General features: G+C 38.1%; 6 protein-coding genes and 3 pseudogenes across 6 annotated transcripts; 5 read left to right on the plus strand and 4 right to left on the minus strand.

Annotated features, from left to right (window-relative positions):
• Positions 1-1,884: 1,884 nt before the first annotated feature.
• KAPP (kinase associated protein phosphatase) lies at positions 1,885-6,766 on the plus strand. Its single transcript, XM_089617549.1, has 13 exons — positions 1,885-2,254; positions 2,887-3,073; positions 3,173-3,340; positions 3,466-3,641; positions 3,750-3,908; positions 4,348-4,488; positions 4,573-4,634; positions 5,001-5,136; positions 5,600-5,694; positions 5,987-6,102; positions 6,187-6,316; positions 6,434-6,488; positions 6,571-6,766. Exons 1-13 carry the CDS (start codon positions 2,120-2,122, stop codon positions 6,733-6,735), a joined length of 1,725 nt encoding a protein of 574 aa, XP_089473675.1. The 5' UTR covers positions 1,885-2,119; the 3' UTR covers positions 6,736-6,766.
• Positions 6,767-22,559: 15,793 nt separating this feature from the next.
• Positions 22,560-25,881, plus strand: LOC149393018 (methyltransferase C9orf114 protein). Its single transcript, XM_089618456.1, has 11 exons — positions 22,560-22,846; positions 22,944-22,991; positions 23,151-23,327; positions 23,458-23,524; positions 23,662-23,726; positions 24,231-24,309; positions 24,514-24,632; positions 24,726-24,805; positions 24,998-25,067; positions 25,210-25,287; positions 25,386-25,881. The coding sequence occupies exons 1-11, from the start codon at positions 22,625-22,627 to the stop codon at positions 25,449-25,451; spliced, it is 1,071 nt and encodes a 356-aa protein (XP_089474582.1). The 5' UTR covers positions 22,560-22,624; the 3' UTR covers positions 25,452-25,881.
• Positions 25,882-26,772: 891 nt separating this feature from the next.
• CHR23 (homeotic protein regulator) lies at positions 26,773-32,884 on the plus strand. Its single transcript, XM_089617069.1, has 12 exons — positions 26,773-27,241; positions 27,772-27,925; positions 28,029-28,093; positions 28,282-28,470; positions 28,558-28,707; positions 28,782-29,132; positions 29,232-29,491; positions 29,581-29,796; positions 30,146-30,353; positions 30,441-30,594; positions 30,836-31,441; positions 31,995-32,884. Exons 1-12 carry the CDS (start codon positions 27,014-27,016, stop codon positions 32,666-32,668), a joined length of 3,255 nt encoding a protein of 1,084 aa, XP_089473195.1. The 5' UTR covers positions 26,773-27,013; the 3' UTR covers positions 32,669-32,884.
• Positions 32,885-33,234: 350 nt separating this feature from the next.
• RANGAP2 (RAN GTPase activating protein 2) lies at positions 33,235-36,051 on the minus strand. Its single transcript, XM_089617155.1, has 2 exons — positions 35,730-36,051; positions 33,235-35,218 (listed from the first exon to the last, which is right to left on the minus strand). The coding sequence occupies exon 2, from the start codon at positions 35,201-35,203 to the stop codon at positions 33,602-33,604; it is 1,602 nt and encodes a 533-aa protein (XP_089473281.1). The 5' UTR covers positions 35,204-35,218; positions 35,730-36,051; the 3' UTR covers positions 33,235-33,601.
• A 3,025-nt stretch (positions 36,052-39,076) lies between these two features.
• On the plus strand, positions 39,077-39,547 carry LOC149393021 (adenylate isopentenyltransferase 5, chloroplastic pseudogene; annotated as a pseudogene).
• A 2,206-nt stretch (positions 39,548-41,753) lies between these two features.
• Positions 41,754-42,622, plus strand: LOC149393022 (adenylate isopentenyltransferase 5, chloroplastic-like; annotated as a pseudogene).
• A 628-nt stretch (positions 42,623-43,250) lies between these two features.
• LOC149393023 (adenylate isopentenyltransferase 5, chloroplastic pseudogene) lies at positions 43,251-44,232 on the minus strand (annotated as a pseudogene).
• A 17,199-nt stretch (positions 44,233-61,431) lies between these two features.
• Positions 61,432-62,218, minus strand: LOC149393024 (small ribosomal subunit protein uS9z). Its single transcript, XM_089617296.1, has one exon. The coding sequence runs from the start codon at positions 62,153-62,155 to the stop codon at positions 61,712-61,714; it is 444 nt and encodes a 147-aa protein (XP_089473422.1). The 5' UTR covers positions 62,156-62,218; the 3' UTR covers positions 61,432-61,711.
• Positions 62,219-64,676: 2,458 nt separating this feature from the next.
• Positions 64,677-70,381, minus strand: ARIA (ARM repeat protein interacting with ABF2). Its single transcript, XM_089616901.1, has 19 exons — positions 70,069-70,381; positions 69,762-69,922; positions 69,221-69,393; positions 69,017-69,137; positions 68,859-68,933; positions 68,681-68,775; positions 68,509-68,584; positions 68,069-68,176; positions 67,449-67,577; positions 67,262-67,330; positions 67,058-67,117; positions 66,849-66,972; positions 66,275-66,414; positions 66,086-66,149; positions 65,919-65,998; positions 65,769-65,833; positions 65,523-65,640; positions 65,293-65,417; positions 64,677-65,134 (listed from the first exon to the last, which is right to left on the minus strand). Exons 1-19 carry the CDS (start codon positions 70,286-70,288, stop codon positions 65,044-65,046), a joined length of 2,094 nt encoding a protein of 697 aa, XP_089473027.1. The 5' UTR covers positions 70,289-70,381; the 3' UTR covers positions 64,677-65,043.
• Positions 70,382-70,676: the final 295 nt, after the last annotated feature.

The following is a 70,676-nucleotide window of genomic DNA, read 5'->3' on the forward strand; positions in this document are numbered from 1 at the left end:
TATCTCAAATTTTAAACATTCCAAATATATATCTTTTTTTTTTTTAATTTCCATACGTTTTTTTTCCCTTATGTAATAAGAAAGCATAAACAACAAACTAAAATGTCAAATGAAACTGTAAAAATTAATCCTATAAAATATATTTACGGAACAAAGAAAAGTATGTATTTGAGATATTTAGTTTAAAAAAGGTATAGAAGGTCCTTTAAACAAAATTTAACATATCGGTTCTTAATAGGTTATATATATCTATATCTATATATATAGTTTAATATATATTACTCAAAATGACCAACACCGTCAAGGTTAGAGTAGGCAACTCGATGGGCCAAGCCCATAAGTTATATGTGAGCAACGCTTGCCCGACAAAAACCTAAAAAACTATCGAAGAAGCTTTACCGGAAATCAAAACCAGTGAATTATTCAAAGTAATGTGGCCATAGAATAAACAAAAAACCATCCAGGGTCATGTTCATAATCCACAACAAAATTATGATTCAAATTTTTTGATGCAAAATTAAATTAATCAGATCAATTTCCTAGATGTCAATAAATATTCAAAGAAGCTAAGAATTTTTTTTGAAGATCACTAGATTATACAAAATTAATTAATCAGATCAATTTCATAATCCACAACAAAATTATGATTCAAATTTTTTGATGCAAAATTAAATTAATCAGATCAATTTCCAAGATGTCAATAAATATTCAAAGAAACTCATAATTTTTTTTGAAGATTTATTGACATGTTTGTCAATAAATTTTAAAATATCAATAAATTCATGCATGTCAATAGATCTTCAAAGAATCAAGTAATTGCTTATGGTAGTCGTTTTTTTTATCGCAAGAATCATATACTTAAGATTTGTACTGCAAAAATAATGTTTTATATGTTGTAAACAATCATATTTTTCTTGATGCTTAAGCAATTTGTTTCAAATTTGTTTATTTTGGTCTCTATTTAAATTTATTTATTATTTATAATTTTATTTATAAAACAAAATAATTTTTTACCGTTTAAAAAAACACTATTTTTGAACAAATTTAAAATAAATGCTATTTTGGAAATATTGCACCTAAACTGCTTGTTTTTTTATATATTTTTTTTAATATCCCATTTTCCACTCCACTCGTCTCTTACCATGAGAGCCCAGGCAGATCAAAACCCAAGCAAATCCATCAACCATATTTTTAGAGTGGTATTTGCATCTTATGTCACAAATTGGCAATCCAATTGTAAATAAATCACATGCAAAAATTTTAGAAAGTTTTAGAGGAAGATGAAGTGATTTTTAATGAGGTATTGTAAAAATTCAGAAGACATTGAGTAACTAATAAAAAGATTAAATGATGAGAGGGAGTAATTTGAAATTTGCACATATGACGCGAATGTAAATACGTGACACAAATGCAATTTTGACAATTTTGTGACACAAATGCAAAAACCCGACGAATTTGTGACATTGACGCAAATTTCCCATTTTTAGATTAAGGTCAAAATGATTGAAATGGGCCAAAGCTATATAAGGCCCATTGACCATTTTGGAACTCTGAGATATCCAGTCCATTAATGACTGCACGTTTTCACTAGTCCAAATTCTCTCCCTCTCTCTCATATTCTTTATCCAATATAAAATTAGGAGCGAGAAATTAGAGCCAGACAATCCGGGATTAGCACATAGGTTTGTAAAGATACAAATATTATTATATATTTTTTATTTCTAGAAGAAGAGAAAAAAAAACAATAGAGTATTTGTTACACTTACATGTAAAACGCATAACTATTCGAATTGTGATATCTTAACCACAATAATAATTTTATCTACGAAAAATAACTGGATTATTACAAAAAAAAAAATTACTAAAAAAAAAATAAAAATTAGACACATATATGGGCAAGGATATAAGCTGTTAGTTGTAAACTTGGAAGTTGTAACTGAGAACACAACAAGAAAATCTATAAATTTTGGGTTTTTTGGATTTCGTTATTGAGTTTCCTTTTTATTAATTTTTTTTTTAAGTGCGACCATTTCAAAGCGAGGTTGTCGCAAACCCCAAGCCAATCTCTCTCTGGAGAGAAGTGTTAGAGAGAGAGAGAGAGAGAGAGAGAGAGAGAGAGATGACTATGGCGTTGATGTTTGATAGCATTGTTGGTCTGGTTATAATCCTTATGCTTCTTCTGGTTGTCCTCGTCGTTTTCTTCTATTGCAAACCATGGCGATTCATTTTCCCTCTTCGTTCTCGCACAATCAAGGTGATTCAATACCTCGTTTTTCTTTTCTTGCAACGTTTTTCGTCTTTGATCTCCTATTTCTCCTCAAGGAATCGTTAGGTTTGATTCGCTGGTTGTTGATTGCAATGCGAATCGACTGTTTGGTTCCTGAGGAAAACTCGAAGAAATTTGGGACCGAATCGTTTTGTTGCTGCTATTGATCGGTTTCGTTGTACGCCAATTTGAGTGTTGGCTTTGTTTGTGGACGAGTAGTGTTTTGGTTGTTTGTTCTTAAATGTGAAACGTAATGAGAGTGATTGTGATGATTCATAGCTGGTTTGGTTGAATGGCTATAGCTATGTGTGTGTTGACCATATTTCTACAGCGATTCTCTTAATGTCCATGATAAAAGTTGGAAACCGTATAGCTTAACCTGATGGAAATGTCTGATTAGGTTTCCGTAAATGCTAAATTTAGGACTGGATTTGATATCAGAAAGGAGATTGGTATGTGAAGCTGATATGTATATAGGATTGTTTAGTTTAATGTGAACCAGATCATGCCATTGTGCTTTCGATTAATTTTTTTTTTTTTTCTTTCATTATGTTCGCTGAGCTAAGGTGGGGATTGTATCGATGTTGCGATCATATTAGAACTATTTTATTTTTCTCTAGGTTGGTGAGCTAGAGAGACCTTTAGTCTCTGATAATTTGGACGCGATACCGAATCAAAGTAATGAGTTGGCGAGAGATTTCGATCTAGAGGGAGCGTGTCAGCAGAATGATGCCCATTTTCGCTCTCCTCGATTGCACGGATTTATCAATTCTCGGGTAGCTCAAATAGCTCCCATCTCGGTCCAAGGTATTTAATCTGTATTGTGGTTATTTCTTTGAGTTCTCTTGATGATTTGTTCTTGTTAAGAAAATTTGAAACTATTATATATTTTTTTTTTTGCCTTAGGTGATAGCGTTGCCCTCGATGTGAATTCTGATATTTCAGAAGAGCTTTTAGTGGGCCAAACACTTAAGCGTCCTTTGTTCCCCCATTTGTTACCCGAAGAGAAGAAGCGTATTAGAGAAAGTTTAGAGAATGACAAAACTCAAGCTTATGTCTCCAAGGAGGCCTCTGGTGAGAGTAATTTTCACGCATTCCATTTTACTGAAAACTTAATATTCAAATAGTTGCATGAAATGTGTCTTATATTATTTTGTCTGCTTCCTGAAGTGTCTTATATTATTTTATCTGCTTCTCAGGAAGCTGCCTCACTTTGGAGGTTATTTCTGGGCCTTCTCAAGGAGAGCGATATTTTATAGAGTCGTCGAATTCTAGAAAGCTTCCTTTAACACTTGGAAGGGTTCCTCCGAGTGATTTGTTGATGAAGGATTCAGAGGTTTCGGGGAAGCATGCGATGATAAACTGGAACTCAACAGTAAAGATCTTAATGACTATATATATATGTGTTTATTTCTTTGCCTATGCACAAACTAGAATTAGTACTGTGGTGAAGTGATTACTTTGTGCTCAAACATTAATTCAGAATTTGAGATGGGAATTGAGGGACATGGGCAGCCTCAATGGGACGCTTTTGAATGCCCAACAAGTTAACCGCTCTGACTCTGGAGGCAGAGTTTGGGGTGAGCCATTTCAGCTTGCCAATGGAGACGTGATAAGTCTTGGGACAACTTCAAAAGTCCATGTGAGTCTATTTGCGTCTTTCTTTGAGATTAATAAAAAAAAATGTTCTGTTATCTAGAGTTTGCTTAGCTTTTCTTGTATTTCATTGTGTGTATGGAAGTTCATAATCAACTAAAGAATGTAACTTAGTGGAGGGAGTCTTATTTTAATCAGTACCCGTTACCTACCTATTTAATAACCAAGAGTGCCAATTTCCCCAAATATTGTAAAGCCAGTTTTTCTATTTATTTTTTATTTTTATTTTTTTATATATGTATAAATACTAAAAATAACAGATGAAATAGGATAACTACTATCAGCTGATAACTAGTAGTCTAATTGGAAAAATAAATATGCATTTTTCCACAGTTTACGTTCACTTCTGAAAGTACCTAATATAAATGGGTTTGAGTAAGTCATATCCCGTATTTTTACGAGCTTGTTGACAATCCCCTTCTTAGGTCCATATAAAACTAGGAGGCTTTCAGTTGCCCATTGGAGTTGGGGTGGCATCGGATCCCATGGCCATGCGTCGCGGAGGAAAGAAATTTCCAATGGAAGATGTATGCTGTTATCAATGGCCTCTTTCTGGAGTTGATCAGGTTCTCAAATTTAGTCAAATTTTCTCTAGTTAAACGCAATTTGTCTCCTTCAAACATGCTGATATTAATTTAGTCACTTTGTAGTTCGGATTATTTTGTATTTGCGATGGACATGGGGGAGCAGAAGCTGCTAAATCTGCCAGCAGGTTAGTATTTCAAATATATATATATATATATATATATATATATATATATATATATATATCTGTTGCTGTTTTCCAAATTTTAATCAAATAACCTAATAAATAGAAAAAATAATTCTCTGAAGGAGGTACGGTAAATTTAAATAGTTAGACATTGTATGAGTCAATGATAAGCTCATTGTAGAGGCTCTTTTTCCACCTTTAATTTTTGTAGCATTTCACCATAAGATTCTTGATATTGTGAGCTTAAAGCTAACTACCCAAAAAGTAATAGTCGTTCATGAACTATGTAATTACTGCTTGATCATTCATGTTCATGACCCAAATGGATGTGAGATACTCTTTAAGTAATGTGATAATTATGTGCAGATTTCTTTCCAAAATTACTGCCACAATATTATCAGACTCCCAAAGAAGGGAAAGGGTTTTGTCGACGTGTGATTCTTCAGATGTTCTAAGGGATGCATTCTCTCAGACTGAAGCATCCCTGAGCCACCAGTATGAGGTTTTTCTCTTATTCTTTTCTGTTACTTTTCTCAAATTCTCGCCCTGCTTATCTTTTCCACCTCTTCTGTTCTTTTCTTCTTCTTCCTTAATTTGTGTTTTACTCTTGTATAAATGATTTTTTTTAGCTCAGTCCTTCCTCAAGATGGTTAATCTGACTTCATTGTGTGCTAATGCAAGCGGGACTTTATTATTGATATATGGTTACATGCTTAGAGATGTTAATACACGGATCTTATACACGTCCATGGCTTAACGCTTTTCATCGATTCTTAAATATCTAACCCTGCATGTCTATTATATGGAATCATCTTCTAGTGGTGTTTGCTAGTCATTTGGATCCATAATTTGTTGTTAAGAACATACGACTTGTAAATGCGCGCGTACATGTGTGCATATTACGAATTCTGTGTTAGATAGACCAAACTTTCTTTTTCTTGGATTATAAGGTTTGTTTTTTGCAGGGTTGTACCGCAACATTACTTCTGGTATGGGTTAATGATGATGATACGCTCTTTGCACAATGTGCAAATGTCGGGGACTCAGCTTGTGTTATTAAGTACGTGTCACATTTCCCTCCTTGAGATAATTTCATAGAAAACGGCTGTAAAATTCATAGCGTTTGAGTTTATGCTGAAACTGACGTATGTAAAGTTTTTGGTAATAGAACATCAGAATCATTCAATGAAATCCATGTTTAGTTCAATCTCCACATCGTCTTGGTCTGATCATGCATTATATAATAAAAAAAAAGTTGCCTTCTTATTTTTACCTCGTGAATTAATTTTTTTTTTTTTTAAATCGTGACACATCTCGTCTAAACGGTACTGAATTTGGATTCATTGTAACAGTGTTGGTGGGAGTCAGAATAAGATGACGGAAGACCATAGAGTAACTAGTTCTACCGAAAGACGTCGAATCGAAGAATTAGGAGAACCACTGAGAGACGGCGAAACACGTTTATGTGGTAATTGCAAACTTCGTTTTATAATTGACTGATAAATTGTCTTTTCATCGCGTCGATTCGTCTAAGAGGTAGAAGCTTTTTCAGGTTTGAATCTTGCTCGAATGCTTGGAGACAAGTTTCTTAAGGAGCAAGACGCCAGGTTCAGCTCAGAGCCGTATATAAGCAAACCGGTTCAGATTGCTCGGGCAAGTAGAGGTTTTGCTGTAATGGCAAGGTAATCAATTCACATAAAATAAATAATTTCGTGTAGTATGGTCACACTCCCATCTATTCGTTTTTATTTAAATGAATTATAATATTTCAAATTTAACATTTGATTTTGGAATCTCAGCGATGGCTTGTGGGATGTCATGAGCCTCAAGAAGGCTGTTCAACTAGTCCTCCAGGTATTATTCCGGTGGATGATTTATTGATATTTAAAAATCATTTTTTTTTCTTCTTCTCACGAAATGTAATTGTGTTTCACAGGTTAGAGACAAGTACAATAAGGATGAGGAGGAAAATTCTGCCGCAAAGGTTGCTAATTATTTGTTGAATGAAGCAAGAACGTTGCGAACAAAGGATAACACTTCTGTAATATTCATAGACTTCGACACTCTCTCGGGCAGAACTGCTTGTAAAGCCGAATCTTAAAAATATATCAATAAAAGCCTTGTTATAGTTATTGTAGTTTCTGTGTTCCTCTACTGGGCTATACGTACAGCAAATTAAGTTAGGCAGATAATTTTCATAAATAAGTTTTAGGTGTCAGAAAAATTGGCTCTTATAGGTTTTGTCAAAAGCGGATATATACAAGTGTTGCTCATTGTTTTCGGGCCTTGATACTTTTGTTCTGTGCAAAACTTATTTTAGATGATTGAATTAGACTCTAGACTTTTCCATCAATAAAAAAAATGAAAACTTAAGACTGCTATTTTATTACCCCTGATGGCTTAGCATGAGTGGTAAAACTACTTACTTAGAAGGTGATCTTCGTTGAGAAGTCCTGAGTTCAAATTCCCATCACGCATAAGAAGTCTTTCGTGCTGAAGTTGAACGGTTATTTCTTGTAATTTGTGCTTAAATGTCCACTATAATTCTCACAGTTCAACGAAAGAATCCATTCTTATCGGTTCAACCCAGTTGCTGCTCGATGTGCTTCGGCAACGCAGAGAGTCCGGATCACCTTTTTTGGGAAGCTCAACAGCCAAAAACACTTGGAAATGGATTTTTGACAAGCTTGAAGTGGATAAAGCAACAGACTCCTCACTCGATGAGTTATTCACTATCTATCGGCATTGTAGACACAGCTCGAAATGGTTCGATTTTTAAGGATGGGGAGTCAAATGGATTCTTGAGCACTTGAGCATGAATACCAATGGCTGTATTGATCTTTAAGTTAAATTTTAAGATTTTTTAGTTTATCGGAGCCATCTAGGCATATGTCAGATGGTTGGTTAATTTTTGGTGTTCTCTTCTTCGCTTCTTGGTTTGGGTCGGCGTGTTGGTGTAGCGCTTGGTCCGTTTCCAACATTCAAAAATGAATCACCTCTATTGTAAATTATCAATTCATCTAATACAATATACTTAAAAAACTATATTTTGATGTAAGAATGAGTTATTAGAAAAACTGATAATTGATTATATTGAAATGTATATCATTTTTCCTCGACTAACGACTATAAGCCCTACCATTATGTTATTTGTTTTGAACGTAATTGGTATCGTTGACAACAGTTTTGTGTAAAAAGATGTTACATTCATTGACTTAGATCAAATCTATTGCATAAAAGAAAAATAAAAGTCTGCGCAAGGATCTTTAATTCATGTTTTTGGATTGAAATTTAAATAGACATAATTAAAAAATATATAAGAAATATAAAAAGAGAAAGAAGATAGAACGAGTTTGAAAGTGAGGACAGTCGCCACGGAAAAACTGTTCGTACTCCGGTCATCGTCAACTGTCCTCTTCTCTCATCCCAGTCTGTGCGACTCTTTTTTGCTCTGAAAATCATTGTCTAAGTCTTTTACGTTGAAGTCCTGAAATCCCATTTTAATTGGAATTCGGATGAGGTTTCATTAAGTCATACATGACTTTTAATGGACGTGTACCACGGTACATAATTAATTTGGATTGTATTACAAAGTTTAATATTGACTCAAAACACAAATGTGAAATTTGTGTTGAAACAAAATGAACGAGAACATCCTTTCATAGTGTTGAAAGAAGTAATGAATCTCTTGACTTAATTCATACTGATTTATGTGATTTAAAGTTCATGCCAACAAGATGTAATAATAAATATTTTGTGACTTCCATTGATGATTGTACAAAATATTGTTATGTACAAATGCTCAAGAACAAAGATGAGGTAATTGAGAAATTTGCCATGTATAAATTGGAAGTTGATAATCAACTTAATAAGAAGATTAAAATGGTTCGTAGTGACCAAGGGGTTGTATATGTTGAACCATTTGGTGCATTTTGTGTACAACATGTAATTATTCACGAAGTCATTCCACCATATTCTCCTCAATCGAACGGTGTTGCCGAACGAAAGAATCGCACTCTAAACAAAATGATGAATGCAATGTTGTTTAGTTCTGGGTTACCTCAAGACATGTGGGGGGAAGCAATCTTGTCTGCAAATTAACTTTTGAACAAAATTACTCATAATAAGGAAGATAAGTCCCCTTCTGAGTTATTTGAAGGAAGGAAGCCTTCCTATAATTATTTGCGAATGTGAGAGTGTTTAGCTAAGGTAATGACACCTACTTCTAAGAAAATGAAGATAGGACCAAAGACAATTGATTGTATCTTCATTGGATACGCATATCATAGTAATGCGTATTGCTTTCTTGTGTATGACTCAAAAAACTCTGATATTCACAAAGATTCAATTATGGAATCTAATTATGCTGCGTTCTTCGAACATGTATCTCCTTACAAGTGTAAAGAAGATTGTTAGAATATACGGTTAATTTATTTTTCTCCTTAGAATATTGTGTTAAATCTAATTCTAGAATATAAGGAATTAATTAGGTTTATTGATCTTTTTTTTTATTCTGATCGAATCTCATCCTAATCAGATCATATCTCCTTTATTTTCTCTAGAAATTATTCTTTTTAGGCCGTATAAATACACCATTCTGAAGTAATAAAAAAAATTCAATTTGTTTCCGCAAACATCATTTTATGGTATCAGAGCCTACTCTGAATACCTTCATTTCCATTTTTCCCAAACATGTCCTAATTCCATTCCCCTTCCTCATCAAATACGATGACAAAAACGAGTGAAATATCATTTTATGGTATCAGAGCCTACTCTGAATACCTTCATTTCCGTTTTTCCCAAACATGTCCTAATTCCATTCCCCTTCCTCATCAAATACGATGACAAACACGAGTGAAATCTCCAGTTTAGCGACGAGCTCTAACTCTGTTCCATCACACCAGATCGAAACCATCCCGTCCATCCTCATCACAATTCACAAATTGAATGGCCTAAATTTCCTTCAATGGTTTCAATCTGTGAAATTTTCTATTCAATGGAAAGGTAAATACGGGTATATTACTTGCATCATCACACAACCAGCAAAGATAGATCCTTCTTATCGACTATTGGAGACATAAAACTCTATGATCATGTCCTGGTTATACCTCTTCCTGCCGATGGCCAAATCTGTGTGGAATTTAGTTGCAGAGACATATTATGACTTAAGGAAGGTCTCGTAACTCTTCAAGCTGAAGAACAGCATCCGCGACACCAAACAGGCCACATCTAGCGTCACATAATACTTCAACACGTTCACAAGTTTGTGGCATGAATACGATTTATTTAACTCGTTTTCTTAGAAGTACACGAGGACCAGCAGATGATACAAAAGATGTTGGACAAGAAGAGAGTATTTGACTTTCTCGCAGGGCTGAATATCAAGATTGATGGTGTACGGAGCCAAGTCTTGAGTCGAGTCCCGTTTCCCAACATCCGAGAAGTGTTTTCCGAAGTCAGATGAAAAGAAGTCCGGCGCCATGACATGATGAATGATCAATCCCCGGCTCCCTCCACTCTTGAGTCCTCGACACTCAACATCAATGCCTACGATTCATCATCAAGCCAATCTAAAAAGAGGAACAACCTGTGACCATTGTCAATGACATAGACACACCCGCGAGAAGTGTTGAAAGATTCATGGCAAGCCTCTTGATTGGAAATCCTCAAAAGCTTCTCGAGATGGAAAAGCTCTCAACACCAGTGTGACAGATGTTGGAATCGATCTAGGGTTTAAGAAAAAGTTTAACGCTTCGTTAAGCGGCGGAATTTTAAAAAATTTCTTTTTAAGTAAAACTAGTTTTTACTAACCTAGACAAGAGCATGTGCATGTAAATAAAAACTAATATGAGCTATTAAAGTTACTAACCTTTCTTGAAGCTTGAACCTTGTAGAAGCTTTTGGAAAGTTGCAACGCTCGTCTCCCCTCGCAGCACGTCTCTCTTTCTTTCCTCGGCAACTCGAGCAACCACGAAAGTTTCTATCACTAAATCACTCGAAAAGAAGGAATTAGTGAGTGGGCACTTTTAAACACTACGACTTGAGAACGAGTCTCGAAGTCGCAGAGCTAAAGACTAGGTCGAGTGAGGACCTAGGTGCCAAGACAAGAGAAAACCGAAAATAAACTAGAGAGAGAGAGAAGAGGACTTCGGCCAAGTTCTAGAGAGAGAGTCTCTCAAATCTCTTAAACTTGGATGAATGAATTGTGAGGAAATGGGGCTCCTATTTATAGGAGAGGTCTCACCTTCAATAAGGTAGTTTCCTCTTCTATAGAATATCACATATTCATGAGCAAAAATCCTTCATTTCCCATTCCATGTTGGGCGCCCAAGGCTGCCTCCTAGAGGCTAGGATTTGTTTCCTTTTTTGTTCCTTGGCTTTCCCTTTTCTCACTTGGCCGAATTTCCTACAAGCATGTGTGGGAAATTTGTTTCCTCTTTTTCTTTTGGCAAGTATCTAAATACATTTATGCACAAAATAAACTCTCTTTCCTTGGGTATTATGGGCGCCCATTTCACTTCTAGAAGGAGCTTCTAGAAGCTTCTTCATTTATTCATGAGAATATGAAAAAGGCCCATTAAGAGTTTTCAATAAAATTCTTATGAAATGAAATTAATTCACAAGGCCCAATGATCAAGTCATGGCCGAGTGAAACATGTCATAAAATGACCTTGTCAAAAAATTTATTGACATTCATTTCATCCTTTGTCTCAAAAGACAAAAATACCCTTTTAACTATTTTCGTTCTTGTTTTGGCTTAGCTTCCAGTTTAACTATTCCTATCGATGTGATTCGTGACAGTGACCTCATGGACCCAAATGAACAAAGCTTTAGCTAAACACTTGGACTCAAAAGTTCACAAACCTTTTCCAAGTTTAGCTTAATGCCAACTGACTCCACTAAAGAGCTGACACTGAAAATCTCTCGGTTCAAATGAATTTATTTTCTACTCAAGAATTCGACCTAATTATGATGAGCGGATCCACTGAATATTATCTATGTTTACCCTTCATGAATGTCATCAGCTAGTCGGGATTTACTAAATTACCATTTTACCCTTCTAGCTGTTATTTCCTCAACTCCTTTGTCGCTTGTGAATAAGTTAGAAACAATGTATTGACGAGGAGCTAACAAGTCACATTGTTTCATCCAAAAAAGTCAGGACTCAATTTGGACACTGGCCAGTTCATTTATCCACACTCCAAGGAACAAAGCATGAGGTGACATACATTGCATTTCAGCAATCTTGTACATGAATTCCATATCTATGAGAACTTCACAAAGTTACTCATGTCAGACTCACAACTTAGTACTTCACCAATAGGCCTTGTTCGGAATCACATAGTGAGTCCGAACTTTGACTTTCTCAAATGAGAATACTAAGGTGTGAAATGGCATGTCTCATTTCAGGATTAAGGTAAGCATGATGCAATTCATACATAGTGACTTCGAGACATAAGAGGTTAAATGGTTTGTTCTTATCTTGTCTCTAGAAGTGCACTGGTCAATTCAGTACCTTCGGAAGATACCTAGAAGAACTATAGAGTTCCTAACTCTCAATGCCTCATAACCAGACATCATAGATTCTTCTAACAATCATACTGAGGTCAATAGTCCTTTGACCCTAAGATTGCGAATATATCGTTTTAAGCAAACTACGAAGAGTTTGTTCATGCAAATCTACATTTGTCTCTTCGTAAGTTGTTAAGTTTGTTTATGGACTAAAAGACTATGGTTTTATCATAAAGCTTCAGACAAGGAAGATTGAATGAACGTTTCAACTTTATTAATGAATAAGCAATTACAAGCAAGAGTCTTCGTAAGACTATATGACATCAAATGTACATAAATAGACACTACTACTCTTCTTGTGGGCACCATTGACAACAAACTCCCACTTGACTCAAAGAAGATGTGAGTAGTCCTACATGCCTAATCCCTCTCGAAGTTGGTCGAAGACCATGTTCGCTAGGGCCTTGGTGAATGGATCTTCCAGAGATCTACTTCACCTCCACGTCTCCGCGTTGCGCGATCTCTCGAATCAAATGGTATTTCCTCTCAATATGTTTAGAGCGCTTATGGCTTCTAGGTTCCTTTGAGTTAGCGACAGCCCCACTATTATCACAATAAAGGGTCATGGGCTCGTCGACGTTTGGAACAACTTCCAAATACTTAAGGAACTTTCTAAGCCATACAGTCTCTTTGGATGCTTCACAAGCAGCCACATATTCTGCTTCCATTGTGGAGTCAGCAATGCAAGATTGCTTAATACTTCTCCACACAACAGCTCCACCATTAAGGATGAACACAGATCCCGAAGTGGATTTCCTGGAATCCTTATCCGCTTGAAAATCGGAGTCGGTATATCCCGTCATAGTCAGGTCAGTACCTGAGTATGTAAACATCAAGTTCCTAGTTCTTCGAAGATACTTAAGAACATGCTTAACAGCAATCCAGTGCTCGGGTCCAGGGTTGGATTGGAAACGACTAACTACGCCAACGGCGAAACATATATCAGGTCGGGTGCAAAGCATAGCATACATGAGGCTTCCTACGGCAGAGGCGTAAGGAATTTTCCTCATGTCTTCAATCTCTTGTGCAGTCTTGGGAGACTGGTCCTTAGAGAGTGAAACTCCATGCCTAAAGGGTGTTTGACCCCTCTTGCAGTCTTGCATCGAGAAGCGATCCATCACCTTATCAATATAAGATGCTTGAGAGAGCGACAGGGTCCGGTTTTTTCCTATCTCGAAAGATTTGGATTCCCAGAATGTACGCGGCTTCTCCTAGATCCTTCATATCGAATTGCTTTGCTAGCCAGACCTTAACCTCAGATAACTTACCCACGTCATTACCAATGAGTAGTATATCATCGACATATAGTACCAGAAACACAACTTTGCCTTCGTGTATTAACTTGTAAACACAAGGCTCATCTATTGACTGTTCAAAGCCGAAGCTCTTTACAGTTTCATCGAATCTAATATTCCATGACCTAGATGCTTGCTTTAGTCCATAAATGGATTTAAGCAACTCACAAACCTTGGTCTCTTGACCTTTATCCACGAAACCGTCTGGTTGAGCCATGTAAATGCGCTCGTCAAGATTGCCATTCAGAAAGGCTGTCTTGACATCCATTTGCCAGATCTCATAGTCGAGAGCTGCAGCTATGGATAGGAGTATGCGGATGGATTTAAGCATCGCGACTGGCGAGAAGGTTTCTTCATAGTCAATCCCTTCTTGTTGGGTATAACCCTTTGCCACAAGTCGTGCTTTGAACGTCTCAACGTTCCCATCATGACCCCTTTTCTTCTTGTATATCCACTTACACCCTACGGGTTTAATCCCTTCAGGAAGGTCTACAAGTTTCCAGACTTTATTGACATACATCGAGTGCATCTCAACTTTCATGGCGTCAAGCCAAAGGTTTGATTCAGAACAAGCCATTGCTTGGCTATAGGAAACAGGATCATCCGTGTCGGAGACGGCTACAAGAGAGTCTCCATAAGACATGTACCTGTCAGGCTTTTGAGTAGCCCTTCCACTACGTCTAAGTACTACTTGACGAGATTCTGACGAGTTAGGTTGTGTTTCAGTTGGGGTAAGAACAGTTCTTACAGATGAGGTAGAAGCTTCCTCACCCAACTTTTCTTCAAGCACAATTTTGCTTCTAGGTTTCGCATCCTTCATAAAGTCCTCCTCAAGGAAACGAGCATTCGTGCTAACGAAAGTCTTATCGTCCTCGGGACTATAGAAAGTAAAACCTTTGGTTTCCTTCGGATATCCTACAAACAGGCACAATTCTGACCTACTAGCCAACTTGCTAGTCTTTTGCCTCAGCACGTGTGCAGGGCAACCCCAAATTCGGATGCGGCCAAGATTCACTTTACGGCCAGTCCATCGTTCATAAGGAGTACCAGGAACCGTTTTGGACGGAACTTGGTTCAGAATGTAGGCGGCTGTTTTGAGGGCATATCCCCAAAAGGAAAGCGGGAGTGATGAGTAACTCATCATCGATCTAACCATCTCCATAAGAGTTCGGTTTCTTCTCTCTGACACTCCGTTTTGTTGAGGTGTGCCAGGTGCGGTAAGCTGAGAAGCAATACCTTCTTCTTTAAGAAAGTCATCGAACTCTCCAGACATATACTCACCACCTCGATCAGATCGAAGGGTTTTGATCACTTTGCCAGTTTGCTTTTCCACTAAAGCCCTAAAGACCTTAAATACGTTAAAGGTCTCGGATTTGTGTTTGAGCAAATAGACAAACCCATATCGTGAGTAATCATCAGTGAAGGTAACGAAGTATTCGTATCCTCCACGTGCCTGTTGGCTGAGCGGACCACATACATCAGAATGTATTAGTTCCAGCAACTCAGTGGCTCTTCGACCTTTATCAGAGAAAGGTCGCTTAGTCATTTTTCCTTCTATGCAGGATTCACAAGTAGGTAGTGAACCTATTGCAGAGGCTTGGAGTGGACCATCCCTCACAAGTCTCTTAATCCTTTCTAGACTGATATGACCAAGTCTTAAGTGCCATAGGTGTGTTGATTTTGTTAGATCGGAGGATTCAGAAAGTTTGATCCTCTTTGGCTCCCTAATTAGATCATTATCTATTTCGGTGTCTAAAAGAGAAGGTTGAGTGGGATAGATGTAGAAAAGAGCATTCTTCATACATGCGTCAGTGACAAAAGAATTATCAGGAAACGAAATACGAATTCCATTCTTAATGAACTTTAAACAATAATCTTGCTCACGAAGACGAGCAACGGATATTAAGTTCTTCCCAAAGGTAGGAACAAAATAAACATTATTCAAGTTTAAAGTGCGGTCTTCAAAAGACAGCGTCACGGATCCCACAGCCTTTGCAGACACCAGGCTCCCATCACCCCATTTGAAACAGAACTCGCCTTCCTCTAAGCTTTTGGTTTTCTTGAAACCATTCAAGGAACAGCAAATATGGTTAGTAGCAGCGGAGTCAAGAATCCACGTTGATACATTATCAGCTACTAAGCATGCTTCGGTAACTAGTACAATACTATGTTCCTTTGCTTTGAGATAGGCGGGACAGTTCTTTTTATCGGCCTTGTAAGGTCTCTTCAAAGTTTCAGAGGCGGAGGCTTTTTGCTCAGTAGCATGTGCCTCTCCTTGATTCCTCTTTCTCTTAGTGAAACCTACAGCAGTGTGAAGTTCCTCCATAAGTTTGGTAGCAGTGTACTCTAGCTTGTTTATGGAGTAGTTCATCTTGGAGGTATCAAGAGACGCGGGGAGAGTTTCTAAGATCATATCTATGAGATTCTTCCCATCAGTCTCAGATCCTAGGATTTCCATTTTATTTAGAAAACTAATGATCAATATCATAAAGTCTCTAACAGGAGTCCTAGCCTTCATATGACAGTTCATAAACTGTCGGACTGCTTTTAGCCTTGTTTGACGCCTTTGCCCTCCAAACATCTTAAGGAGATTGTAGAGCATGTCAGCGGCAGTCTCGATGTCACGATGTTGCTCTTTCAGCACATTGTTCATAGATGCCAAGATATAGCACCTCACAATCTCATCGGATCGAAGCCAGGCCGCTAAGGCGTCATTGTCCTCTTGAGTTGAATCATCATTCGTCAGAGGAGGACACGGGGTGGTGAGTACCCATTTGTGCTTGTTAACGGTAGGTATTATGTCGAGGTTACGTTTCAAATCTAGGTAGTTTTCGTTTTCGAGTTAGATCGAGGAAAGAAAGATAGAGAGATGGTTGAGAGACATATTGCCTATATAAGTTGAAACAAGTTTATGATTAGTCTTTGGTTTAGGATTTAAGTTTTATTAAGACTTTTATAAAATCCAAAGGTGTTATAAACCAAACGATAATTTACTCCCTCAAGAGAAGGCCGCAAAAAATCTCGTTTTATAAGTAAATGACACATCATTAATGCTAAGCCAAGATGTCAGTACATCATTTTGACTAGCCACCTTGTAAATTGGTTTGATCACTCACATCCTTTCGCAGAGCCTTAAGGAAGGATACTAGGGATTGAGCCTAAGTGTGCAACCAACCACTTAGTCCAAAAGATCAACTTTGAAAAACAATCCCCCAAGGGGAGGCCTTGCCATCATTGCATGACTCTCGGACGTAGCTCATTGAGCAATGATCGAAGCAATAACGCCTTGGAGTACTCACATTTAAGTGAGGGTCGCAAGAGCGGCTCTTAGTCCCACGTTATTGCATCTTTCATTAGTGTTGGGGATCGCGGGTTACAAACAACGAATATAACCCTCCCACTTAGTTTTTGGAGTTGGTTCATCGACTCTTTTAAGTTCGGAAACAGATTTCCTAGTTAGAGAGCGACAGAGCGGACAACTAGAAGAGAATCCTAGATCGACATGTTCAGAGTAGTATTAGTGCATAAAGGCACAAGGGACATACTCGATCTTTTCCTATTTTCTATTTCGGGAAAGTGCGTGAGGGAAGTGTGAACTTCAACTCACTCGAACACTTGAAAGTTTGAGATTACACATCCTTTTATTTTTCGGCTTTGTCTACAAAGAGACCTCCCACTCAAAATTTCAAGAGCATATAGATTTTGAACATATGTGATATAGATATAGTTTTGAAAACATTTTGAAAACTTATTTGATTTGGATGACAAAATATTTTCAAGTTTGAAAGTGAAAACGGTTTTTCAAAATTCAAACTAGTTTTGTAAAAATTCAATTTCAATTAAACTTTCAAAAATCAAAACATTTTAATCTTACACATCATGTTTATAATCATATGAAAAAAAAATTTTTGCTCAAGAAAGTTTTCTCATTAGAGTTCTATAACTCATGGTAGTGGGGTTTGAAAATCCGGATTTCTAAAAAAACTGGAGTTTCAGACAGCCGCGCACCTCGGAGTAAAATCGCCATAACTGGCGGCTCCGATGTCCTTTTGAGCCGAAACCGGTGGCATTGGACAGAGGACAGACAGAGCTTTAATTTGATTCAAGAATCATTAAATTTAGATTTCTGAGCAGAGAGTTATGCCGCTTTTAATGCGGGTTTACATTCCAGCTCGAAGAAAAAGAAATAAATTAAAGCTTTGTCCTTTTAGGTGCGAAAAAGAATCGAGTGTAACGGAACGTTTTAAGATGTTGTTTAAAGCTTTTATTTGTGTTTTATTAGCAGGGTAATAACATAGAATAAAAGAAATAACAACATGCATAAAACGATTTCAAGTAAATAAACGAAACTAGCAAGAAAATAAAACTAGTCACAAAATTTACTCGAAAATTCTCAAACCTTTAAAACACGTTTTTCAATATAAAAAATTAAAAACTTTTAGAACTGATTCTAATGTGTTTTAACATCATCCCAAACTCATAGAAAATCAACATGGTTTTTAATTTAAAGGCATGAGCAATAAATTAAAAAAAAATCTAAGATTACAATTCTAACTTGTCACAAAATTAGTAAACTTTCGAAAACGATTTTCAAGCTCATAATTTAAAAACATGCACATGCATTCCTTTGACCATAGCTCTGATACCATTTGTTGGAATCGATCTAGGGTTTAAGAAAAAGTTTAACGCTTCGTTAAGCGGCGGAATTTTAAAAAATTTCTTTTTAAGTAAAACTAGTTTTTACTAACCTAGACAAGAGCATGTGCATGTAAATAAAAACTAATATGAGCTATTAAAGTTACTAACCTTTCTTGAAGCTTGAACCTTGTAGAAGCTTTTGGAAAGTTGCAACGCTCGTCTCCCCTCGCAGCACGTCTCTCTTTCTTTCCTCGGCAACTCGAGCAACCACGAAAGTTTCTATCACTAAATCACTCGAAAAGAAGGAATTAGTGAGTGGGCACTTTTAAACACTACGACTTGAGAACGAGTCTCGAAGTCGCAGAGCTAAAGACTAGGTCGAGTGAGGACCTAGGTGCCAAGACAAGAGAAAACCGAAAATAAACTAGAGAGAGAGAGAAGAGGACTTCGGCCAAGTTCTAGAGAGAGAGTCTCTCAAATCTCTTAAACTTGGATGAATGAATTGTGAGGAAATGGGGCTCCTATTTATAGGAGAGGTCTCACCTTCAATAAGGTAGTTTCCTCTTCTATAGAATATCACATATTCATGAGCAAAAATCCTTCATTTCCCATTCCATGTTGGGCGCCCAAGGCTGCCTCCTAGAGGCTAGGATTTGTTTCCTTTTTTGTTCCTTGGCTTTCCCTTTTCTCACTTGGCCGAATTTCCTACAAGCATGTGTGGGAAATTTGTTTCCTCTTTTTCTTTTGGCAAGTATCTAAATACATTTATGCACAAAATAAACTCTCTTTCCTTGGGTATTATGGGCGCCCATTTCACTTCTAGAAGGAGCTTCTAGAAGCTTCTTCATTTATTCATGAGAATATGAAAAAGGCCCATTAAGAGTTTTCAATAAAATTCTTATGAAATGAAATTAATTCACAAGGCCCAATGATCAAGTCATGGCCGAGTGAAACATGTCATAAAATGGCCTTGTCAAAAAATTTATTGACATTCATTTCATCCTTTGTCTCAAAAGACAAAAATACCCTTTTAACTATTTTCGTTCTTGTTTTGGCTTAGCTTCCAGTTTAACTATTCCTATCGATGTGATTCGTGACAGTGACCTCATGGACCCAAATGAACAAAGCTTTAGCTAAACACTTGGACTCAAAAGTTCACAAACCTTTTCCAAGTTTAGCTTAATGCCAACTGACTCCACTAAAGAGCTGACACTGAAAATCTCTCGGTTCAAATGAATTTATTTTCTACTCAAGAATTCGACCTAATTATGATGAGCGGATCCACTGAATATTATCTATGTTTACCCTTCATGAATGTCATCAGCTAGTCGGGATTTACTAAATTACCATTTTACCCTTCTAGCTGTTATTTCCTCAACTCCTTTGTCGCTTGTGAATAAGTTAGAAACAATGTATTGACGAGGAGCTAACAAGTCACATTGTTTCATCCAAAAAAGTCAGGACTCAATTTGGACACTGGCCAGTTCATTTATCCACACTCCAAGGAACAAAGCATGAGGTGACATACATTGCATTTCAGCAATCTTGTACATGAATTCCATATCTATGAGAACTTCACAAAGTTACTCATGTCAGACTCACAACTTAGTACTTCACCAATAGGCCTTGTTCGGAATCACATAGTGAGTCCGAACTTTGACTTTCTCAAATGAGAATACTAAGGTGTGAAATGGCATGTCTCATTTCAGGATTAAGGTAAGCATGATGCAATTCATACATAGTGACTTCGAGACATAAGAGGTTAAATGGTTTGTTCTTATCTTGTCTCTAGAAGTGCACTGGTCAATTCAGTACCTTCGGAAGATACCTAGAAGAACTATAGAGTTCCTAACTCTCAATGCCTCATAACCAGACATCATAGATTCTTCTAACAATCATACTGAGGTCAATAGTCCTTTGACCCTAAGATTGCGAATATATCGTTTTAAGCAAACTACGAAGAGTTTGTTCATGCAAATCTACATTTGTCTCTTCGTAAGTTGTTAAGTTTGTTTATGGACTAAAAGACTATGGTTTTATCATAAAGCTTCAGACAAGGAAGATTGAATGAACGTTTCAACTTTATTAATGAATAAGCAATTACAAGCAAGAGTCTTCGTAAGACTATATGACATCAAATGTACATAAATAGACACTACTACTCTTCTTGTGGGCACCATTGACAACAACAGACTCATCAAAACCAACCGGGGCTTCATCGGAATCAAAGCTCTTCACCAAAGAACAACTAGATCAACTGATTAGTCTCATCAATTTCTCTCAGCTAAGCCGTACCAACAATATCCCTTCCACTTCATATACCCAAAAAGGTAACATCCCCCAAGCCTTATGTGCCAATAGCTACTCACCTAATCCATGGATCATAGACTCGGGAGTAACCGATCATATAGCCTACAAGTCACTTGTTTACTCCTCATACTCACCAAGCTCGGGCAACAACAAAGTTAAAGTAGCATATGGATCATTATCTTCATTGCTGGGAAAGGATCCATAACTATATCCTCGGAAACCACTCTCAAATCTGTCTTACATGTCCCTAAACTTTCATGCAATTTATTTTCAGTCAGTAAATTCCTATCCAAACATAATTGTGTGATTTACTTTACTCCAGCTCATTGTCTCATACAGGATCAAGTATCGGGAAGACAATTGGCAGTGCTAAGATGGTGGATGGCTTATATATTTTCAACACCAAGGAGTCTCCAACGGCAAACCCGAAACCCCACAATAGCATAAGTGCTTTTCTTTTTTTCAATAATTCTGAGTTGATGTTATGGCATAGAAGATTGGACACTCTAGCTTTATGTACGTCAGCAAGTGTAGGTTCAGGATGAGGGTCTTCCAGTGTAGGATCGGGATTGGGATCTATAGGGTTCAGAAGTTGTGGAGGTGAGGTATGATTCTGAGCTGAATCCCAAAACTAAGCATCATAATTTTGTGTCTCCCCCTGAGGTGAAGTATTAGGGTAAAAATGCTGATTTTCGAAGAAGGCTACATCAACACTGATATGGTATTTTCTAGATGTTGGGTCATAACATTCGTAACCTTTTTTAGTGGATGAGTAGCCTAAGAAGTCAATGTTAATGGCTCGTGGGTCTAGTTTTCCCCGGTTGATGTTATGAGCATGTACAAAGGCCATACACCCGAAGAATTTAGGAGGCAGATTACTAAACTGTTTGTTTTGAGGATATGAAATAAGTGAAAGTGTTGATTGGGGTTTTGAAATCTAAGACTTTAGAGGGCATCCTATTGATGAGATATGATGCAATTAGAATGGCTTCTCCCCATAAACATATTGGTACTTGAGTCTGAAACATAATGACCCTAGATAGTTCGAGAAGATGTCTAGGAAGAACCAAAGAGTGAAGAATTATGAGCCACCTACCATTTTGGCAGTGCCAATCATCACTCTTGATCCGCCTATATCCGAATAAGGTACTATACCCTTATCCATTCCTGAAAAACCGATTATTAATAACAGAAATTAGGAAAATAGCCAACTTAAATGTTTGACATTGTTAAATAGCCAACGTTTGATAAATCTTAGGTAAATAGCCGTAAATAATGAACGCGGCTTAATATATAGAGGTGACTATTTATCTAAGATTTACGTATGTAAATACATGATAATTACTATTTACCTAAGATTTACCAAACGTTTACTATTTAACAATATCAAACGTTTAAGTTTACTATTTTCTTAATGAACCCTATTAATAAAGACAACATCGAAGAACTCCAATAACCCTTAGGTAAGAAACCAGATCATGTACAACCTCTTTGAGCTTGAGGGGTGTGTGTGAGTATATGTATTAGACGGTAACGTTCCTGAGTTATAGCCATCCGATCCAAGTCTGTTCAGATTGGATGGCCTAGATTAGAACATAAGTTATTACTAATAGTCTAAAGTCAAGTCCGTTGAAAGTCAATGAGAATCAGCCAGTCAGTTCAAACTTCATCTTCTTCGTTCTCTCTTCTCTCTCAAGTTAAAATTGCTTCAATATATGATCATTTTGAAATACACTATATTTTTAAATGACTGATAAATCAAAGACATTACAAATAGTTCTTATGTTATAGAGAACCATATTCCAATGTCAAAATTGTTCAAAGTATTCTCTATCATCTAACAAGTTTCACGAACACGTGAACGCCATAAAAGTAGGAAACAATGAGATAAAAGAAATCAACATATTATGGGTCATTTTTCGTTGAGAAAAATGGTGAAAGAAAAGAATCTATGCTAAAGAAAACGACATTCAAGAAAAGAAGAAAAATCAGCGACACGTCAACGCGAGGTCCCAATGCCGAGACCTCAAAACCTCAAAATGAAAACTAATTTCAAATTTTGGGGTAATTATGTAATATGAATGAAAAGAGGTCAATACCAGAAAAAAAGCAAAATTAAATTAAAACTTAAACTTAAACCCCATAGAAGGAGCCAAGCTCTGAAAACCCTCGCTAATGGCGAAGAAGAAGAGAGAAGAGGAGTCTCAGAACTCAGAAATACAAGAACCTAAAAACAAAGCCGAAAAGCAAGTTCAAATCATCAATGAAGATTCTCACAAGAAGAAGAAAAAGAAGAGGAAAGACAGAGACGAAAAGGCCAAGGAAGTACCAACGGTCTCCATAGCTGTGGCTGGCTCTATCATCGACAACGCTCAGTCCTACGAACTCGCTACTCGAGTAATTTTTTTTTCTTCTCATTTTCAAACTAATAAATTTGTTTTCTATTTGGTTACCAAAATACTGTTCGTCAGTTATAAACTATGAGTTTTTGCAGTTGGCTGGCCAGATTGCTCGCGCCGCGACGATTTTCCGAATCGACGAGGTTTTTCTTTGCCTTCTTTTTCCCATCAATCCCATGATTGAGTAGAACAATAATGCATTTTCGATTTCCTTTTAAAAAAAATAATGCATTTTAGACAGAACTTCGAACACGAAATGTTTACCATCCATATGCTTAATTGAAAACGTGAAATGGGTATAGGTGGTTGTGTTTGACAATAAGAGCAACTCAGAAAACGGTTTGACCGGTCAAACTCCCAATAATTTGGAGGAGGAAGAAAGCGGGGCTGCGTTTCTTATCAGGATTTTGCAGTACCTTGAAACGCCGCAGTATCTGAGAAAAGCTTTGTTCACGAGGCACAACAGTTTAAGATTTGTGGTCAGAACAACAAGCTTTGCCATTGACTTTTTAACCGCCCATTTGTCGAACATGTACAATGCTTTAACCTTTTTTTTCCCTGTTTGGTAATTGTTTCTTGCTTGGGATTTTGTTTGTTTGTTCGTTTCAGGGTTTGTTACCACCGCTCGACGCTCCTCATCATCTGCGAAAGCACGAGTGGGGTCCGTACCGGGAAGGTATGTTTATATGAATACGTTTTTCTGCATGAAAGAGTTTCGGTTTATTCGATTTTATTTTAAATATCATTGGGTTAAACTTAGAAACCGTGTTGGTCAACTGAAAAATGACATTTCTGCTGGTGTGACACTCACAGGTATCACGCTCAAAGAAAGAGCTCCAAATTCTTCGGCAACGCTGGTTGATGTTGGCTTGCATAAGGTATTATCGTCTTTTGTGCTTTGTCGAGCTTTCTCTTATGGGTATGAAATAATATGCTTTTGTATTCTTTTTTTTTATTATGTATACATTAAGATTGCGGAACCAAGATTCTTCTTTGACCATTTACAGTCGGGTTTCTTTTGCTGTTGATTGAATTGAACTACTTTGTTTGGATATATAAACAGTCTTACTTATCGCACGTGCACAACGTATGAGAAACTGTACATAATGGACTCTCCAATGGATCTGTGGTTAGGAAAACTAGATATTGGGGGATATAATAATAATAGTAATAACAGATAATTAGGGGGGTTAAATATATAAGGCTTATGAGTTATTTTAGCATATGAATAAGAGGGATGAGCATTGAAACGGTTATGAAAGAATAGATCTCTCGAAAGTCCTATATCGATCTATTGTATTTCATTTCGAGTATAATTTGATTAATACAAAAAGCCATTTCGAATAATCTGTTTTCATGCTTACAATGCTGAAAATATGCAGAATGTCATGATTGATCAAGTTCTTCCTCCCGGAACAAGAGTTACTGTGGCTATGGGAACAGACAGGAATCTGGATTCAGGTATAAATAACCGCTTTCTCTTAAGCCTTGCAGAGTCATGGCGGAGCCGACTTTTAGCATTTATTCATTAATATGTTCCCTTGTGTCATACCATAACGATTTCCTCGCCCTCTTTATCTGCTCGATGCTTATATTTCGTATATTTAGCGACGTTGTTTTGCAAGCTATCAATGAGTTTTGTGTGTGTGTGTTTATTGTTTCTAGATACATTGCACAAGGTCGTTTCATCATCCACGCCCAGAGAAGAATCGGGAAAATATTGGGGGTACAAAGTGAGATACGCTCCCAATTTGAGTTCGGTATTAAGGGAATGCCCGTACAAGGTACCGTGCTTTTTCACTCCCATTTTTGTATTCGAATCAATCACATCACTACTTACATTACATTAATTGGGTTTTTTTCTTAATACATCACAGGGTGGCTATGATTATTCGATAGGAACATCCGAGCATGGCCTAATTGTTAAATCATCAGAGCTTGTTTTACCTGAATTCAAGTACGTTTTGTAAATTGAAATGGTTTGACCTTAAAAATTGTACGCAGTTCAGTCCTGCTTTGTACTTTTCTTCGGCTTAGCCGTGAGATTTTAATAAAAACCCGTTTCTTTTTTTTTTTTTTTTTTTTAATTGTAAGCGATTCGTTTGTATGGACATTTTTAACCTGTGAAATCTCTTGCAAATTTCAATAGACATCTATTGATTTCTTTCGGTGGACTTGCCGGCTTAGAAGAGAGCACGGAAGAGGACCCCAGTTTGAAGGTATGAAAGAATCCTTAATTTTTATTTTTTTATTTTTTTATTATTATTATTATTATTTTTTTTTAATGAGAATTTGGATGGTGAAAAAGAAGAAAGAATGAAACCACTGAATGGGTTTATTTCATTGTGTCCGTGTATGAAGGTTAAAGATGTACGTGAGGCATTTAGTTCGTATTTGAATACGTGTCCTCATCAGGGAAGTCGAACAATTCGGACCGAGGTACTTTTTTTAGTATATCTGTTACAAGTATTTACGTGAACAAAATATCCATAACCGCATTTAGTATAGTGATTATATATTTGTATCTTTATAAACAGGAAGCAGTATTTATCTGTCTCCAATATTTCCAAGAACCAATCAGTCGAGTTTTAGAGAGAAAATGACATTCAAAGAAAAGCCGAAATGAGACGAGAAATTTCACCGCTTTGATCACAGGACTTGAAAGTCGTCCAGATTTTTTCGAGAGTTGGTCGCTATTCTCTGGATTTATGACTCGGCTATTGAGGAAGATCAGGCCTCTGGACCAAACCGTCACCTAAAATATGTAGTGAGAAATGTAAAAAAAAAAAAAAAAAAAATACTGACAATATGTTGGGGATTGAAAGTAGCAATTTTGAGGAGATCGTTGGTTTCAGACAAATGTTGTAAAACTACTTGGTTTTAGAGTTTCTTATTTTGGTTAAGTCAATAGGTGTTAGCTTTGTTTGACTCAACTATGCAAGAAGACTTGTGATAAAATTAGATTATGAAAGCCATTGCTAATCTTCTGTCATAAATCATATATATATGATACCAGGAATGAATGAACTAAAATTCGTCTATTAAATAATTAAATTAGGATACTAGTTGGCGCAACAATAAATGATACTTACACTTAATTTATTGATTGTGTGGAAAATAATGTAAGTAAAGATATATTGTGGTGAAAAAATATATTCATGTTAGACATAAATTTATGTAGGCTTGAATTCTTCTTTGGATGGGTCTTTGATTAGTTGAGTTTGTCTATCACAATTATAGAGTTTTTTTTCCCCTTAAAGAGTCAATCTTGAGTTCGATTATTAGTGTGTTTTGGTGTGATTCCATCAGAAGAATCTGACGTACTTCTGAACATTGAGCGTTTTTATCCGACTTTATCGATGGGAATAATTTGAATTGAGATCAAATCTATCTCTGTATCGAGATTATCAATTCTATTTTTTTTTTGAGCAAATTGTTTTCGCGGCGATTTAAACTATTCTCTTCATTTTAGGGGGGCGGAAATGCTTTTCTGAATTAAGCCTTCTTTTCGTTAACGCCTATATTAATAGCTGTATTACCTTCAGTCTAATCGATTTCTTGGATTTAAAAAAAAAATCGTTATTAATTTTACTGTTAAAAATCGTAAACGACTCATTCAGGAAATACATTTATATCAAGTTTTTTTTTTTTTTTTTATCAGATATCAATTTGACAAACTCAGGGTCATATAACTAAAAAATTGATCAAATTGAGATTTTTGTTATTTTAAGTTACATAAATCGTTTGTCGTTTTTTGCTTTAGTAAAGCAATCGTTTGTCATTGTTGACTGGCGGGTGCTGTATAAAAAAAAAAATCTGAAGGGTAGTATCGTCATTTCCCGTACAGCACCGTGTTGGGTCGAAACTCCTATACACGAGACATAATAAAAGGACCGAACCGTAATTTCTCTCAAACTCGCATCGAAAGCAAAACAAAACCAAAGCGAGATAGACAGAGAGGACTTAGCGAAAAAAAAGCCCCAATTTTTTTTTAGTTAGATAGTGAGTTTTAATTTGCGAGTCCTTTAATTATCGTAAAAAAAAGCACAGCGAGCGAGCAAACGAGAGAGAGATATATCTATATGTATAAAGATTTTTAAATAGCCGTTAATTTTTTAAACTAACCGCTTCTTCTTCTTCTCTGCTCGTCTCTCGCGCCATAGCCATGGTGGTTCTGGCTCAGCTCGAGAGCCATAGCCAGAACCAGGCTCGCCAGGACCGACCGCCTTGTCTCGACCGAGTTCGGGAGGCCAATTCTCTGATCTCCGCTCTCGCTCTCGTCTCCAGAAACCTCCCTCTCTCCGCCGAGCTTCTCGACGGCGTCTCCGATATCTATTACGGCGGCGACGACGAAGACGAGGGTTCCGAGGATTCGTTCCGAGAGAGTGACTTGGTACGAGTGTGTGTTTCTCTCTTACTTGTTTATGGAATTTGATAGTCTGTTTGGTTTTATTGGTTGTGTTGGGGAATTTTGAAGTGGATTTCGGGATTCTAGGGTTCGTTAGGATGTGTGGAAGTTTTATTTTTCTTTCTATTACCTTGATGATTATCCTTCTTGAGAAAAGATTGGATTTTTATGTATTTATTTATGAGTGATAATGAAGTCTGAAGTTCGGATTAATTTTGACTGAATTTCTCATGTTTTTTTTTTTTTTTTTTTTTTTTTTTTTAAGTACTAAGTGTGTGAATTGAAGGTGAAAAGGCTAAAGCCTTGATTTTTATTTAATGAATTGGTTTTTCCATGTGGCGGTACAAAAAAAAAAAATCATTAGATTGGTATTTTTATGTACTATCAATGTATTCAAAGTTTTCACATTTTCATGATAAAGAGGCTTTGTGTTGATTAGTGAACCAGTTATTACCTCGGTTTTGTATTTTCAGATGTGGCATTCTGAATCTTGATTTTAATGTAACGTTTAACAGGCTAATAATGCAAATGAACCCGAAGATTTGTTATCTGACCTCCAAGAGGCGCTTTCGAAGCAACATCCAAATGGCATGGCGAGTCGCGAACTTGCGAGAGCAAAGGAAAACCGCCATGAAAGCCATATTCAGCATCGATTAGCCGAACTGGAAGGTAATAGTCAGTGTAGTGTAAATGTTTTATACATCCATTGAATAGTGGAATAATGTCTTTCACACATGAATTACTTATTCTTGAGTGGTGTATTCAAAATCAGAATTACCTTCGAGTAGGGGAGATGATTTGCAGACCAAGTGCTTGATTGAACTTTATGGACTTAAGGTAAGACTCGATTGACTTATATTAGTGATTTGGATTAGTTTTCTTCTATACCTACATGGCCTTGCTATTTATGTGCTAAAACGGTTTCATTCGATTATACGAAACCGTTCTGTTTCTGTTTTGGAGGGGATAAAAAAGGAGTTTTTTTTTTTTTTTTTTTTTTTTTTTTTTTTTTTTTTTTCTTGCAGTTAGCGGATCTACAAAAGAAGGTTAGGTCGGAAGTGAGCTCAGAGTATTGGCTCCGAGAGAAATGTGCACGGCCTGACAAGCAGCTATTTGATTGGGGCTTTATGCGGTTGCGACACCCACTTTACGGAGTCGGAGATGCTTTTGCAATGGAGGCCGATGATCAGTTCAGAAAGAAGCGAGACGCCGAGGTTAGTCCCTCAAACCCGATTCATTCGAGTCTTGTCCTTCGGGAAATTAAGTAGGTACTTAGAAAAATGTGAAAGTGTTCGATGCAGAGGCTCTCGAGGATCGTAGAGGACGAGAAGAATCAAGTCGACACCAGAAAAAGGAAATTTTTTGCCGAAATCCTTAATTCGGTGCGTGAGCTTCAGTTGCAAATTCAGGCTACGCTGAAACGTCGGAAGCAAAGGAACGACGGAGTCCTGGTACGTTCTTCTCTCTCTGCCCCGAATAATGGATTTATTAGTGGTGAGTGTTGTGTTAATTTTTTCGAAAACAGGCGTGGCACGGAAGGCAAAGGCAGCGAGCCACGCGAGCCGAGAAATTGAGGTTCCAGGCACTGAAGGCCGACGATCAAGAAGCCTATATGAGAATGGTTAAAGAGAGCAAGAACGAAAGGCTTACCACGCTTCTCGAGGAGACGAATAAACTTTTGGCCAATTTGGGAGCCGCCGTTCAACGCCAGAAAGACTTCAAAGTCTCGGACGGCATCGAACCGTTGACGGACTCGGAAGCCGATTCGCCGGATTTGGAAGATCAAGAGGAAATCATTGATTCTGGTCCCGGTAATAATGACTTGCTGGAGGGTCAGCGGCAATATAACTCAGCCATTCACTCCATCCAGGAACAGGTAGTTGTCAATTGTCAAAGTGTTTGAACAATAGTTGTTATACATATTTTTAGCTTAATATTTTGAAAATGATTTTACTTCAATGTTTGATTTTTACAGGTAACGGAGCAACCATCTAGCCTACAAGGTGGAGAGTTAAGATCTTATCAAATAGAAGGTCTTCAATGGATGCTTTCTCTGTTCAACAACAACCTGAATGGCATTCTTGCCGACGAGATGGGTTTGGGAAAAACAATACAAACTATATCCTTGATTGCGTATCTCATTGAGTATAAGGGCGTTACGGGGCCGCACTTGATAGTTGCTCCGAAGGCAGTACTTCCGAACTGGGTTCATGAATTCGCAACATGGGCTCCAAGGTACGTGTGTGTGTATATACATATATATATTTAGCTTGAGAGATTTTTCATCCTTGAGAAAACCTGAGAGATTTATCTACTTGATTCAGTATCACGGCCGTTCTTTATGATGGGCGCCAAGATGAGAGGAAGGCGATGAAGGAAGAATTATCAGGGGAGGGAAAATTTAATGTGTTGATCACGCATTATGACTTGATTATGAGAGATAAAACATTTCTGAAAAAAATTCCTTGGTTCTACCTGATTGTTGACGAAGGCCATAGGCTGAAGAATCACGAATGCGCTCTGGCACAGACACTTGCCGGGTAAGAAGATGCCATGCTCACATTGCAAGATAACTCATCTCGTATCTTCAACGCTTTCGATATGTTGAAACTTAGTTAATGGAACTCCCACCAAATATCTCTTTCCAGCTCTTAATTATTTTCCGTTCATAAAATGTTGATTGCTTTTGCAAAAGGGTTTCTGATAAGACCTTGAATCTCTCATTACTCGCAAAATAGGAAAACAAAAGATATTACAAGCTTTCAAGAGGCTTGTTATTTATACTAAGTAGTTGCGTTAGCTAAGCTAACTATTAATTTCTAATTACGATACTACCCTTAAGGAACTAACAGTTTCCCAACTAAGAACTTTTTTTTTCGTTACGTGCAGTTATGACATAAGACGGAGACTATTATTGACGGGCACCCCAATACAGAACAGTCTTCAGGAGTTATGGTCACTGCTTAACTTTCTTCTCCCACACATTTTTAATTCGGTAACTCACTTCGAGGATTGGTTTAATGCACCGTTCGCCGATCGGGGTGATATCTCTCTGACTGAGGAAGAACAGCTATTGATTATTCGCCGTCTCCACCACGTAAATCTTGTCTCATAGTTTTTTTCTTTTTTTTCTCTCTATTTTTTATTTATTTATTTTGAATCAATTTTTATCGACTCGTTATAGGTCATAAGACCCTTCATATTGAGGAGGAAAAAGGACGAGGTGGAAAAATACCTTCCTGGAAAATCCCAGGTCATATTGAAATGTGACATGTCAGCTTGGCAGAAAGTGTACTATCAACAAGTTACCGATGTGGGAAGAGTCGGGCTAGATAATGGTTTGTAGACTTTCTTTTTCCCCCTTACTAGTGCACGTTAGCCTTGTGTTAGTCTTACTGTTAGACCTGGAAGAGTAAATTAGTAAATTAGCCTTGTGAATTGTATCTGTTTATCAAAACGCATGCGATAAGACTTAAGGCAATGAAATAGTCAACTAATTGAATTTGTGGTCTATGAATAAAAGCTAAAAATAATCATTGAGGCGGGTTATTTGTTTTTTTTTTTGTTACTCTGTGGTAGGCACGGGAAAGTCGAAGAGTCTACAGAACCTCACAATGCAGCTGAGAAAATGCTGTAACCACCCATATCTGTTCGTATTGGGAGACTACAACATGTGGCGGAGAGAAGAGGTGACAAGGGCATCGGGGAAGTTCGAGCTCCTCGATCGCTTGCTCCCGAAACTCAAGAGAGCCGGGCACAGAGTCCTTCTCTTCTCGCAGATGACTCGCTTAATGGACATCCTCGAAATCTATCTCCAACTCCACGACTACAAGTACATGAGGCTCGACGGGTCGACGAAAACCGAGGAGAGAGGCACTCTCTTGAAGCAGTTCAACGCCCCCGATTCCCCGTTCTTCATGTTCCTCCTCAGCACCCGCGCCGGAGGGCTCGGCCTGAACTTGCAGACCGCGGACACGGTGATCATCTTCGACAGCGACTGGAATCCCCAGATGGACCAGCAGGCGGAGGATCGGGCCCACCGCATCGGGCAGAAGAAGGAGGTTCGCGTTTTCGTGCTTGTCAGTGTCGGGTCGATCGAAGAGGTCATATTGGAACGCGCGAAGCAGAAGATGGGCATCGACGCCAAGGTCATCCAGGCCGGGCTGTTTAATACTACTTCAACAGGTTCGTTCACTGTCTTTGCCTTTTGTTTATTTTTTTTTTAACTCTGTTGTGACTCCATGATTCCAAGAAGTAAAGCCTGTTTAGTGGAATTTAGAGGCGAAACATAAGACTTCAGTCCCTGAACTGTGATGATGCGAATGGCATTCTCGACTTTTTTTTTTTTTTTTTTTTTATAGTAAAATGGTCTTTAAAGTAATTTCGGGTTTTGAAGATAATTTTAATTAGTTTCTTTCTTAATGAAATTCACAAGTGACTTGTGTTGGTAAATATGTTTAGATTTCGTTAAAAAGTTAAATATGTATTTTTTTTTTTTAAAAGGACTAAAAGGCTACAAAATAATAGTTTAAAGAAAAGGAAAAAAAAAAATAGTTTGGTGATCAAAATGCGACTCGTATAACAATAATAATAGTTAAAGGCCTATTTCCGCTAGAAAGCCTGAAAATAAAATAAACTTGGGTCGTGTAACATGCAGTTCATTATTTACTACACTGATGATTGAGCTCAATATGAAATAATGTCTTGATAATTTATTTATTGTTAATGTCGATAACAGCTCAGGACAGAAGAGAGTTGCTAGAGGAGATAATGCGGCGAGGGTCGAGCTCGCTCGGGACGGACGTGCCGAGCGAGAGAGAGATAAACCGTCTCGCCGCCAGGTCAGACGAGGAGTTTTGGATGTTCGAGAAGATGGACGAGGAGAGGCGTCAGAAGGAGAACTACCGGGCCCGCCTGATGGAGGACCACGAGGTCCCCGAGTGGGCCTACCAGAAACCCGACACCACCGCCAAAGACATCGAGGCCGCCGCCAAAGCCCTCACCGGAAAGCGCCGCCGCAAAGAGGTCATTTACGCTGACGCCCTCAGCGACGTCCAGTGGATGAGAGCCGTCGAGAACGGCGATGACGTGGCAGCAACGCGCTCTTCCCCCGGAAGAGCAGCGAGCAAGAGGAGAGCCGCCGGAGCCGTTAGGGAAGAGGGCGATAACGAATTGACGGAAACGACCCCCGCGGAGAGCGATGATATGTATCGGACTCCTGCTCCGAAGAGGATGAAATCGGAAGAAGAAGAGGAAGAGGAAGAAGATAGTGGTGTGGAGAGGAAGAACGATGAGAGTTCGTCGGCGACGGTGCTGACGTGGAAGACTCACAGGAAGAAGAGGTCGAGTTACTCGACACAGAGTTCGTTTTCGAACTCGAATGGGAGAGGAGGAAATGGGTGGGCTTCGTGAATGAGAGAGTGATTTTTGATTTACAGATTACCCTTTTTGATAGATTCATTCCTCAGGTTTATCTCATACAGAAGTGGCTTGTGCTAGCTGTTTAATACTTCCTTTTTTTTCTTTTTTTTTTACTAGTTTGTATTACAAAGCTTTGGTTGGTTCTTCTATTGAGCTACATTGTAAAATCAATAGCTGTTATGGAATTATTATCCACTTTTTTCTTTCTGTTTTTGTCCGTTTTTGTTTTGAAGAGGTACTACCATTTCAATCATTGGGAGAATAAGTGCACATTCCTACAAATGTCACCTTTTTTTGTTTCATAATCCTACAGATAACATATAAGATTAAAGCCGGTCATATAAGCCTTCAGACTTATCAAGATGCAATAATTTTCCAATAGGTGACGCATATCAGTGCTCTTTTATGCCAGGTGATTTTTCAAACTATGCAAAAATTTTGGGATTATTTGAATAACAATTGACCCATGATCTATAATGTGAAAATTTCGGAATAAAAAGAAAAAAAAATATCAAATACGAACCTGGATGAACTTTCCCCACATAAAATCTTACTCCTAAAAAGATCATGCGATTAAGATAAGTTTTCAAAGTTTCAATAATAATAATTCTTGCTCAAAATCCTCAACATCACAGAAAGCTTCAATGCGCTTCAAGAAAAAGCAAGCAACAATTTTAGCTGATGAGAGAGCAAGCCTCGGCCAAAGCTGACTCTGCAAGACCCAGAGCCACCATTTCTGCCAAGGTTTTTTCTGTTTTACCTAATAATCTAAAAGGCAACAAAATAAACCAACATCTAATAAACGGAAATAGCTAAAAAATTCAACAACTAAATCCTCTACTGACACCAGTTCTCAGCAGAACAATCTTTAACCTAAAACGGGTCTTGAAAGGTACAATTATTTCAATAAAAATCCCGGCGGGTCTACTCGGCCGAGCCGACTTCGAGGCCTTTCAGCTTCGATTCCAACTCATCACCACCATCTTCGTCCTCTCCGGCCTCGTCTTCATCTTCTTCATTGCCGTCCTCTTCTCCTTCCGGATCATTCTCGTCCAACGGCCCGAGAGCCTCGGGGGTCTTTTTGAAAATCCCGTTCACCTCATCGATTCCCTCCTCGGAGATGAAGTTCCCGTTGATGTTCAGCAGCTTGAACTCCGGCTTCTGAACCACCATGGAAGCCAAGGATCGAGCCCCGGCTCTCCTCATCATGTTGGCGCTCATATCGACCTCGCTCAGCTTCGAGTGACCCTCCAACGCGCTGCTGATCTTGACCGTCCCCACGTCCTTGAGCTCGTTCTCCGACAAGTTGAGCTTCGCGAGAAGCTTCTTCGAGGCTATACAAGCCACCAAGGCCGAGACTCCCTCGAGGGTTATGTCGTTCCCGGCCATCTCGAGGACCTCGAGCGACGAAGCCGAGCCCTTGAGAGCGTTCGCGATCGCGTCCGATCCCTCGTTCTCCAAGTTCAGGTAGCTGAGGTAAACCTCTCTGAGATCGGCGTGCTTTGGAATAGCTTTGCTCAGAGCGAGCCCGGCTTCGACGCCGAACATGTTGTCTCGGAGGTCGAGCTTCTTCAGACCCGAGTAAGCTCCGAGGGCTTCGCAGAGAGCGACGCCTCCGTCGGCGCCGATCCTCGTTGACGAGCAGCGAAAATCCTCGAGAGACGGAGATCGCTTCACGACCTCGGCGATGGCCAAAGCGCCTTCGTCGCCGGTCATGTTGTTGTGGAAATGCAAAACCCGAAGCTTCTCCGTAGAGGGAATCAGCTCCGAGACCGCCCTCGCGGCTTCCTCGGAGATCCCGTCGTTCATCAGATACAGTTCCTCCAAATCCGACTGGGATTTCAGCAGCGCCGAGAAAGCTCTGACTCCTTTCTCTCCCAAAGCATTGTTCGAAAGGTTCAGCGACCTCAGAACACTCCCCGCCAAGGCCTCGGAGAAAATGGTCATCACCTCGAGAGCCTCAGCCTCGGGTCTCCCCGCAACGAAGTCCGAGAGGTCAACCTCTTTGAGTTGACCTTTCAGCGAAGCCAGGATCGGCTCCGCGACTCGGGCGGCCTCCAAACCGAAGCTTCTGTTGCTGAAGCAAATCTTCGAGTACCCATTTCCTGGCTCCTTCAGCGGCTCGAGAAGCTTCTCGGCCTCCTCGGCCTCGATAAAAGCCCGTTGACCCTTGGAAATGTCGAAAAGGGTCTCGATGAAGGGCTTTTCTTCCCCGTTCTCGGCCTTCTTCGGGGCTCCTTTGAGGACTTGGAGGAGTTTTTGGCTGCATTCTCGGGCGTAGAGCTGAACCGCAGAGCTTCCGTCGCCGTCAGGTTCTTTCTCGTAGTGCTTGTTGGCCGCGGAGAAAGCCGAGTCTTCGATGGACTTGGCGTTCTCTTCGGCGTCTTCGTGGCTCAGAGTTCCGTACTTTTCGGTGAAGATGGACTCGGTTGAGAGGTTCTTCACCATCCGTTCAACGAGGACTTTCCTCGTGTTCTGGCTCGGAGGCCACAGCTTGATCGACAGCGAATGGTTTTGCGACTCCATGTCCGAGTTTCACCTCTGCAACAAAAAAAAAAAAAAATAATAAATTCTCTCATCAGTGTCATCAATCTCACTAAAGTTATATTAAAAAATGTAATAGGGCTAAATTGTGGGAAGAAAATATGAGATCGTGATTAGACATCTCAAATCTCAAGCATAAAACAAAGACACACACTTTCGGATAAAAAGAGGGGAAAATAGTACATTTCAGACAACTAAAAATCCACGAGGATGTTGATATACAGAGCAAGCTTTACAAGACAATGATTCATTTTTAAAAAAATAAAAAGAAAACCTAAAAGAAGTGTAATACAAAATACAAAAACAAAACCCAGAAAGCGTCAATCATTTTTCTCAATAAATGCGACAGATCTGCCACAGCGTCGCAACTTTATGATGAATAAATTCAGATTACACATAAACGCAAACCGAAAATAATGAAATGAAATGAGAAGAAGAAAAAATACACATAAAAATCACAAATTTTCCTTTGTGAGGGCATGAGAGAGAGAGAGAGAGTAAAACTTACAAATCAAACGAATCGGATTCGAAACCCTACAAGAGAAGGGAAGAGGTAAAAACTGTGTCTTTTGAGCGCTGTGCGAGTGTGCGGTTTCTCGGGTTATCTTCTGAGATTCAAAATGGCAAAAGTGCTACAAAATGATTTATGTTATTATAATATTTTATATAAAATATAAATTTAATGTGAGAGAGCGAATGGAGGGAAAAACTGAAAAAAGAGAGAGCGCTGGCTTTTGTTTGGGATTTAACTTTGAGAGGCCAATGCCTTTTTGAGGGACTGTTTGGGAATAAGGAATCTATTGTGCCCCGATGTCGGAATAGGATTATTCCTGCACCCGATTGGGCTTATTAGGCAACATCTAATATCGCACGGCCTAAGATTATCCTCGTACCTTTTCATTATAAGAAAATTAAGCCCTAAGTTTAATAAATCTAGTATTTAGTGAAGTTTGACCAAAAACAGACCTATTTTCTTAAGTTTCCAAAACTACACTCATTTGCTTTTCTCTTCTAATGGTCCAATCACTCACAAATCACAATGTGCCACCACCACATTTTCTAAACCAATATGAAATAGAGGTCAATTTAGATTTAATAAAAGTTAATCTTTCATGGATTTTATTTTCTTCAAAGTTACCTAGAAAGTTGTTTTATTTTGTTTCTTCGGTTGATCGACTAATATTAATTTTACCAGTTAAAAATCCTTGGTCTTGTTATCTTTTTTTTTTAAAGAAAATTAACAAAATTTATTCATAAATTATGAGATTACAACCATCCATGAAAGACAAATATAATACATGAATGCGTACCTTTAACGTATCAATAGTGACAAATGAAAGAAAATACAAGGTGTTAATAATTGTCACAGACGAATCTTTAAAAATACCAGATAAGCATTTAGAACATCTTTAATAGTAACATTAGCTTAATATGTCACCTAAGTTTTTCAAACTACAACTCATTCAAGCAACAACCATTGCTCCAATGGTCAAGTCAATCTCTCTCTATTTGCTCTATGTATCACACATACAAATAACATTTCATTAAATTTTTACTTAATTCTCATTGGTTCAAATGAATGTGGGGTCCATTACTTTTGCTATAGCTAATTTGCTCTATAGAGCTACTTTGCTCCACTAAGTCAATAGTCAAATCATGCTCCAATGATGAAGCTATTAGCTCCAATCTTTTATAATTTACTAGCAAGTCCTTATGGTAAACCATTGGAGTTGCTCTAAGCAACCGAGACCGAGACAAAAACACTATACAAAAGGAGATTTACACTAAGTATGCATTAAAACACTCTTGCATATTTGTTGATATATATATATATATATATATATATATATATTAACAAATGACTTGATATGTTGATATATATTATATATGTCACCAATATAGAGAAATTGCTTAATTTGCCACCAATTTCATAACATTTTTCCACTTTCCACCAAAATGCTAATTTTTCACAAAATGCCACCATCTATGTCAACAACGTTGACATCTATGTTTGTCCTTCACTATTAGATGTCAACATTGTTGACATAGAGGTGGTATTTTGGGAAAAATTAGTCTTTTGATGGAAAGTGAGAAAATGTTATGAAATTAGTGGCAAATTATGCAATTTCTCAATATATCTCATATGTTTATGTCAACAAATTTGAGTTTATTTGAAAATTTGTTGACGTCTGTGTCAACAAATTATGTTGTCTGTTGACATGTACAAATTTATAATGATTTTTTATGTCAACAAATTATGTCATTTGTTGATATAATTATCATTAAATCCATATTGTTTTCACATGTTAAACCTAAAAAAATGCGAGTTTGACTATGCATGTGTAGTGAATTCGTAAATATTGTTTTGAATGGAAGATTCATACTCCTATCCAAACATGAGAGTCATTGTCATATTCCATCACCTTTGAAAGAAATTCAAAAGCCATTTAGTCAGATTTGTTGCAGTTATGGCTCACCATGGGTTGAGAGGGCCTCATAGACCAATCTTAATCATGGGTGAAAGTTCCTAAGTTGCTGGATTTTGCAGACTCACGATGTATGTTTGTTTTTTTTTCATTGGATTAACCATAAAAATTGTATGCGAAAGAGCAAAGAAGATAATCTATAGATTGCTTAGAAGAATGAATAACTTGGAGGACGACATTGAAAAACTTTCTATTCAGATCGATGATTGGGGCTTGTTGTTATTATATTCTCTATTGCGTTATTTCTAGTTTTTTTTTTATAGCGCTAGAGGAGTGTGAGTTTTTGCAAATGTATTGTGCTAGTTTTAACTCGGGTCCACCTAACTATGTATACTATTTGAGTATATTTTTTTATTCCCTTTTTTATGTTGTAGTGGATTATGGTTTTTAAACATATATATTCAAGGACATAATATGAGTTTTTAAACATTAGTTTTGTCGATAGAGTCGATGATAAATCCTATATCTGATGACATTAAGGAATTTTTTTACTTTGTATGTTAACAAATAAAGGATTAGTTGGTATGTGAACAAATCCATCAACAAAGATTTCATCAAGAGTTTTGTACATAGTTTGCCTGAATTTAATGGTCTAGTTACAAGTTCTTATGCTAAATCTAAATTCTTGACTGAATTTAAACACGTCGTAAAAGTACCACAAAAGATTCACGTTCCATTGGATATCATTTTGTTTTCTCACGGAAAATATAATTCCAAAAAAAAAATGTTAAGATATCACCCCACACATGGAGCAAGTGTGGCAATAGCCCATTATCAAGTTACAAACTAGTATGTGCTTAAATTTGCTAAATAGTCCAATACATGTTAACATTAAACCTTTATCCATTATCCATTGGTGGCTCCTAATCGCAAACCTATGATCATGGTAAATGGTAGAGGGAAGTTAATTTTTGGCGTATATAATATATATTTTAATTTCTTTTTCAATGAATTTTAAATCAATTTACTTTCTTTTCAATTTAATTTATTGATCATCTAATATTTTAATTTTTAACAACCCAAATTTCCCTCTTTTTTCTTTAATCATCTAAAAAATCAAATATACGTAACTTAAATATTTATTTTATTTTAAAAATAAATACTTAACAGTCGCTGAAGTTCCCATTCACCTCATCGATTCCCTCCTCGGAGATGAAGTTCCCGTTGATGTTCAGCAGCTTGAACTCCGGCTTCTGAACCACCATGGAAGCCAAGGATCGAGCCCCGGCTCTCCTCATCATGTTGGCGCTCATATCGACCTCGCTCAGCTTCGAGTGGCCCAGATTACGAGGAACGTCGAGGCGAGGCTTTGATGTTCCTCGTAATAGCCTTGCTGTACAAATAGAACGGTCTCCTTTCGACGGACTCCATGACGTCATCGACCTTGACGCCCTCGCAGCGAAGAAACGCATCCGAGTCTTTGGTGGCGGGCGGGTCGAATTCGTTCGTGGAGGCGCTCGTGGACTCCGGAAGCTTCCGGATGGGGCGGGAGCTCTGCTTCCTCTGGGTCGACGTGGCGCCGGAGATTCTCAAGAAGTTCGTCTCCGAGCGCGTCGACAAGATGGTCGAGTCGGGGCTGGTCGACGAGGTTCGGGGCATTTTTCAGCCCTCGGCGGATTACTCGCGGGGGATCCGGAGAGCCATCGGGGCTCCGGAGCTCGACGAGCTCTTCCGAGCCGAGCTGAGAGGAGCCGGGCCGGCCGAGAGGAGGCGGCTCCTCGGCTCGGCGGTCCAAGCCATCAAGGACAACACGTGGCGGCTCGCCGTGCGTCAGGTCGGCAAGATCCGACGGCTCAAGGCTGTCCGATGGGTTTCACCAGATTGTTTTCCAAACTATTAGCGACGATAATATAATCCCTAATTGTTTTCCCGCGAACTTAGCGACGAATAGAAATAATTAGCGACGAAAATATCGTCGCTAATTATCTTTGCCGCCAAACTTTAGAAGTTTTGGCACCAAATAATTAGCAACGATAAATTCGTCGCTAAAAGGGTGATTAGCGACGAAATATTAGCGACGATTAAGTCGTCGCTAATACTTCCGTAGCTAAATGTCATATTTCTAGTAGTGTACGTTGGGCTTTACCTATGCCTATGGGCTTGACAAAATAAGGGCAAACATTCAAGTGGAAATAAAAGGAAAAAAACGAAGAATGAAACATGCGTTTTTGTGTTGGCTTTAACGCACAAGAGAACTGCAAAGAAGTAACTATAGACAAACAGAGTGAAAAAAAGAGGGAAAATAAAGAGAAGAGAAAGAAGAAGAAAGTTAAGGTTTGGGCAATTTGCAAGAGGTTCGGTAGTCAAACGACATCCGTTTTGGCTCAAACTCAGAGGGGAGATTCCTTGCAACATGCTCGTCGTTCCTAGTGTGTTGGCCTTTCCGTTTTACTCTCTAGATACCCGATTTGAGTATTCCATCACTTGGTGAGATTGTTCCTCTTTTATGTCATCTTGATTATGATGATGATGTTGTTGATGAAGATGATGAACCTCTATGTGTTGGAGATGACTTTTGGTGTACTCATTATATTGTTAGCGGAAAGTTAATTAAGCAGCCTACGGGTCCCGTGGTTTTTTACTCTCGTCTTGAGAGTTTTTCACCCTTTGTTTGGCTTGATTGGTTTTCTGTATTGGATTTAATTGCACGCTAAAATTGCACGATGAAGAAAATCTAGAGCTTTCATCGATTTTTACGCTCATACACACACTCGACTATCAAACATTTTCACCTATCATCGACATTCTAGCATCATTTTTAACTAATTTCCCTCTTACACTTATATCAACCTAGTGTAAAGACAATTCATACTAGATTGAAACTGTCTTCGGGATATGGTCTCACCGACACAACCGATTTTTCCAATAAATTTAGAGAAATTGCTCCATTTGCAACCAATTTCATAACATTTTCCCACTTTCGACCAAAACACTAATTTTTCCCAAAATGCCACCATCTATGTCAACAATGTTGACATCTAATTTTTTCCCTTCACTATGAGATGTCAACATTGTTATCAAAATTATTGAATTATCTTGTATTTCCGACCTCAGATCTTTGCCTTAAATAAATTCAAGTTTCAACATTTTCTTTAACTAAAATATTTATTAAGATATTGAACTACATGATATGATCATATATGTGTTATTCGGAATTTCAGATATGATGTATGTGATGTGTTATCCACGCGTCATACGCGCACGGTAAAAGACCACCAGTAAAGCTGGCCATATGGAACCCGGAAAATGGGATCCCCCACTCCCATATTTTGCGTGAAATGGGACTCTCGAAACCGTAAAAAATGGTACCGGGAAATCGCAGAACCATTTTCCACGGTACCGGGAATTCCCGGTATCATATTTCGCGGTTCCGGGATTCCCGTATTTCCCATATTTTTTTTTCATTTTATTTCAATCATGAATACATTTAAAAATAAATAAAAATTCATATATTTTCAATTAAAAAAATACAATTTTAAAATTATGGTACTAAATGATGCTAAACGGAAATCCCAGTTCCATCCCATTTTCCGGATGATTCTGGGACAAAATTCCCGGTACCACATTTACTAATACGATTTTTTCTCATTTCTCATTTCCCATATGATACCAAAAATACGGGAAACGGGATCCCGCGGGATCTCATGGCCACCTTTAACCATCAGTACTATTAATGTCAAAAAAGTAGATAATAGTCAGAGTTTCCGTACTACCTTTTAGATCCCCATAAATATAACCCTCACAACTCATCCTTAACCACACTTCTTCATTTCATTCTGGAGTTCAAACACTAAATTTTCTGAGCAAAATATCCAAACACAAGTAAAACCAAACCCCCAATTTCCTCGTTCCATTCCCCTCCTTTTTTTCCCCCCCAACATAAAATTTCTATAAAGAAGAAAAAGAAAGGTTTCCTCTAAAACTTTTGCGGTGATCCCTAAATACAACTGTCTCTCTCTCTCTCTCTATTCAATTTCATTATATAGATATTAGATATATATATAACAAAAACTCTCTCCACTACACACGCTACTACAACTAATTAAACAATTGCACACTAATATTATTATCATTATCATCAAGCCATATAAAATATAAGTATATATTACGAACCTTGTTCCGTTGTGCCCCCTATAAAAATCTCACAATTCCTGAACCTTGAGAGAGACACAAAAAAGAAAAGAAACAAAAAAATGAGCATCATTTCAAGCCCTCCGACGATGTCCATGGCTTTGAAACAACCACCGCCGCCGGTGGCGCTGAGCTTCAACATGGAGACGTACCTGAGCCACGGGAAAGTGGTGTTCGTGATCGGAGCCACGGGGACCGGAAAATCGCGGCTCGCGGTGGACATATCGCGGAGGTTGTTCCCGGCGGAGATCGTGAACTCCGACAAAATGCAACTCTACTCCGGCCTCGAGATCGCCACCAACAAAGTGGGCCCCGAGGAATCGTGGGGCGTCCCTCACCACCTCATCGGGGTGGACTCGATCCTCGCCCGGGGGAGCCTCCCCGTGGTGGCGGGCGGGTCGAACTCGTTCGTGGAGGCGGGAGCTCTGCTTCCTCTGGGTCGACGTGGCGCCGGAGATTCTCAAGAAGTTCGTCTCCGAGCGCGTCGACAAGATGGTCGAGTCGGGGCTGGTCGACGAGGTTCGGGGCATTTTTCAGCCCTCGGCGGATTACTCGCGGGGGATCCGGAGAGCCATCGGGGCTCCGGAGCTCGACGAGCTCTTCCGAGCCGAGCTGAGAGGAGCCGGGCCGGCCGAGAGGAGGCGGCTCCTCGGCTCGGCGGTCCAAGCCATCAAGGACAACACGTGGCGGCTCGCCGTGCGTCAGGTCGGCAAGATCCGACGGCTCAAGGCTGTCCGATGGGTTTCACCAGATCGACGCCCCGCCGGCTTTACGTGGAGAGTGAGAGTGAGAGCGAGAACGCAAATCTCTCCGCCGCTGGGCCGTGGAAGCCGGGGCTTGCCACGTGGAGATCGGCCATTGGGTCGTCGATCGACAGTCAGCGGGAATATTTTATAACTAACTTTTTTAATATCCAAAATTGAGAAAAAGAATAAAAAAAAAAAAAAAAATACGGCGTGGACTGAGAAAAGGGGTCGCTTTCAGAGAAGCGGAACTTAATAAATAAAACATTTTGTTTATTTATAAATAAAACATTTTGTTTATTTATAAATAAAACATTTTGTTTATTTATAAATAAAACATTTTGTTTATTTATAAATAAAACTTAATTTACGGCATTGGCCTGGGGCCCACCTGACAGAGACAGTTTGCACGCGCGCGTGCGCTGTGCCGCCTGGCCTTTCGCGGGAGGGGGCTTTGTTTTTTTTTTTTTGTTTTTTCTCAGTCCACGCCGTAGTTCGTGGAGGCCAATGCCGGCACGGATTTCTAAAACCCTCCTAAACTGTACGGCCGCCAAAATGTTTTATTTATTAAGTTCCGCTTCTCTGAAAGCGACCCCTTTTCTCAGTCCACGCCGTATTTTTTTTTTTTTTTTTATTCTTTTTCTCAATTTTGGATATTAAAAAAGTTAGTTATAAAATATTCCCGCTGACTGTCGATCGACGACCCAATGGCCGATCTCCACGTGGCAAGCCCCGGCTTCCACGGCCCAGCGGCGGAGAGATTTGCGTTCTCGCTCTCACTCTCACTCTCCACGTAAAGCCGGCGGGGCGTCGATCTGGTGAAACCCATCGGACAGCCTTGAGCCGTCGGATCTTGCCGACCTGACGCACGGCGAGCCGCCACGTGTTGTCCTTGATGGCTTGGACCGCCGAGCCGAGGAGCCGCCTCCTCTCGGCCGGCCCGGCTCCTCTCAGCTCGGCTCGGAAGAGCTCGTCGAGCTCCGGAGCCCCGATGGCTCTCCGGATCCCCCGCGAGTAATCCGCCGAGGGCTGAAAAATGCCCCGAACCTCGTCGACCAGCCCCGACTCGACCATCTTGTCGACGCGCTCGGAGACGAACTTCTTGAGAATCTCCGGCGCCACGTCGACCCAGAGGAAGCAGAGCTCCCGCCTCCACGAACGAGTTCGACCCGCCCGCCACCACGGGGAGGCTCCCCCGGGCGAGGATCGAGTCCACCCCGATGAGGTGGTGAGGGACGCCCCACGATTCCTCGGGGCCCACTTTGTTGGTGGCGATCTCGAGGCCGGAGTAGAGTTGCATTTTGTCGGAGTTCACGATCTCCGCCGGGAACAACCTCCGCGATATGTCCACCGCGAGCCGCGATTTTCCGGTCCCCGTGGCTCCGATCACGAACACCACTTTCCCGTGGCTCAGGTACGTCTCCATGTTGAAGCTCAGCGCCACCGGCGGCGGTGGTTGTTTCAAAGCCATGGACATCGTCGGAGGGCTTGAAATGATGCTCATTTTTTTGTTTCTTTTCTTTTTTGTGTCTCTCTCAAGGTTCAGGAATTGTGAGATTTTTATAGGGGGCACAACGGAACAAGGTTCGTAATATATACTTATATTTTATATGGCTTGATGATAATGATAATAATATTAGTGTGCAATTGTTTAATTAGTTGTAGTAGCGTGTGTAGTGGAGAGAGTTTTTGTTATATATATATCTAATATCTATATAATGAAATTGAATAGAGAGAGAGAGAGAGACAGTTGTATTTAGGGATCACCGCAAAAGTTTTAGAGGAAACCTTTCTTTTTCTTCTTCATAGATTTTTTTTGCGGGGGGAAAAAGGAAGGGAATGGAATGAGGAAACTGTGGTTAAGGAAGAGTTGTGAGGCAGGTATTTTAGGGCGACTTCTCACCTAACACAATCTATTTTTTTGTTTTTTTTACATTAATAGTGTGGTCTTTTACAGTGTGCGCAGGCCCAGCCCACCTGCAAGGGAGGTAGTAAAGCATAGGTTTAAGCCCTTTTTTTCAAAAGGTCCACAAAAAAAAATTAGAGAAATTGTTTAATTTGTCACTAATTTCATAAAAAAAATTCATTTTCCACCAAAATGATAATTTTTTTCCAAAATACCACCATTTATGTCAACAATGTTGACATCTATGTTTGCCCTTCACTATAAGATGTCAACATTGTTGACATAGATAGATGTCAACATTGTTGACATAGAGGTGATATTTTGCGAAAAATTAGTCTTTTGATGGAAAGTGAAAAAATGTTATGAAATTGGTAGCAAATTAAACAATTTCTCAAAAAATTATATATATATATTGGTAGTTACTCATCACCGAAATTCTTCTGCTATATATAAAAAAAAAATTAAAATGAGAAACGAGATAAAATGAATGAAAAGAAAAACATTGATTTTGACCTTTATGGTAGTTGGAGCTTTACAAGCTTTCAAGTTAGCTATTACAACTTGTTTATAAAATTCTTTAATACAACCAAGATTCATATAACAACAAAAAAAAAAAAAAAAAAAAAAAAGGAATTTTCGACCAAAACTAAGTGAAGAGTTTTGGCATAACTACTTGTAATATATTTGTCGGTGTCAGTTTAAACCACCACATCACAATACTCGGCAAAGTTTGTGTTCATGCCAAAAAAAAAATCATTACATATGTACATTGATGATTGTCCTTTTAGATGTACCCAGATAAACAACAGATTAAGATTCTTATCACAAAAGCTTGCAAAAAATTCATGAGCACAAAACGGTTTTGGTTTTACGTATACAGTGTGATAGTCGAATCGATGGTCTCATCTATATGATGAGTGAGTGTAGCATCTTTGGAGATTCCGTATCGCATTCTATCTTTTCTGGTACCTCTTTCCATAATCCATGGCCAGCGATCGCCGGAACACTAAGCTGATCACGGATTCGAAGAAGCACAACCGGAGAGCGTAGGTGTGGGTTTCAGCCGAGGCCTTCGGTGATGCACCTTTCCGGTTTGGTCCCTTGACCGAGTTCTTTGCCGACGCCGGGACCGATGATCTCGACTTTGTGAAGGAGATCCGGGGAACATCGGAGGCTCGGAAAGCTGGTGAGCGGGCGGAGAGTGCCCTCAGCGTCGTGTCATCTCCCTCGAGCAGCGATCTTCCAGGTATTCCGACTTTTGCTCTCTCTATTTTTGTTTTAGTCTAGGGTTCTGACTTTGTTGCTTTGTAACTTCCTCGGCTAGGGTGAGGGCGCGCCTGGCGAAGGCCTCTCGAGACCCGAAGTCGTTGGCGGAAATCCGTTCCCGGATCGCGGCACGGAACGTTCGGGAGAAGTCCGATGCCGGTCACCTGGCGGAGAGCGGTCCCCGCGCTGCCTTGAAGCGACCCTCTTCCTCAGCTCTTCTAGATACGTCTTCAGACTCGAAGCGCGCGAACTCGATGATCGAGGTGGAGGCTGTGGAGGTTAGAGGGGAATGTTCCCAGGGGCTCGCGCAATCTTCAATGAAGATGTGGAAGAGCGTCGTGGCCAGCAGCGACGTGGAGTTCTTCCGCCATGGCGTCTCCGACGCACAGAGAGTAAGTTTCCTCTGCTTTATCCTTTCGCTTTGTTTTGATAGGATCTCGTCTTTTGCTGACTTGTCCTTTCGCCTTCTCAGGTGCTTGCCCGAGCGATCCGGGGCGAGAAGATCCTTCACGACCTTATTCGACGCATGGGCATTGCTCAAGAGGAGCTTGCTCAAGCGAAGTCTCAGCTGGCCCGTGCCGAGCGAGGTTCTCACTCAAAGGCAGAGTTTACGAGTCTCCGCGAGCAGCTTCAAGAGGCTCGCGTGGAGCTGGGAGTCACCCGTGGAAAACATGAATCACCTCCATTGAACTACATATATTATGGATTTTGAGAAAACATAAAGACATTACAAAGATAGACAACATCGATGTGATACCACGAAAACATTGAATGAATAGAGAAATTTGGAGTCAACAATGGTGCACCAACCACGGAAACAACTATCAAATCAAATCGTATTCAGAGCTTCATGGATATAATTTTGTGCGAATTTTCTAAAATCAGAGCTCTGCTTATATACAAAATTCAAAAATATATGGTCAATAAGACACGTACGAAAAAGAGATTGTTTTTTATTTCGACCTTGTAATAAAGATACCTCATAAGATCACTGGGCCGAAGAGATGAGTTACAAAGATGTAATCAAACTACTCAATGGACCCGCTTAGGAACAGGTAGTTTTAAAATTCAAAGTGCTTGAACAATATATATATATATATATATATATATATATATATATATATATATATATATTGTACGTATAGATCACGAATATCCTTTGTTTTATCAAGTTTTGCACATGTGCGATATTAGAAGAAAATTTTCACACAGGTGAGCTAACCATAAACTAAGCCAAGCAAATTGGACTTTCACGTGTTTCGAGATTTCGCTGAAGGTTTGATGTCCAAGTCTAGTGGCTTCATAAATCTACTGTAAATCTAGGAGCTTTTTATTCGACTTGCAAAAGTCATGTCATGTCATGTATAATGATATTCTACAATAATGAAATATCCTTTGAATAATCGCATGGTGAGCTAACGGTACAAAATTTATCCGAAGTAAGATTTTCATTTGCTTTTTTGTGCCTGATGAAATACTACTTCCGTAGCTAACGGTATCGGATGGAACTCTTCCAATAGTGTTTTGGAAGTGGAAAAAGGCTATTGAACGGCGATCCTTCCACTACTTTCCATTAGTCATTTGTTTTTGTATTTTTTTTAATTAAAAAAGCCATGAACCGTTGATAATTACACATGTAATGACTGATATTATTTGTCTCTTATTAATTATTATTTTTAATTAAAAATCGGATACTACTTCCATTAAGCCAAAAAAACTGTCTTAACGGATTACCACTTCTGTTAACCCTCAGAAAGCAAAAAAATTGTCTAACGGAATTGTCACTTCCGTTAAACAATGGAAGACATACTAACGGAAGTGGTATTTCCTCTTCCTTCCAATACCCAGGATGAGAATAGTCATTGGTCCTTCATGCTCGTGATTTTTATTTATTGAATTTTGAACACATCAAATAATCACATATCGTGTCGTTCTTGTTAATTTCCCAAACGAGAAAGACGATTTGAGAAAGAGAGTCAAGAGAGAGGCTCGGTCGTTTAGATTGTATTGAAGAATATAAATAGATAAAATAATAAAAAGCTAAAAGACTAACAATCCTTGCATATCAATAATAAATTTTTGTCACTACCGACCTTCTGAATCTCACGATGCTACAACGGTAAACATTGAGAGTTTCTTAGACAAAGAATGAACGGAAGCGCGAAGCGGAGTGATATTGATCCTTACGAACAAAAATCTTTAGAATATATAATGGAGGTATTACATATGTCATGAGGCTGCAAGGTGAAGAATTGCTGAAATTGCTCAAACATATACGAGTCCAAACATGGATAATTTGTAAAATGATAATCTTCTTAATAATGTTAACATATAACTTTACATTAGAAATTAAGTTGCATTGATTTGGAAAATAAGAATGAAATAGAGTATAGATGTCTACCGCTCAAAAAGATGGAGCAATCGTATTTATTAATTTCTGAGCATACGATACAAAAATATGGTCAAGGCAAAAATGAAACGTGAAAATTGTACCCTTCTCTTCATTATTTATCTTCCTCTGGCCTGAGACAAAAATATGGTCAAGGGTGAAAATGAAACTAGAAAATTGTACTCTTCTTCTGGTACTTGGTTTTCTTTTTTAAGTTTTTTTTTTTTTTTTTGTGATTTTATCCCATTTTGATTAGCTTGAAATAACTTCTACATGTTTTATTTTCCTTATGAATAGGACTTGATTTTCTATACTCCATTGTACATATAACTTATTGTTGGAAAATAATGTGGTTATTGATATTAACGAGAATTTAATATCAAGTTATTGGCTAATTTGTGGCAAATATTCGAGTGGGGTCCACTCATCAAAACTGAAATGTTTTGACTGATTCTTATTCCTCGTTGCGAGATGTATAAAATCGCTTATTTATTTGCCAAAATCGGAGCTAATGTGAATGAGAAATTGATGGTCAAAGTGTTGCAAAACATCATTAATTCTGAAACAATTTTGTGTATGTTAATGGCTGGTTATTAACATGCAATTAAGGATGTTCTGGGCAGTTTTGTACAGCCTTCAAAACACAATAATGGGCTGAACGTTTTACTCATTTATGCAGCCTTCATTAAAAGGCTGATAAATGTGTTCGGAAACTGTTTTGGAGATGAGCCTTTAAAAGGCTTGTTGTTATTCTCATTTGAAGACAGAAAAGAAGAAGAAAAAGCCAAGAGCTTATGGCTGAAAGAACACACAAAAATATTTCCTTCTTTCCTCTCAATTCTCTCGATGTAGGTGGTAGTGTTCTGTCATACGTTCAAGTTCGCTGGAGATGAACAAGTTGGTGTTCTGTTCTTCTCGTACGTCGTTGTATCCTGGGAGGCGGTTGCTCAGTTATTCCAACACCCGGTGGGAGAGCAATGACGCTTTAAGAAAATAGTCAAACAAGCCTCGACGTGTTCTCCATTTCCCTTTCTATACCGGTTTCTTGGTGATATCCGGTTTAGTTATTTTAATTTATTTATTTTGGTTCTCATGTCTATGTATGTATTTTATTAGTTTCGTTCATGATTATTTATTTAATTTAGTATGCAATTTGTCTATGTATGTCCTATTATTAGCAATATTGGTAACACTTATTTGTTCCTAGCTTTGCACTTTCTCTGGACGTACCAAGTTGGTACATTGTCTAGGAGACTGAACATGGCAGCATTTTTTTCCTTATGTTTTCTATTATTTTATCTTCCTTTTATTTTCTGTCTAATGTTTGGCTTCTAAAATCTCTGCCGGGCGTCCCTTACTGTCCATGGGACAACTACATATTGTCACTGTGGTTGATCGTCAACGCCATCCGTTATTCGTCCATGACTTTTCTCAAGAGCGAAGACGTAAGCCACGAGAATCCAGGAGACCACCTACAAGTCCATCATAAAGTGTGATGTCGTTACCAGGAAGGATCTGTACAGGAACATCCGACGGGATGGGCAAGGAGATCACCGCTCTCACAATAGTCAGGGTCAAAAGGTTAATCGATACAGAAGGTTAATCAAGATCACGAGGAACAGAAAGTCAATCAGGATAAAAAATTCTAGAAACGAAGAATCATAATCAAGATTTCTTTTTCAATTTGAGTGTTATTCTTTTCTATTCCGATTCTGGAATATTTTAATTTCTTTTTTTCCCAATTGACTTCTATCTTAATGAATATTGGCATCGTTTGGCATAGGTTTGTTAAAAAAACGCTTTTAGATTCAGTTTTTGGAAAAAAAAAACTATTTTTTTAAACTGACAGGTGTTTGGTAAGCTGTTTATAAAACAGTTGTTGCTGGTAACAAAAGCTGATTTTGCGTTTGGTAAAATAAATAAATTATAGTAAAAAGACTAAAATAGACATAAAATAAATATTTAACAATACTATGGATAATCACGTGACGATATTAAAGTAATTTTATATCAAATACAAAAACGCTTTTTCTAAAAGCTAAGATTCGTAGCTTTTGTGACTCATGTACAATTTTAAAAATCGTTTTTGAAATTTTTTCTAAAAACTGTTTTACCAAACAGTAAGATTGCAGTTTGGTTTTTGCTAACAGCAAAAACAGGCTTAAAAAAGCTGTGTCAAACACGCCCATTGGCACCGTTTGACATAACTTTTTTTTAAAAAAAGCGCTTTTAGATTCAGTTTTAAAAAAAAACTATTTTTTTTAAACTAACAGATGTTTGATAAAGTGTTTATAAAACAGTTGTTGCTGGTAACAAAAGCTGATTTTGCGTTTGGCAAAATAAATATATAATAGTAAAAATACTAAAATAGACATGTTTTTAAAAATTAAATAATAATTATTAATATGATGATTTATATGCATATATATATATATATATATATATATATATAATATATATATATATATATATATATATATATATATATATAGGCAGTGTAGCAAAATAGCCAAAATGAAACTATGAAATTTATTTTTAGCATACGTTTCACAACTTTTAGGAAAATAGCCAACAGGTTTACGTGACAATAATTAAGGTCTGATTTGGTCCTATTTATTAACAAATTCGTCATTTTCTCTCTCCTAAATTTTTTCCTACATTTTTTTACATAAAAACTTCAAAAAACCATATCTATCTCATATGAACTCGAAATTGAGTGATTCAAAATCCTACGGATTCGTGACGCCGAGATCTTCAAAATTAGATCTGTTGTGTTTGATTAAAAATCATGTTTAATATCATAGATGTAGAAAAATCACGTTACTACCTTAAATATGGAAATAACTAAATTTTTTTGAAATTATAAAAAAAAATGGATACGTAAATATGATGTATTAAACATAATTTTTATCAAACACAATAGGTCTATTTTTGAAGATCTCGGTACCACGAATTTGTAGGATCTGAAATCACTCAATTTCGAGTTCGTATGAGAATGATACGAATTTTTGAAGTTTTGATGCAAACAAAATTATTTGAAAAAAATAGGAGAGAGAAATTGACAAATTTGTTAATAAGGGCAAATCAGACCTTAATTATTGGCTATATCCCTAAAATTGTCAAACATAGGCTAGATTCAAAATCACATGTTTAAAGTGGCCTACTTAGTTACAAATATATATATGAATTGTAATAATAAATTAGATATATGGACAATAAAAAGTTATTTTATTTTTAATATAATTTTTTTTAATTATTAACAAAAAAAATTAATAAAGTTTTTTTAATATAAATCAGATAATTTTTTTAAAATATAAGTTAGATAAATTTTTTTTAGGAGATAATTTCTAGATTTCACAAAAAAAAAATGAGGATATTATACTAAGGAAAAGAAAATAAAACAAATAATAATGTGGAAATTAGGGATACAAAATAAAATAAAAAATAAAAAACGTCAAAACTATTTTTGTTTTTCTCATATGGTCATATAATTGGCATTACCACATCTTGTTGAGACATGGGCAAAGTCCCACATCGGGCAAAAGACAAGGGTAAAGTAAGTCTATAGTGCTATAAAATGGAACGAGTTTCTCCATACGTGTGATGCATGTATGTTCATATCTGTTAATCAGACGATATTTTGAGACCTTTTATTTTTTCAAAGTGGTGAGGCCTTAGGCAACTGCCTAAGTTGCCTAAAGGATGGGCCGGGCCTGAACCAAACCATCCTCACACACAAGAAAACAGTTTTTCCATATACACAACAAACCGGATTCATACACTTGAACCAGCCCTATCTCACACAATGATCCTCAAACAGCACAAGCTACACTGAACCCTCCTCCTACTACCTCACCCAATCTAGTCAAAGGACTCCCTTTTGACAAGACAAACCTAGCACCTAACCTTACTGAACCATCAAACTGCCATACCATGACCACACGTTCAAAAGCTGTCGTGTTTAAGCCAAAAGCTCTACTAGCCACAAAACACCTTTTACCATTGCTTTGTTCGATTGATTGCTTGGTGCTTCCGATTTTCCATGTAAAAACTCAGTAGTAAGTTTTTATTGCAGGAAAATGATTACGCCGATATTGTCCGTGCTCATGTTCGTGCTGAAATGAGATTGTTGTATGGATTTTGACATCCATTCCAGCCAACCAAGCACAAGAAGCAATTAAAGAGATTACGATGATGTTGTCATTTCTGCGCCTTTTCATGTTCTTGTTCGCGCTGCGTGAGATTGTTTTTTGGATTATAATATCCACTCCATCCAACCAAGCACAAGAAGCAATGACGGTGCGGCAAACATATGAAGGCATGCTTGTCCCCGAGGAACTGATGGCATACTTCGAGAGCGACGGTGTCTCTCTCTCTCTCTCTCTCTCTCTCTCTCTCTCTCTCTCTCTCTCTCTTACATTGGTGCTATCTGATGCTATCCATTTTAGAACGTTTCTCTCACTGTGCAGTCATATTCTCTGTTTGAACTACTTTGATAAATGAATTTGATATGTGTAATTCTTGAAAAAAAATTATATACGGTAAGCACATATAATAATAAAATAATGAATATGATAGGATAGAATAATAATCATTATCTAATATATCTATATTATGGTAAGTAACTAGCTTTATCATCCTATCGCTTTATTTATAAGTAACAAACATAATCACTATTTGATATCTTTCAATACAATGTTTCTTCAACCAAGACGTAGAGGTTATATCTTCATAATATACCTTGAATAATGGTTAATGGGAGAGTTCTTGATCAATATAAATCGTACGTAGCTGTATCGTATTTAATTAGAACTTATGATTCATTCATGTTATGGTTCGGCCGTTTGGGGTAAATTATCCTGATCAGGGCAAAGGAGATCGTAAAATGCATGCAGTGTTGCTTTTATCTTTTGCATCTTTGTTGACTCACTTGAAGAATGAATTATATGTAAAATCTTAAAACAATATTCCAACATACCCGGGATTGGATTCATTAACGATGTTGTTCCGCTCAAATAAAATATACTTCCTTATGTATGAAAATATGAAAACAATTGTCCAAAACCGGAGAATAAAAGCAGTAAAATAGCTTATTTGACTATTCCAAAAATGTAGCAAATAACAAATTGTTGATGATATCTGTTAATGCCCGAAAATAGATCAACACTTAAACCGGTATGTGGTTCGATCTAAGACCGGACCCAACGCCCAATGATCGAATGAGGAAGATATCTCCAAACTTCACGCCTCTGCCCTGCCAGAAAGAGTTTCCCGATGTCTCGTCACCTAAAAGAGATAGAAAATTATTCCCGAGCTGCCTCCCTCGTCGTGCCAGAAAGAGGTTTCCGGTGGCTCTTCAACTGAAAAAGAGAAAAACGTGAGCTAGAGAGACACGGAGGGGTTTCTCTGGCAGACACTCCGACGCTCAACATTAGTCCAAGTGCTCTGTTAGGTAGGGGGTTTTTGTCTTTGCTTAGAAATTCTAGAGAGAGAATGTCCAAAATGAGAGGGAAGCAGGTTTTGTTAAGTTGAGAGAAAACTTACCTCCAAAGAAGGAGATTTGAGGTGTTTATAGAGATGTGATGAGTCGGGGTAAAATCGTTATTTACTAGGGTCTTCCTTTCAAGTCTGTGGCAGAGGCAAACCTTCCTTGTCGAGATGGAATGAGGGTAGAGGTCAACCCCTATTGCCGAGATGGAATGGGGGTAGAGGTCAACCCATGTTGTCGAGATGGAATGAGCATCGCCTTTTGCGGGGTTGGAAGCGAGTCTGGTTTGTCTTAAGTCTGAGCTCTTCAATTTGTTTTTTGGGTCGGGTTCGCCATGCTTTTTTTTGTTTTTGAGTTGGGTTTTGATATTTTTCGGGTCAGAGAAAATTCCTCATAACAATATCAATCATCACTAAATGAGAAAAGAAAAGAAAATAAAAAGACAGAGAGAAGAACGAAGAACAATGTCAATCATCACTAAATGAGAAAATAGAGGAAGAAGAAGAGGAGGAGAGAAAGATGTGAACAAAATAGACCGGAGAAAATTTACTTTTTTTTTGTATGAAATATAATAAACAATTTATTTTTTCATCAAAGAAATTTCACGCATTTTATAAAGTAATGAAGTCTTAGATGTAATTTTTTTGGATTGTAACCCTCAGCAAGGGACAGATGTTGCATATAACATCTTTAGCCCACTGCCTTAATTACATATATATTACTTAATTTGTTCTTCTTCACAAGCTTATTGTCCACACCTTCTCCAGCGGCTTTTTCATAGAAATTTATAGTTTTATTATTGCTATTTATCTAAGTTTTATTATACTTGGAATACTGAGCTAAAAGTGTTGTTGACTATTTGGTTCTATCGAATAATCATTTTACTTAAGGAAACAAATAACAATGAATTTACTGTAATGCTTGACAAATTTTTGGCTGAAGTAATTGACAACCTTTAATGACCATTTTAAGGTGCTTAACATATTTCCATGGGAGTCACCTACTAAAATTGCAATTGCACGAAAGTCACGCATATTTTGTGTTGAAAAGTCGCACTTCAGCTCAACGCAACAATGAGGAAGACGAGGATCGGAGACTAGCCATGGCTTAACATATACTCTTTAAGCTTGGCGATGGCTAAGATTTTGGCTGAGGGCCTTGCTATTGGCTATGAATATTCAATCACTGGCAACATTGCGGTGTAAAAATAATGATCAGCCCCATCTGTTTGTTGTTTTTACTCATCTGACCAAAATGGAGATTTGTGTCTTCATAGAGTTATAGATATTTATAATTTGACTTTCAACAACCATTCTATTGTAGGTGGCGAATTCTTTGGTTGTAATGTATGTATTAGTTCTTTTGTGGTAGGATTTGTTTGGTAAAACAATTTTATGTTAAATAAGAGCAAACCGAACAAGCAAGAGACAGTTGTTCAAGTGAAGCCGCAAGAAAATGTTCAAAGCCCAGGATACTTGTTCTACGATATTCGCTCGCGCGACCAAAACTGGAAACTTCCTGTTTCTCAGTTTAAAATATATTGGGTATGTTATCGGATATTTGGTTTCTGATTCTGTGAGAAACGCAAGAGATTTGAGAAATGACCTAGTATAAACCCTTTATGAGTAAATTAGGTTATTGGTCCTTTTGTTAGGTAAATTCAATTCCTCTAGCTAGTCTCTTTACATTGGAGATCTTCATCAACAACTAACAATTGGTTCTTGCAAGTTTCTTGATCATTCATTGATCGGACTTTGCAAGTCTGTATTTTTGCATTAACGTGCTTGATAATCTTCGAGAGAAGATTTGGTGAAACAAAGAGATGGAGTCTCTAATCTGAGGGGCGCTCAGATCTACATCCATTGAAGAGGTCAAAGACGACGATGTTTGCAAAATGGACTTTCGAAACTTAATATTCATATTCTCTTGACGATTGATTATAATTGATTATTTTCACTCGGACGTATCAATCCCCCTAAGTAGGTTGTTTATACCGAACATGGTTACCAATTCTTGTGTGTTCTTATTGCTTTCTGCTTGATTGTTTTGTTTGTTTATCATGTTGATTAAATTTAAAAGCAATCAATTGTTCAACAAGTTGTTTCATACACTAGTTGAAAAACTATCTAAATCACGTGAAGTCATTTCAATTGGTATCAGAGAGGGTCACTCAATTCATAGAGTGTGATCCGGTTTGTCTACTAACATGTTTTAAGATGAGAATGAAGGAGGGACAAAGTATTGAGTGACCTCCGCTCTTGGAAAGACACAACTATGGTTACTAGAGAGCTAGGACGAAAGTTTTCCTCAAAGCTATTGACGATAAAGCCTGGAGTTGTGTTGAGAATGGATAGAAAACTCCGATTATGACTGATAAGGATGGAAAAGCCACTGACTTTTGTTGATGTCGATTTTCAAACTTTCAACAATCACGAAGATAACTCTATATATTTAAGTATTTATTCGATTTATATTTAATGAGATCTCAAAAGACGTCGTAAATTGAACAAAATTAAACCTAAAAAATAAGGGAAGGAAAAGAATAGAAAAAATGTATCGAATGAGCTTTTTTATTTCGAGCGAGGTCGCCAGGCGTAAAGATACTTAGCGAACTCAGGATTACAATTTGAGCGTAACTTGCGGAATATGAAATAAAAAAGGTGTATGCGTAAGGAAAAAGTTATGTCATTCTTCTCTAAAGAAAAGAATTTATAGACTAGGCGAGTTGCAGAATTCTCGGAGACGCATGATGAAGACTTCGTCCGCCTCATGACACGTCTCCTAATTGCTGAAATGAACGTTGGTTGAAGTCGTCTCTGATCCGGTATTTGTGGCGAGGCTTGCGTATTGACTACGACTTCGTCATGAGATGTCTGGCGTGGATTCGTCGAGATCATATAACATTATTTGGACCGAGACAGATTTCTCGCATTTATTGGGCTTCGCGAGGGCCAATAAATAATTCAGTTTAAGGCTTGTTTTTAACCCCGACAATCAGCCCCCAATATATTTAATATTGGTTCAAATATTAAAAATACTTTCGGCGGGGATAAGATATTTAAGTTGTTGAGGTTTTGGCGGGATTCGAAATATTTTCCCAAATTTTGCACGTATGTCATCTGTTGAAGGCGAAGAGACGAGATCTTTATGATTTGACATGTATGATACGTGTCGTTACTGCGCTTTGCCACGTTAGCGGAAATGACGTCTCTGAAGATTGATCGGTTCGAAATCCGGGGTATGAGATATTTGATTTGATGTGTAATTATGAAAAAAATTCGGGGAACAGGTAAAAATCCACTTAGTATAAATACGCGAACCCAAAAGCCTTTTTCGCTTTCATTAAATTTGGAAAGGTGAGGAAGTCTCAAGTAAGCTTTCTCTCATTTTTACTTTTTACTTTCTCTCTCTTTTGCATTTTTTCTCTCTTTCGAACTTTTACCAGAATCTTGCTTTAAGTTTCACCAGTTAGTCAAACCTGACTTAGGTTCCTCCTAGAGAAATCCATAGTTCGCCTTAAATTCTGGTCTTTATCATGTCAAAGTCTAAGAAAATTGATCTGGCGGGTTCGCCGTCCAAGAGGAAAGATTTCGTGGGGAATGAAGATATCTTAATGCCTTCCTTAGTTAGTTCTTCCGACCTGAAGTTTATTAGGAAAGCGTACGATATTCCCAAGGAAGTTCATCTTGTTCTTCCTCCTCCTGGAGCTACTGCGAACTCAATCATAGGATGGTACTATTGTATGTACAAGATCTGGCTTGAAGTTTCAGATGATGAAGTTTCAGTGCGAGTCACAAAGTGCTATACATCTGTCAAAGAACAGTGTCTTTCATGAAAGAACAAAACACATTGGTGTGAGGTTACATTTCATCAAATACGTGATCAATGACAAGCTCGTGGAAGTGAAGAAGATATCTATAGACATCAACCATGCCGACGTGTTCACAAAGGTGATACGAGCAAGCAAGTTATTTGAAGAAGCTTTGAACTTGCTGAGACTCATCAAGGCGTGAAGATCAGCAAATGGAGCTCGAGAGTAAAAGAGAAGTGTCGAGAGTAGTCTGAGAAAATGGAGAAAAAGGAAGATGACTTAGCAAGGTGGAGATTTGCGGAAAAGAGTGCATCGTCATCATCCATGTGGTAGGGTCATTAGGTTACTTACGCTAATAGCGTGTGTAAGCCAATCTGTGTGTATATATAAACACAGATTTGACATTAGGCTTGGAATATCACATTCGTTGTATTTCCAACTGAGATAGTACTGAGAGAAACTCTGAGAGCGATTTCTAGGGTTAATGAGCGTGAGAAATCAAGAAAGATTTCAAGAAAGCTTGACGAGACCGAGAAGAACGAGATTGCGTGAAGATGAAGCTACGCCTGTATTGTTCAACATAGGATTTGATTTGAATCCGAACTCTGATAAATTGCATGTCTATTTTTCTTATTTATGTTCTTGTTGTTTGAATCAGAAGATTACTTCATGCACACGTTTTGTTCAATGTCCAGTTTGATCTTGTGCATTGTTTGTTTCTGCGTTGATTTGTGTATTTCTGCGTGCAAATCTTAACAATACAAATTGGACTTGAAATCAGAAAATACATTTCTAGTGAACGTATCATAAGAATATTTGAAAAAAAAAATTATGAAAATATAAGAAGAACATAAAAAATTAAGAGTGAGACTAAAGGTTTAAATAGTGATTATTAAGTAAACAATCATTAGTTTTCTTATGGTAATTTGTTTGATGTGGGAATTGAAATTGCATGTGATATTGCTTTTTTAAAAAACTAATCGCAAAAATAGTGTGTATAAAAATTTCATCACGGAAAATAGCATTTTTGAAGTTGTAAACAATCATTTTCATTTTTGTTAAACCATATATTATAAGTATGGAATTAAACTTTTGAGTATAACAAGCGGAATGTGTTAAAACTATATAGTTTTATGGTTCAAATTGTGAAGAAGAAGTGAGCAAATTGGGTGTATTTATAAGACCAATATTTCATGGATTAATTTTATAAAAAGACACCCAACGTTCTTAAACGGCTCTATATCCCGAGTCGTTGGATCTCTAATGGATAGAACTCCAATGTTCCAATGTTTTAGATTTAACAAAAAAAAATCATAAAACTTTAATGGCACTGCGACAAACGTGTTTTGGTTTGTACTGTTCACTTATGATTCTAACCACATAATCCAAAAGTCTTCGCCTCGATCTCACCTGAGCATTTTCATCTGGAGCCAGTTGTGCATATATATGAGGATTAGGAAGATATAACCTTACAGAATGTGGGTCAAGGAACCTCCCAAAGTTGATGATCTCTGTCTCTCTCATTCACCGGTCAACAAAAAAATATCAGTATTGTTATCCGTTTTAATTTATGTCTAAATTTTTATGTTTTTACGTTGATTTTGTTTATCAGAACTTATTGTTATCTTATTCTAATTGAATTGTTTTTTTTATTGAGGATTGATTAGTTGTCTCCCACCATCCAGTCGTGGATTTCATGCTAGATTTTTGTCCATTTTGGTTGAAGAGACATCTTTTTCATGGTCATCGGACCATCGTTGCGTGGATCTCTCCATCAACCATTGTGAATATTTCGACTGAGCCAAATGAGTGCTTGAATTTTTATGTGCTTTATATCCTTCTTCATGTCAGAAGTATCCACAAAACGGACAAACACCTGCACTAATTAGTATTAGATATTTTCCGACTTACGTTTGTATTGTGTCTTAGATGCTATTCACTTGTATCAATGATTATTTTACCTTAGTTCTAATGGGGAGGCGTGCGTGCGTGCCCACTCGAGACTTGCACCATATTCGCATTGTCCGAGGACACCTTAGGCGACTACCCCACCACCGTGCCCTCTCTCCCGCCGGATCTCTCCCCTCCCGTCAGGCTCGAATCCTCTGCCTCGCCGACCCCAAAACCGGCCACGTGTACCTCTGGAACCCCGCCCTCGCCCACCTCAAGAAACTCCCTCCCCTCCCCGATTTCCCCGCCGCCTTCCGGATCGGAATGGGCCACGTGGCGTCCACCGGCGACGTCAAGGTCGTGATGATCTCCCGGAACGATCTCACCCCGCCCCTGCACCACCCGTTCCGGGCGGAGTGCGAGATATTCGATCACCCTCTCGATTCTCGGTCTACTCTCTGAGAGCCGACGCGTGGACCACCGTGGACGCCCCGTTCCCGGCGCTGTTCCTCCCGGAGGACTCGCCGTGGATCGAGATCACCGGAAGGAACGAGACGATGTCCCACGACCGGCGCCACTGCCCCGTGGTGGTGGACGGGGCGCTGCACTGGAGCGTCCCTCACATCACGGGCCCGCCGGACTCTCCGACCCCTTTCGAAAACAACACGTACGGGGTCGTGGCCTTCGACCTCGCCGACGAGATGTATTTGCTTTTATTTATTTTAATATTATGTGAATTTACTCAAATAAAGAGTATCACTTTCTGTTTTCACTCTCTAGTTTCAAACTTTCAATGTGGTATCAAATTTTTACGTTTGTGCATAAAGGTTAGGTTATACAATCGGATAGTTTTGGATTTTCAGTTTCTTATTACCTATTTGACTTGAGAATTGGATATGGAATGATAAATTGGTACTATGTAAACTTGAGCAACCAGCACGGAATAGAACCAGACATCCGTTTTGTTCCGTTCACATAACAACATTTTTGGTTCCTGGCACTGCTCACCCAATTTTTATTTTGTCGGGCATATTTTGGGTTTTTTTTTAATATATGAACGATACCATAATTAATCGGAAGGGGATGTTCAATTCCGGTTTGGCCATTAGAACTGATCATTCTGTTTTTATTGGTCTCAGAATTCCATTAAGCGCGGAAGGAATTCCATGGAAATCTGACTGCCCATTTATTCACCCTCAACTTTGTGGGTCTACCCTCAGCCTTGTGCTTCTGCTTTACTACTTCAATTTCTTATTTGGTAACTTTTATTTGCTCTCATTAATAATTGCATGTGTATTCCAAAGTTGATCGATAATGCATAAAGACCAATTATATTGGTGAAATATGCGCAACAAAATACAACACACAACCAACCAAAGACTTAATATGGGTAGCACCCACTAACGTGAAGTATCATTATCTCGTGTGAGGATATGAATTTTAGACCCTAAAAATGAGGTTTCATCTTAAAGCTTAATCTCCAAAAAATAACCAAAAGAAGTTAGTCTAAAAGATTTCTTTGTAATTGTACGTGTATGAGATAAAATAACAAATAATATATAATTTTCCTTTACCGAGGTAAAAAAAAATGTTGTGATTGAAAATATATCCAAGAAATCATTCAATACCTAGCGATTCAGAGCTGAACCCTCTTGAATGTGAAAGTGGTCTACAAAAACAAGGATCTCATAAATCAAGGGAAAATTCCCTATCTTCGTATAGTTCAGCCGTGTAACTTGCAACTATTGTCAAAAGCTCAAACCACTAAGAAAAATCAATAAACCCAACGCCTGAACCTTCCTATCCAACGACTGAACCAAAAACAAATCAGATAGGACCTACCGAGTATTTACCAAAATTCCCAATGTAATTATTTTAACCAAAAGAACCCTACAAGTCATTCCTTCACAGAACATAACACTAACAAAATTAAAACTTTCACCTCCATGAATAATTCAATAGTGGCCATTTCAAAGACTTAAAACTTAAAACAATTATATATATAGGTCATAACAAAAACCAGAACTCTTAACCCCGTGAGAAATAAACCAATAGCAGTCTCAACAACCACACTCTAAAGCTAAATCAAACACATACAGAGATAATAAATTTCATATTTTAGCGACGTCAACTCCAAAATCTTAAGTACTCATAACATAGAAAGCTAAGTAAACTTTTGGCAATTTCCAAAATCTTTCAATTTAAAGTAACATCATATAACCAAAACCGAAAGTTTCCATAATCTAAACAAAAACTCAAAAGCAGAACCAAACGAAACGACAGTCTTCGAACTTTTCAAAACCCTAATAAAAAAAATAGAAAGAGAGAAAACGACGCCGAAACAAAGACAAACCCTCTCTCGTCTCCGTCGTGGTCGATTTCAACGGTAAGACTTCTGGAACCTGGCTCTGGCTCCGCGACCTCCGAACTTCTTGGGCTCGCAGCGCCTGGGATCGGCGACGAGGAGAGTCCGATCGTACCTGACGAGGATATCCTTGATCTCCTTCTTGGTCTGTTCGTCGACGTACTTCTGGTAGTAAGCGACGAGCGCTTTCGCGATGCTCTGACGGATGGCGTAGATCTGGGAGGTGTGTCCGCCGCCCTTGACGCGGATCCTCATGTCGACGCCGGCGAAGCGGTGGCGGCCGAGGAGGAGGATCGGCTCGTAGGCCTTGAAGCGGAGAATCTCCGGCTGGATGAGCTCGATCGGACAGCCATTGATCTTGATCAGACCGTTACCGCGCTTGCAGTACGTCACGGCGACGGCGGTCTTCTTGCGGCCGAAACACTGCACGGATTCCTTCGCGGGAGCAACAGCCGCCATGGTCGAGTCGAGAGAGCTAGGGTTAGGGTTTTTCGTCTGAGCGAGCGAGCGAGCGAGGTTAAAGGATTTTATTGAGCGGCTTCGATTTATCTATAAAATTTATTGGGCTTTAATGTATTGGGTTAATAGCTGGGCCGGCCTGATATGTATTGTTGCCTTAGGCAAAAATAAAAAATGTGGTCTTTTTATATAAAAGATAAAACTTGCAAGACATAAAAAAAAAAAAAAAAAAAACAAAACAAAAAAATATATATATATATTAATAATAGATTTCATATTAATAATAGATTTCATATGTTATAATTTTAATGTTTGATTTGGGTACACATTTAAGAGTGTTTATATGAATTAAAGTTATCATGCATTATTATTATTTGTGTTGAATATTATACTAAGGAAAAGAAAATAAAACAAAGAATAATGTGAAAATTAGGGAAACAAAATAAAATAAAAAAATAAAAAACGTCAAAACTATTTTTGTTTTTCTCATATGGTCATATAATTGGCATTACCACATCTTGTTGAGGCATGGGCAAAGTCCCACATCGGGCAAAAGACAAGGGTAAAGTAAATCTATAGAGCTATAAAATGGAACGAGTTTTTTTTCCACACGTGTGACGCATGTATGTTACCGCGCTTGCAGTACGCCACCGCTACGGTGGTCTTCTTGCGGCCGAAACACTGCACGGATTCCTTCGCGGGAGCTACAGCCGCCATGGTCGAGTCGAGAGAGCTCTCTGCTAGGGTTAGGGTTTTTCGTCTGTGCGAGAGAGCGAGGTTAAAGGATTTCAAGATTGAGCGGCTTCGATTTATCTATAAAATTTATTGGGCTTTAATGTATTGGGTTAATAGCAGGGCCGGCCTGATATCTATTGTGGCCTTAGGCAAAAATAAAAAATGTGGCATTTTTATATAAAAGATAAAACTTGCAAGACATAAAAATATATATATATATATATATATATATATATATATATATATATATTAATAATAGATTTCATATTAATAATAGATTTCATATGTTATAATTTTAATGTTTGATTTGGGTACACATTTAAGAGTGTTTATATGAATTAAAGTTATCATGCATTATTATTATTTGTGTTGAATATTATACTAAGGAGAAGAAAATAAAACAAAGCATAATGTGGTAATTAGGGATACAAAATAAAATAAAAAATAAAAAGCGTCAAAACTATTTTTGTTTTTCTCATATGGTCATATAATTGGCATTGCCACATCTTGCTGAGGCATGGGCAAAGTCCCACATCGGGCAAAAGACAAGGGTAAAGTAAGTCTATAGTGCTATAAAATGGAACGAGTTTTTCCTCACGTGTGACACATGCATGTTCGTATCTGTTAATTAGACGCCATTTTGAGGCCTTTTAGTTTTTCAAAGTGGTGAGGCCTTAATCAACCGCCTAAGTTGTCTAAAGGATGGGCCGGGCTTGGTTAATAGCCGAACTTATTCAAAACCCCAGTGATATATCTCTATTGGGCTTTAATGTATAGAATGGGCACACGTAGATAATCACGATTTTTTTTTTTAAGATTATTGTTGAACATTCTTAAATCTTTATTGTTAACCCAAGTGTCGTGCATAAATTCTGAGCAAAAAAAAAATATTTTTGCTTTAATATATATTTAAATACGAGCCGTATTATAAGCACAAATACAAATATGAGCACTTAATTCGAGACACGTCGGATTAGATATCTAATATGAAGTAGAGATATCAGTTCATTACATGCATATTTGCAACACAAAACAGAATAATAGACGGAAATTCGATAATTTATCTAGAAGATAATTATTTAGTATGTACGAACCAATTTCTAAGAGCACAGTTCCAACGGGTTAGAAGACGGTTAGTATGTCTCCAATCTATGACATAATACAATGCATAACGACAAAATAAAGTATTGTGAAACACATTAAATTTGAGGAAAAATAGGACGTCACGGGGTGATGACTCGACGATAAAAGAATAAAAATTAAAAGATCCGATGTCTCTAATGCTTCGCTCACGTCATACGGTCCACAAACCCCTAATAATCAGACTTGAAACCACCGCCAACACGAAATACCACAATGATGTCTCACCGCACCACCATCGACAGCAAATTTCATCGTACATTGGAAAATGGAATTGAAAAACTAGAAAAATTGGATATGTTCAAATGTTCTCTTTTATTGACGTATAACTCTCTACACTTGCATAATTACAAGAATTTTTTTTTGGTCAACTAAAGTAATGCACGTTCCCGCAATTCAATTTTCATGGTCAAAGTTGCGTAGTTGTTATATGTTAGTAGTTGAGCTGCGTAGTTGTTACTTGAGCTTGAAGTCTTCGTAGTTTGTTTTATCCTCGTGTGATTACTATGATATAGCATACTTCGTGCATTTCTTTTGATCAACAATAATATAATTCGGAACTCAAAATAATATTACTAGCAAGAAACCAACGCACTGATCTGCAAATCTAGAAACCAGATTGATAGTCAACTCGACGACAGTAAAATTCGGTCAAAGAACAAGATCGGGTATTATATATAGATATGGTACTACAAAAGCAGTCCTAGCTCAAACCTTTCATCATACAGGTTCAGCATGTCTGGTCATATTCAAGACCTAGCACATAGATAGATAGCACAGGACAATTCCGTAAAAAAAAAAAAAAAAAAAATGGGCCGATGATATTCAATTACAAACCACAAACCACAAACCACAAAATGGGATTATGAAAGCCAAAAGCTACAATCAACGAATTACAGCATTCTTTCTAACTGCCTCAGAGAAACAAGTCCACCTACTGCTTTCTGTACATTCTAGTTTTTTTTTTTTTTTTGGTTAGAGATCAAAGATTGAAGAATAGAAAGAAAAGCAACCTATTGCCGCGAGTTATATGGGTTAGGCTTGAGTGCTTTGCAAAAGTAACTGCGGATTTCGGGCAATATTCGCTGGATTAGCTGTGCATGCCTGAAAACCCAAAAATAAAAAATAAAAAAAATAAACCACCAAAGCTTGAATACCGATCATCGCGTCACTTTTTAAGACTCCTCTACTATAGCATTTAATAGCCAGAATGTAGAATTATTTGAAGTATTAGATATAGGTGTTTTATGTATATCACATACCCTTGCCTTGAACTCAATTTTTCATGTTGCTGCAGAATAAACAAAATGCAAGTGTGCCTCAATGACATCGCATTGAAGGCTTCCGAAAGTTCGTACATGCTTGTAACATTATCCAGAGATATGTCCTGTATATACATTTTTAAAAAGTATCTTAATAATCGGACCCCCCACATAGCCTAATCAAAATAAGTAGAGAGAGAGAGAGAGAGAGAGAGAGAGAGACGGCCCACCTGCGCAATTGTGTACTCGCAAAGACGTTTAAGCCCTTCGAGGAGATATTGATCGGCAGCTCTTAGAAGGTCTTGAGCGATGTCTATCTTAATCTCTATTGATCCAGTGTAGATGAATCTGCCCAGAATCAATCATGCAAAATTATGGAGATTCAACAGAGAAATCGAGTGAAAAAGAAAAAGAAAAAGAAAAAGGAAGCTCGTTCATTTTATTTTATTTTTAATTTTTTCGTTGTTGTAGAGTACCTCATCATCAACTCAAAGACCTCCCATCTTATATTTGGAATCTCGATGTCCCTTGCATCTTTTTCCTGAAACGTGTGCTAAGTAAAATTACAAAACAGCATTATATAATAAACGTAAATCAATTCCCTCTGTAATACAATGATTACTCACCCGATAACCACCATCGAACATCGCACGGAATGCATCGGAAGAGGCAAGCAGGCAAATTCTATGTGCGTAGAACCGTCTACCTGAAGAACTTGGAAGTAAGCTCGTAAGTTAAAAAATAAAATAAAAAAATTAGTTTTGAGAATTTGGGATTGAAAGGCTTGCTGTACCTTCGACTAGAAATGTAACGTCCGAGAGCGTGGGACTGTTGACGTACTGCTCTCCAAGATAGACCTAACACAAATGTTCATCACAAAAAGAGGGTTATCACCAATTGCAGACTAGTAAAAGACTCGAGGTATAAAGAGATGAGACGTGAAGCTATGTGATTCACTATTATTAACAGCGAAGAATCTCACCTGTGGTGTCGGTGACGGGGGAGCCGCGTCCACAGGAGAGAGTGCCATTGCTTTGTCGGCTAATTTATACAGAGCCACAGCACCATCGTGTTGTTGCTTGAGGCTACTTGAGCCAAGAAGCCCGATAGGTAACTCCAATCCTGCAAAATTGGAATAGGTGTTCATTGTCACTCCCCAACAATATTTTTTAAAAAAAAAAAACGTACACCAAAAGTGATTAAAATGCCAGTTGCAGATAATTGGTCAATGGTTCAATTTTATGAAATGCCGATGAAGATTTGACCGCGGTTTTTGTTTTTCGCCGGAATTTCCGAATTCTGAATAAGAATGTTATTCCTGGTTGTTTTTCTTTTATTTGATATAAACGTGTGTATACCGGCTTCAGTCCATTGAGCCCACGAGGCCCTGTAAGTTCGATTAAGAGACCCTCCCAGTGGCCCCAAGTTTTCGAGTTTATGGGGGATTGAACCCGAGACCGTGTGCCTATCTACACATCTCAGCATTCATCTTCTTTTCCTGGAATTTTAAAATCCTAACTAGCACAGATGAATAATATGGGAGGGTATGAACATACCATTTGCGTCAATGAAAATTGTTCTCTGATCTTCAGGGGCACAGAGATGGGCAAGTGCCAACGCCACTCGTCTTTGCACTGCCTTTTCCCCCACACGCATCAAATACAACAGATGGTTCAAAACCTGCTTCAAAAGAATCAAGGAATTACACATCTTGTAAAATTCTAAGCAGGAATTTATCGCAAAAGAAATTTAAGATAACGCTCACTCTTCCATGGATCTTCTCCTCTAATCTTTTTAATGTCTTTGCTGCACAATCTTTTGTTGGCTGCGAATACATTATAAAATATAATCCCACATAAGTAAAAGGTACATAAGAAAAATGTTAGTATTAATCACATATATTAATGAACATAAGTAAAAGGTACATAAGAAAAATGTTAGTATTAATCACATATATTAATGAACATACTTGTACGATAAACTCTCCATCCTGCAGCTTTTGGACGCCTCCCACCCTAATAATATCGGATACATTATCCTATCAAGAAAAATAAATAAGAAAACTAAAAGTTATATCCAAATGGCATTGATTAAATGTAAATCTTCTAAGTTATATAGCTTGAATGATGGACATGACTAAATGATTAAAGAGGCACCTCATTATCAGCAAGGCCATACAGTGCAAACGCGGCATTATGTTGCAGAGACCCATTTTTGGAATCAAGAAGCTTAAGCAATGGAACCAAACCTCCGTTGTGAGCAATACCAGCTTGATTGTGAGCATCCTAACAAAAAAAATATATAGCACATCAACTACAGAACTAACAAGGATAAAAAGAAATTGAAGATACTTAAACATTTCTCCAAAGCGGTTTTCCTCTGACGGAAACCGACTCATCTGGTGACAAGCAGTCTGAAGAGCGCATTCTTACTTAGATATTGTAACTAAAATTGAGTATTCATGTCAGAAATTGCGAAGTAGTATCTGGATTTCCTTATTTCCCTAATAATATTTCAAATAAAATTGAAAGTATTCATGACAGAAATTTCATAGTAGTAACTGGGCAATTGAGTCCCTTTTAGCTATTGGTTAAGGCTTTTATCCTTATCTTCCTTGGCTTTAATAATGTAATCAAGACGACAAGTGTATGTCCATGTCAACAAATCTTGTGATGGCGTACTCCAAATCCTAGTTGTTCATTCATAAAACTTGATCCAAGCCATGAGCAGCCCCAAGCATTAGAAATACAGCTAGAAAGAGAAATGGAGAGGGGACCTGAGCTAGTCTTCCCAAAGCAAAGGCAGACATTTCTCTCAGCTGTACATCAGGGGACTGAAGCATCTCGATTAAAGGCCGTACAGCGCCCCTTTGTACAATGTGAACCTGCCAAAAAGTCTTATTAGGCAAAGACAAATAACAATAGAAAATAGCAAAACGAATTGAAGTGTAAATTTAAGTCGTCAAAAAAAAAAAAAAAAAAAAGAATGGAAAAATTGGCTGCAATTCCTCGCCCACTAATTACTTGATGTTTTCGTTAAGCCTAGAAATACTAGCCTAACTCATACTTGTAAATGAAAAATCACAACGTCTTAATGATTCTGTCTATTTGTTCTTTTCACACTTGAAGAAGCTATAAAATTTACTCTACAACAAATTATAATTGTATACTGTTAGAGAAAATACACCAAGAATGAAAAGACAGATGTTTCATTCACCTTGCAATCTGAATCAGTTGCGGCAAACTGTCCCAGTAACAAAGCAGCCTCCCTTTGGCTCTCAGCACAACAAGAGCTGTTAAGAAATTAATATTATATAGCCCACTTTGACAACATAATAATCCAATAACTGGATGAATAGACAAATTGCAATTAAGTGTGGTAGACCCACCTAAGTAATCCAATAACAGGCTGTAGTGCTCCTGCCTGAATGACTTCTCGCTTTATATTTGGAGACGAGTGTACCAGATTTCCGATAACACCAACCTGAAATCCATGAAACAAGTGACGTGAAAGATATAACAAATGACAGTAAATAACAGGCAGACACAAGGAAAATATTTATATACCGCTTCATAATGTATAGCAGCGTCCTCTGACCGAAGCATTAAAATAAGTGTAGGAAGGGCATTGCATTCTACAATCTGCGAGTTTATGGCATCACAAAAATTATTTCCACCAATGAGTTACACAATAAATTAGTAAACTTTAAAGAATTCTTTTTTACCTGATTCTTATTCTCGTCATTTTTAAATGCCAAAGTTCGCAGAGCTCCAGCTGCCGCTCTTTGCACCTTCGTATCGGTGAAATCGAGCAGCTCAACTAGAGGTGGAATTCCACCTTCTATCCTGTAAATCCGTATAGTTTCCCAATTAGGCAGAGTAAGCTCAAAAGAATGCTTAATTTTCAAAAACTTGATTAATGAGCAAACCTAACGCGAGTTTTGATGCTGCTATTCTCGTGAGCAAGGTTCGTTATGGCATCGGCAGCTCTACGAATAACACTATTTACCGCACGTGTAGTAGAACCATTCCTGTGCCTTTTAAGTAGATCAACGAGGTGAGGTAAAGCACCAGTGTCAACAATAAGTTGTTGATGCTCGGGCTGTGAAGAGATAAAATGAAGCAGGGGGTCAGTAATTACATATAATTACAAAATAATTTATACTAAATAATACTGTGTCACAAATTAGTGACTCAACTCAGCCAAGATATACATCTTAACCAGGGACGAGACTCTCTTTATGATAGAGAAACATTTTTGTCTAAATCAAGAATCATTCAATCATACATGCAAATCACTGTAAAACGTATTCCATGAAAACTCATATAGAAACACGCCTCCAAGATTTACTTGATCAAGAACAACGGAAGCTAAGTTCGGTCACAATCACGCTAAACAGTAATTCGATGAATCTCTAAGTGTAAATTAAACCATGAAAGAAGAGATGATGATGAATAACATTCAACGACCTTTACAGCGAGTAGACCTAGAGCGAAGGCACTTCCTTTCTCGACCTCGTGCTCGTACGGCTTCGAGCTTTGACAATCGCTCTCGCCCACCGGCGGCGCTTGAAGGTGCTTCACCAGAGCCGGAACCGCGCCGCCTTCGACGATCACGTTCACAACGTCCTCTGAAAATTTAAAAAAAAAAAAAAAACAAAAACGGCACCAAAATCCTCAAATCCACACAGCTCTTCGTTGATTTTTATTTTTAAGGCCTCTGAGAATAAGAGGGAAAACAAGAGGACTACGACGAGATCGGAGAGATTTCTCTCACCGTTCTTTGCGAGCTCGGCTAGCACATGCGTCGCTCGCTTAGTGGAGGCGCGATCGGGCTCGGACCAAGACGCGGCGGCGGAGAGGACTGAGACCTGAGCGCCGACCTCGGCGAGCAGAGCCTGCCTGGTGTCGCCGGACGGCGCGGCGGAGATCTCTCGGTTTTCGTCTTCGATCTCGTCCTCTAGTTTTCGCTTCTGACCTTTCCTCTGAGTCTCCATAGCCGACAGGAGAGAGAAAAAATAGAAAGAAGCGAAAAGCTTTGGAAGCTTGAAGCCACTCAGAGCCTGATCCGAAACGGAATTTGGGATTTTGAATAGAGAGAGAAAATTGTCTGAGGGTATTTCGGTAAACCGAGCGAAATATTTACACTTTTTCCTTTATATTCGTCTTTTTTTTTTTCGGGTGAAGTGTCGCCTTTAACCCGCCAATTAAGGGAAAATATCACATTTATACCCTGTGTTTTAGTGAAATGTCGAGTTTAACCCTCGGTTTTCAAAAATGTCGAGTTCATACCCTCTGTTTAACTAAAATAACGAAATTATACCCTAAAATGAATAACAGCGTCACAAATCTCCCTTTCATTGATATTAACTCTTATATAAGAAA

The sequence above is a fragment of the Urtica dioica genome, chromosome 6 (genome assembly GCF_054948205.1).
Source record: "Urtica dioica subsp. dioica isolate 48M chromosome 6, U.dioica_male_clone48M_v1_H2, whole genome shotgun sequence".
Lineage (NCBI taxonomy): Eukaryota > Viridiplantae > Streptophyta > Magnoliopsida > Rosales > Urticaceae > Urtica > Urtica dioica.

Bases quoted from the DNA above. Each gene is read 5' to 3' on its own strand.
- KAPP (XM_089617549.1), top strand. From the start codon at position 2,120: ATGACTATGGCGTTGATGTTTGATAGCATTGTTGGTCTGGTTATAATC. The intron at 6,317-6,433 runs GTAATCAATTCA...TTGGAATCTCAG, and splicing joins GGTTTTGCTGTAATGGCAAG to CGATGGCTTGTGGGATGTCA. The intron at 6,489-6,570 runs GTATTATTCCGG...TGTGTTTCACAG, and splicing joins CTGTTCAACTAGTCCTCCAG to GTTAGAGACAAGTACAATAA.
- LOC149393018 (XM_089618456.1), top strand. From the start codon at position 22,625: ATGGCGAAGAAGAAGAGAGAAGAGGAGTCTCAGAACTCAGAAATACAA. The intron at 24,806-24,997 runs GTACGTTTTGTA...AAATTTCAATAG, and splicing joins CTTGTTTTACCTGAATTCAA to ACATCTATTGATTTCTTTCG. The intron at 25,288-25,385 runs GTACTTTTTTTA...CTTTATAAACAG, and splicing joins GTCGAACAATTCGGACCGAG to GAAGCAGTATTTATCTGTCT.
- CHR23 (XM_089617069.1), top strand. From the start codon at position 27,014: ATGGTGGTTCTGGCTCAGCTCGAGAGCCATAGCCAGAACCAGGCTCGC. The intron at 29,133-29,231 runs GTAGTTGTCAAT...TGATTTTTACAG, and splicing joins TTCACTCCATCCAGGAACAG to GTAACGGAGCAACCATCTAG. The intron at 29,492-29,580 runs GTACGTGTGTGT...TACTTGATTCAG, and splicing joins TTCGCAACATGGGCTCCAAG to TATCACGGCCGTTCTTTATG.
- RANGAP2 (XM_089617155.1), bottom strand. From the start codon at position 35,203: ATGGAGTCGCAAAACCATTCGCTGTCGATCAAGCTGTGGCCTCCGAGC.
- LOC149393024 (XM_089617296.1), bottom strand. From the start codon at position 62,155: ATGGCGGCTGTTGCTCCCGCGAAGGAATCCGTGCAGTGTTTCGGCCGC.
- ARIA (XM_089616901.1), bottom strand. From the start codon at position 70,288: ATGGAGACTCAGAGGAAAGGTCAGAAGCGAAAACTAGAGGACGAGATC. The intron at 69,138-69,220 runs GTTTGCTCATTA...ACGGATTTACAG, and splicing joins AGCATCAAAACTCGCGTTAG to GATAGAAGGTGGAATTCCAC. The intron at 67,331-67,448 runs GTGCCTCTTTAA...TTTTCTTGATAG, and splicing joins ATGGCCTTGCTGATAATGAG to GATAATGTATCCGATATTAT.